This window comes from Henckelia pumila, chromosome 3, assembly GCF_033568475.1.
Source record: "Henckelia pumila isolate YLH828 chromosome 3, ASM3356847v2, whole genome shotgun sequence".
NCBI classification, from domain to species: Eukaryota; Viridiplantae; Streptophyta; class Magnoliopsida; order Lamiales; family Gesneriaceae; genus Henckelia; species Henckelia pumila.
In genome coordinates this window covers 66,867,416-66,939,504 of record NC_133122.1, presented here as the reverse complement: position 1 = coordinate 66,939,504, position 72,089 = coordinate 66,867,416, and the positions used below count along the sequence as shown (strand labels likewise).

General features: G+C 37.7%; 3 protein-coding genes and 1 non-coding gene across 4 annotated transcripts in view; 3 read left to right on the top strand and 1 right to left on the bottom strand.

The window, feature by feature from the left end:
* LOC140888942 (uncharacterized) overlaps positions 1-148 on the top strand; it is an 837-nt gene extending 689 nt beyond the window's left edge. Inside the window, exon 1 of the mRNA XM_073296637.1 lies at positions 1-148. This exon is cut by the window's left edge and continues 689 nt beyond it. Within this exon, the coding sequence (XP_073152738.1) occupies positions 1-148 (148 nt within the window).
* A 44,823-nt stretch (positions 149-44,971) lies between these two features.
* LOC140892817 (auxin-responsive protein SAUR76-like) lies at positions 44,972-45,654 on the top strand. The gene has a single exon (XM_073301819.1). It carries the CDS (start codon positions 44,984-44,986, stop codon positions 45,356-45,358), a length of 375 nt encoding a protein of 124 aa, XP_073157920.1. The 5' UTR covers positions 44,972-44,983; the 3' UTR covers positions 45,359-45,654.
* Positions 45,655-65,015: 19,361 nt separating this feature from the next.
* On the bottom strand, positions 65,016-66,359 carry LOC140888941 (uncharacterized). Its single transcript, XM_073296635.1, has one exon. The coding sequence runs from the start codon at positions 66,357-66,359 to the stop codon at positions 65,016-65,018; it is 1,344 nt and encodes a 447-aa protein (XP_073152736.1).
* Positions 66,360-66,489: 130 nt separating this feature from the next.
* On the top strand, positions 66,490-66,596 carry LOC140893972 (small nucleolar RNA R71). The gene has a single exon (XR_012153530.1). It is a non-coding gene; the product is annotated as a small nucleolar RNA R71 (small nucleolar RNA).
* The last annotated feature ends 5,493 nt before the right edge of the window (positions 66,597-72,089 follow it).

The window sequence follows — 72,089 nt, the reverse complement described above, 5'->3', positions numbered from 1 at the left end:
ACAACCAGCACGTCAATACAACCATGGGTCCACAAAAAATCGACGAATTCCACAAATAGAAAAATTAACTACCTATACTTGTGATCATTGTGGGGAAGGAGGACACTCAAAACAACGCTGCTATGAACTTATTGGATATCCGGACTAGTGGGATTTCTCAAAGAATCCACGGAAAAAGGCTACTGGCAAGGCGATGGCTACGGTGGTAGATGAATCTGGTGGAGTTGTAGATCCAAATCCTATTCCCTCTGCTCATGTCGCACACACAGGTGGTATTGGTAAGGGACATGCTTTCTCAACCAATTCTAGGATAAATGCTTGGATAATTGACACAGGTGAATCTGACCACATGATTTGTGATTCTGAATAATTACATTCGTTAAATTTATCTTCCCAGACCATTGTATCCATGGCTAATGGAAGTGAATGCTCGGTCGTTGGTGAAGGTTCTATCGCCTTGTCTGACACTCTCAAACTCAATTATGTTCTAGTTGTTCCCTCCCTTGAATGCAATATCCTCTCCGTTAGCCAAATCACTTCTTCTCTAAATTGTACTGTAACCTTTTGGCCTTCATTTTGTGTTTTTCAGGATATTCTGGCCTGGAAGACTCTTGGTTATGGTGTTAGGTGTGGAAAATTATATTACCTTGACCTTACGAAGGATGGAGAGAGTCAGATTGGTCGAATGCATTTAATGGAAGGGGATACGAAGGCAAGAGACAAGGTCTGGCTGTGGCATTGACGTTTAGGTCATTTATCTTTTGGTTATCTGAGGAAATTAAGGCCTCATTTGTTTTTGAATTTAGATGAATCAATGTTTCAGTATGATACATGTGAACTTGCAAAGAATCACCGTGTTTCATATTCACCAAGCATGAATAAAATCATTGAACCTTTTTCTGTTATTCATTCTGATGTATGGGGACCCTCGAAAGTTCCATCTTTATCCAATGCTAAATATTTTGTCACTTTTACGGATGAATGTACACGTATGGTTTGGATATATTTGCTTCGAACTAAGGGTGAGGTCTCTACTGCATTCTGTGATTTTCAAAATATGGTACAGACTCAATATAACAAATCGATTCAGGTTTGGCAAACAGATATTTCAATGGAATTCATGGATACTAAACTTGGTAAGGTTTTACTTCAGTATGGTATTCGACATCAGACCTCTTGTCCCTATGCTCCCCAACAGAATGGCTTGGCAGAACGGAAGAATAGACAGATTTTAGAGGTCGTGTGTGCTTCTCTTTTCGGGATGAATATGCCACGCTATTATTGGGGAGAGGCGGTCAAATCTGCTGCTTACATTATCAACCGAACACCCTCCAGTGTTTTAGCATTTCAAACACCTCTTCAAAAACTGAACTCTTTCTTTCAAATTCCCCACCAACAAAGTCTTGAACCCTGTATTTTTGGTTGTGTGGTATTTGTTCATATCCCGAAATCCTTGCGTGGTAAGCTTGATCCCTGTGCCAAGAGATGTGTGTTCGTAGGCTATGCTGATTTCCAGAAAGGGTATCGGTGCTATGACCCACAAACAAAACGCCTACATGTTAGCTTAGATGTAACTTTTCGGGAGCTTGAAGCTTACTATTCCACCATTGGTTCACACTCTTCCCTTTAGGGGGAGAATATGGCAGAAGGGAAGAATAGTTCACCTGAAGAAAAGTGTAGTGGAAATGGGAATGGGAGTACTCATGATCCCTCAGGCATAGACAGTCCACATGTTAATTTAGATGTATTTGAGGAACAAGAACATGTTTTTCCACCGCTAATACCATACACCATAGAGGCCTACATTCAGTCTATCAGATTGAATAGTTCGATTGAATGTGATTTCGAGGACGAAATCATTTCTTAGAGGAGAAGAATTGTAAGGCCCGAAAATATTAAATTATTAATTATGGGATTTGAGAATTAAATTCCATATTATGGGCTAATATTGATTTAAGAAGTTATGGAAATGATAGATTTAATTTCCGAGCCAAAAATATTTAATTTGAGAATTTACGGAGTTTGAGAATTAAATTCCGAGAATTCTTAAATTAAAAGATTAAATATTCGATTTGAATATTTATGGGATTTAAGATTAAATTCCATGTTTCGGGAATTAAAGAAGATTAATTTTGACGATACAACCCGATCAGAGACTGATTTGCAAATATCTAAGTTGAAGGGCTGAAATGCAAAAGGCCGGGATTATTTGATTAATCCGAATTTAATTAATTTTAATCCAAGTATATTTAATTTGAGAATATTTAGAGTTTTGATTTTAATTCTAATATTCTTAAATTATTTTGGATTGAAATTGAATTAAAAAGAAGGCTGAGGACTGAATTGCAATTAATGAAGACTTGAGGGGCTAAATTGCAATTATGCAATACATATCCGATTTTTAGTTGATTACTCAGCATATTAACGTGTATTTCTTCAGCAAGGTTGGGGATTCAGAACAGAGAGCCGAGATCCTTTTCTTTTCTTTGAATTTTCGATTTTCGAAACCCCGTAACTTTTGATCTGATTGTCCGATTTTGATTCCGAAAGATGTTCTGGAATTCTTGCGACGAGGCCTTCGATTTTATGTAAGTATTTAATCTTCTCGGCATGTTTTTAAGAACATAATTTGGCAGAGATCAGTACTTTGATATAGTTTCATGTTCATGATCTTTTATGTGTTTCGTTGTCGAGACCGGATCGATGATTTATTGTTAGATGAACATATGAGTATTTCAGCATGTATTTGAATTGTTAGCATACGATTATAGCTGCTGATATGAGGAGTATGAATAATATGAAGTGATTATAAGTTGGTAAGAAGTTAATAATGAATTCGATATCGAGTCGGTTACCGATTTTCAATCGCTACGCCGCCGGTTGATGTTTTGACACCGTTTTGATAGCCGGTGATTGAGCTGAAACATTATTTGAAATGATATTAGTGTTGTAGCACTTTTATTCTTTCATTTCAGATTAGTTTTAAAGGATAACAATCAAGAACTTAGAATTTGAACCGAAGAAGAAGAAGTTATGATTGAAGCCGTTTTTGATGTCTTTTGATTAAGATATGTTGAAATGAGTTAAAATTTGATGTTATAGCTTGTTATAATCCATTTTTCAGAATTGGTTTGAAGCTTGATGAGTTAGAGAATGCAAACCTGGAATCGATTAAGATCAGCTAGATGGTTGAAGTTGTTCTACCTTGAAGATTGAATGTTATTTGAATGAGCAGATTTGCTATGAGTTGTTGTACTTCTTATCCAGATGTGGAACATTGCAAACTCGAGAGTGAAAGGTATAAGATGACATCGAGAGTCAGGGATTCGATACTCGAGAATGATGTTTCTTGAGTTATCCCGAACAAATCACATACTTGTTTATGTACTTGTTCTTGAGTTAGAACTTATGTTATTGTCGATCCATCACAGGGAGTGGATCTTTATTGCTTTTGATATGATATGATGTGATATTGAATTGATTCTAATGCCAAGGTCAGATGAACCTTATTTTCGAGTCTGATGAGACGACGATAGATGGATATCCATGTCAAGATCGGTTACGAATCTTGATGGCAATGAAGTGATATGAATCAATTCTTGAGATAAGCGTGCTATATAAATTGGAGTATTGATTTGAAGTTTGAGTCGATATATGCGTTATTTTACTCTATTCTTGAATTGACATGTTTAGAGTTGATATGAATTTATTTAACGCATTTATATGTCGATTATACTGGGAATCATATTCTCACCGGAGTTTATCCAGCTGTTGCTTTGTTTTGTATGTGTGCATGGCAACAGATGGGGCAGGAGTTATTCAAAGATGACCTTGATAGCTCGGGAGAGAGATGTAGCAAGTGTGGACTCGGGTTTAAGATAAAGAATGGTATATAGATAGCATCAAACTTAGCAAGAAACTTGAGACTTGAAGTTTGTTTATGCTATGTTGAATAGCTTGTAGTTTCATGCATTTTGGGCTATTCATTGATGTAATAAATGCATGATTTGATGCTAGGGACTTAGTATATGAATGTATGTATGTTCCCAGATTTTATATCACGTCTAAACTTGATTTTATTTGAAGAATCATGCCATGGTTCCAAGTTGTGACAGCAATTGATTCGGCAGAATTTTAGAAGCAGGGAGCCCGCTCGATCGCGTGAGTAGGTGCGATCGAGCGCGGCCTGTAATTTTCAAAGGCAGAAAATCGAGCATGTTGGGCTCGCTCGATCGGACGAGTTCATCCGATCGAGCGAGGTGTTGTTTTAAAATATATATATATATATATATATATATATATATATATATATATATATATATATATATATATATATATTAGCCTTTGGTTTTATTACTCCTAATTATTTGATTAATTGTTTTATTAATCATTAATTGCTCTAAGATGAGATTAGCAACCCGAGGTCTCCACAACAGGTGGTATCAGAGCGTAAGTTTCTGGACTGAGATAGAAGCTGAGCGGGGTAGAGTGAGACACATGCATTTATAGTATTGCATGATTATGCATTACTTGATTTGATAATGCGATGATTTGATAAATTGCATGTGAGCGTGATCTATCTTTGAAATTCAACTGCCTGATTTACTGATTTGTAAATTTTTGAATTTTTTACTGATTTTATTATAAGATTTTCCCCGGGTGATGTAAGCACCCAGAATCGAAGAGAACAGTGTTCTTTGAGTGATGTAAGCACCCCAGACTAAACAGAATAGTATGGTCAGATTGAACAGAACTGTAGTGCTCAGCTGAGAGAAGTATTTCCGATTGAACAGAATAGGACATCAGCGAGTGAATAGATGTTATTGCAGGTAGAAGTTGGCTTGAAGAATTTGATCAGTTGATCACATTTAGTTTCGAAGATACAGATGAATATAGTATTAGATTGAATGAATACCAACTTCAAAACCTAGCAACCAGCTGGTGGATTCTGATGAAGAAATGATGAGAAGGCAGAGGTATATTGATTGTTGGTAAGTGCTTAGAACAGACTTTTGTTTATTATTCTTTGCCACAACAGATAGAAATGATGAGAAAGAAAAATATACCCTCTAGAAGCTGAATATTGTGAATTTTGAGGAATGCCTTATTAGAATTTTCAAGCCTATTGCGATTCTTTGAATTGTAAATGATGAAAAGCTCAATATTGAGTGAATTATTCAATGGCTTGAATTCGAAGAATATGTTTGATTAGCTATTGACGATTGACATATTTTATGATAGACATAGCCTTATCTAATAGAACTGAAGCTGAATGATGAGACAGAAATTGTAAAGATACTATAGTGTGTGAGATAAACACAACTTTAGTTACAATTTCTATTCCAGAGCAAGTACGAAGTAAACGATACGAAAATAATTCTTTAACTCTAGCGAATCGAGACGGATTAGTTTGATTCTGAATGCAGAGTATGTTAGAGATTATTACACTCATTGTGGAGGAAGATATCCGACCAAGCAGTGTAAAGAAAATGTAGGCAGACTTGCTAGAATATGTTCGAAAAAACATAGATTCTAAGAAGATTCGAATGAAAAACAGTTCTAGAAGTATACAGAGGATCAGAATGCACTTGTACCTGGAAATGAGATTTGCAGGTAACACATTTATTTGTTTTGATCTAATTATTATTGGTGCAATAGATACATGATAGTTGAAAGCTCATGATATGATCACCTCTGTATCAGACAAGTGACGAATGGAACTTTTGCTTCAATGAACTGAAACTGAACATGATTTTGTTCATATTAAGATATCTGTTTAGGTTGCCTGATAGATGATGGTGCAATAACCTGATACAGATTAACAGAAGATTGATGATAAGAAGTGACTGAATTAGATCAGCAAGAACATAATGTGCATATGAATATGATGATATGATATAGAATCTCGAATTAAGATTCTGTGATTTCGGTTTGATATATGATGTGTGATTACAGAAATATTTCGAAATCAGTATATTCGATGCACTAGATATGTTCAAGATCTAAATCAGATTTGAAAGGTATGCCAATGAATAGAGATTACAGATATGTTCCAGTAAAATTTTTGACTTTAGTTTAAGTTGTGAACTGGAATTTAATAACGAATTGATGAATTTATGAATTACCGATTTGATAAGATTATGAACTGAATATTGATCTTGAGGTTTAGAAGATAGATGATGATATGAAAATCAGTTACAGATGAGTCTTTTCTTTGATTATGCTGAATCGATTACATCAGATTGGAGATATAATTCTTGAATTATTGAATATTGATTGGCTCTCATGGCACATTGCTTTCGTATAGAGCCTGTGTTAATTCACTCATTCTGAGTTATGCGATGCAAGTGAGTTATTTTCACTTTGCAGAGTTTGTTATCCAGAAGATTTGATTTCTGGATGACCTTGATTGAGAGATTTTCTCAATCTTGATTTATTTCTTTTGATTTTGAGAATTATTGATCCTTTGATGATATTTCAGCGTATTTTAAGATTGTTGGCTCGTAACTGATAGAAGAATTTGAATATGATCCATGATTTTTGGGTTAGATGATATGAATTGTCTGTATTTGGAGATAGAAATGAGAAATTAAATAGGCATCCGATGAATTGAGTCCAGATTTCTGTGTATTCTGGTTTGAATATTCAGACGAATATATCACCAATCAGAATGATTTTCGATTGGAGGTAAGCCAGAACTGTTTAGAAGATGAAAGAAACACAGAAAGTAAACTGAAGCGATGAGAATTCAGTACAGAATGCCAGATTGAGATATGAATTGAAGCCTCAGATCAGAATGTATGAATTCTATTATGATTGATTATCTGATTGTGCTTGATATTTCCGAAAAGAAATATCAGATTTTGAAGAAAATGCACAACAATGAATTTAAGGTTCATCCAATAATTGTTTTATCAGAAGTTAAAGCAAATAGAGGTAACAGAATTATTACGTTTTTGAAGTTAAACGTACATAGAGTTTCTAATGAAGTTGAAAATCATTGACGAGATTAATTCAGTGACAGTTTAGAAACTCCAGAATTGTTATGGGATCATGATTTGAAAGAATATTTTGGTGAAACTACCAAGATGAAGCAGTTTATATGATGTAAACAGGTGGTAGTTATGAACAGATTGATTGAAAGTACTATATACGATGATCTGTCTATACGATTAAATCACTGAATTGTGATTTTATTCGTTGCAATATGAACAGTAAGCCAAGAAATAATGTTTCAGATTGAAACATTGGGTTTACTAGTATATTGTAATACAGATGATCAGAAGATTTTGAGTACTTTTTGAGGTAATGGTACAACATATTATCCTTGAATTGGAAGAATAGTCAGAGAAGATGAATCGAATTTTGAGAATGAACTTTACCTGACATAATACCAATTATCAACAGCTCTGAATACTTTGAAATCTGTGAATACAACATATTATACTCTGATTAATAGATAGTTCGAATAGACTAATCAGAATTTTAGAATACGCTGTATAAGATGTGATACATATATGACTAGATAGCTGTGAAGAAGATAGAAATATGATGAAATTACAGGAATGATTAAAATCTATTGTCAGGATTAAGACTTTAGATTTATTCGACAGAATGTGACATCGATTGGTTGACTGATGTTCTGAGAGTTGGTTATATGTGATTGCATTATACAATTCTTCGATTGATGGATTATCTGAGTTGATTTTCCAGATGTTGAGAGTATTCTCAGAACTTTAATACCTGATTCGGTATTACTTGACTTGATGTGTTGCCACTTGATGATTATAATTCCTGTAACAGCTATTGAGCCGATTTTGAGATAATGCTATGATGATATGATGAAAAGAAATCCGATTTCTTTGTGTTGAAATGATACTACCGAAGTATGTGACATCAGATCAGACATGGTTAGTCGATATCAGATCAGAATTGATTTGAGACACACAAAGATTTTGAAGATGAATCTGTATGAAATGAAAGCACAAAATAAGAAATATAATTAGTAATTGAATGATAGATATAACTTTGGAAGCTGAAACTAATTTGTTAAGCGGAAAAGTTATTCTTGAAACATCATTCAATTCAGAATAGAGAAAAAGCAGAGTTGAATTTAGAGATTCAGAATATGAAATTGAATACTGATCTTGAAGCGATGAAATGAATGACAACGTAGACTTGATATATGTTCTATTCAGAACATCGAATGATATTCAAAAAGAAACAAGTCGTCAGTAAAGTTGAATTTCACTGACTGAGATGTTAGACAGACTTGATGATGTTCTTGAACAACTAGATATGATGGATCTGATTTGTTCCACGTAACGAAGTGAAGGAAGTATCAGTAGATTCTTCCTATGTACTTTAATTAGATGAGATAGATATTGAAAAGATTCCGAGTTAAGTCGATTAGTTGACAAATCCTTGATTGAAGAAAGAAACAGCTCAGAACGAATTCTTTTCAATGACTTAAAGTACAACTGAATAGATACCAAATACAAAAGAATAGAAACAGATTAGAAGAAATAATCTGATAAGAGATGAAATACGAAGATCAGAGTTATATTATTGAAGTGAGAATAACTTCTGATAATCATTCAGTCTATCAGATTGAATAGTTCGATTGAATGTGATTTCGAGGACGAAATCATTTCTTAGAGGGGAGGAATTGTAAGGCCCGAAAATATTAAATTATTAATTATGGGATTTGAGAATTAAATTCCATATTATGTGCTAATATTGATTTAAGAAGTTATGGAAATGATAGATTTAATTTTCGAGCCGAAAATATTTAATTTGAGAATTTACGGAGTTTGAGAATTAAATTTCGAGAATTATTAAATTAAAAGATTAAATATTCGATTTGAATATTTATGGGATTTAAGATTAAATTCCATGTTTCGGGAATTAAAAAAGATTAATTTTGACGATACAACCCGATCAGAGACTGATTTGCAAATATCGAAGTTGAAAGGCTGAAATGCAAAAGGTCGAGATTATTTGATTAATCCGAATTTAATTAATTTTAATCCGAATATATTTAATTTGGGAATATTTAGAGTTTTGATTTTAATTCTAATATTCTTAAATTATTTTGGATTGAAATTGAATTAAAAAGAAGGCTGAGGACTGAATTGCAATTAATGAAGACTTGAGGGGCTAAATTGCAATTATGCAATACATATCCGATTTTTAGTTGATTACTCAGCATATTAACGTGTATTTCTTCAGCAAGGTTGGGGATTCAGAACAGAGAGCCGAGATCCTTTTCTTTTCTTTGCATTTTCGATTTTCGAAATCCCGTAACTTTTGATCCGATTGTCCGATTTTGATTCCGAAAGATGTTCTGGAATCCTTACGATGAGTCCTTCGATTTGATGTAAGTATTTAATCATCTCAGCATGTTTTGAAGAACGTAATTTGGCAGAGATCAGTACTTTGGTTTAGTTTCATGTTCATGATCTTTTATGTGTTTCGCTGTCGAGACCGGATCGATGATTTATTGTTAGATGAACTTATGAGTATTTCAGCATGTATTTGAATTGTTAGCATACGATTATATCTGCTGATATGAGGAGTATGAATGATATGAAGTGATTAGAAGTTGGTAAGAAGTTAATAATAAATTCGATATCGAGTCGGTTACCGATTTTCAATGGCTACGCCACCGATTGATGTTTTGACACCATTTTGATAGCCGATGATTGAGCTGAAACATTATTTGAAATGATATTAGTGTTGTAGCACTTTTATTCTTTCATTTCAGATTGGTTTTAAAGGCTAACAATCAAGAACTTAGAATTTGAACCGAAGAAGAAGAAGTTATGATTGAAGCCGTTTTTGATGTCTTTTGATTAAGATATGTTGAAATGATTTAAAAGCTGATGTTATAGCTTGTTATAATCCATTTTTCAGAATTGGTTTGAAGCTTGATGAGTTCAAGAATGCAAACCTGGAATCGATTAAGATCAGCTAGAAGGTTGAAGTTGTTCTACCTTGAAGATTGAATGTTATTTGAATGAGCAGATTTGCTATGAGTTGTTGTACTTCTTATCCAGATGTGGAACATTGCAAAATCGAGAGTGAAAGGTATAAGTGTAACGACCCATTATATTAAGACGGGTCTTTTCAGCGTGCTTTTGTCCTCACTCACACGCACCCTGAGAAACTTCCCAGGTGGATGTGACGCCCGGGGCTGAAGAGGCAGGGAGTGATCGTCGGTGCCAAGAGGTTGCACGGACAATGAGCGGCTCTTGGTAGGCTTCTAGGCGGAGGGAGACATGAATGAACCGATCCCGTGCCAGAATGAGAGGGGATTCTGAGACTGTGTAGGTATGGGACTACATAGTTGATAAGGGCTTAAAATATTTCATATGTACTGCTCATATTAAGAAGGTGCATCTTCTTTTCGGGAGCTCATCACATAAGAACTCTAAAGTTAAGCGTGCTTGATTTGGGGAAATTATAGGATGGGTGACCCCCTGGGAAGTTTCTCAGGTTGCGTGTGAGTGAGGACATAATGAAACGACCCTAACTACTAGACTAAAAAAATAATTTAAATGAAAATTTGCGGATTTTTTAAAAAAATTTGCCATGACTTGTTTGCAAAGCAAACAAGCCATCTTAACCCAGTCAACAATTCAAATAAGGAAAGAAAAACTGACTTAAAAACTCAAGTGCGCTAATCATAAACATGCAATCCTAGTAACCACCTCCCGGTTACAGCATAAAGTAAACTAAGGCATTTAAAAGTTCGCAATAATCATAAACATGCATAGGTGTAGACATACTACAAATTCATCAACTGTAGCACAGGGAATGCACATCCTGGCTATAAATACTGAAAGTACTCAAATAACTCTTCATTATTACATAACAGAGTAATGTGCGGAAAAACGTAAACATAAAGAAGCAACGGTCACTGGGCCTTGCACCGCCGATGGCCTCATCACAGTAGATCATGCCCCTCCATCTCAACAACAGTCTCCTCACCTGCAAACATTCAAGCATAGTGAGTCTAAAGACTCAACAAGTATAAACAGTGTAATAACAAGGGTTTAAAATACGTGATGCAAAAGCTCAACTTTAACTGTAATATGCATAAAACTAGAAGGTATAGAAAACATGCACTGATGAACTCACGCTATAAAAGACTTTCAACTTTCTTAACATCAACCTCATACTTTACTTAACCTCATGCATGACTGACTGACATCAACGTAAGACGAGTCAACTGAAATAATGAAACTTTAACTTTTAAACTTTTCTTTTCCTTTTCTTTTTTCCTCATAGAAATCAGTTCCTTGATTTGTGACCCTCTGTTTCGATCATGATCATGGCTGCAGTGCACTATGCCGGCAAGACGACGAGATTTCTCCCGACGAACTTAACCCCTCTGTGGCAAGGAGACCGAGATAACTCCCGATCCCACATTGCCCCTCTGTGGCGAGGAGACCGAGATTACTCCCGATCCCACATTGCCCTCTATGGCAAGGATAAACAAGATGTCTCTTGCTCCCTACCTAAACCTCTATAACCTCTTGGTGAGTAGACCGAGGCATCCCCCGGCCTAGCAACACCCCTCTTTGTCACAAACAAATCACTTCATTCAAAAACATATACTTTCTTTTCCTTTTCATTCGTTAAGACTCGACTCACACCTCTTTATAGCATGCAAAATAAGAAAACTTCCTTTCACTTTATGAAACTCAAGAACATGTCATATGCACACGAATAGGCAACCTTTAATACATGAGACTCAACTCAAAAATGTGGGTGTAAGGTGGATGAGTGGCTGCCCCTAAGTCAAAAGAAACAAATCACTCAACAATTTCCTCAATCTTGACTTAACCCGAGCAAGTGAACCGTAAAGCCCTTAACTTTGTCATATCTTAACCAAAACCCGTCCCGCTTGAACCGACACTTAACAAACACTTCAAATTACCCCTAGGAATAGGTGGTAACTTCAAATGATCAAATGAGCTAATTTACAAAACAAGAAAATTGGACAGCCCCTTTTTACAAAGAAAAATCTGCACCTACACCTCCAACTTAAAAGACTCATAACTTGGTCCAAACTTATTCGAAATAAGCCCATTTTATACCGACACGACCACAACATCATGAACTTTACTATGGTACAGCCCTAACACTGCCCAGACCTCAGCCAAGACCTGCCCTGCCCCGTGAACAGTACTGCCCTGCACACTCAACAACACCCAACTTACCTCTAACTCAAAAATTCAACCCCATAACCCTCTTTCCTCAACTTTTCTCCTTACCAAACATCAATACACCTCAAATAACATCACTTAGGACTTTTCCCAAGCACTTGGACAACACCCAACCACACTTTCACCTCACATTTCGAAAACTTCAAATATCAAGCATCAAAAGCTTCAAAATGTTGGGCAATCACACAAGACTCATGCAAATCAATTAAATGCCTCAACATCAATTCACTTCCAGCCCTTACACATGCAAAACATCAAAATTTAGGGCACTTCACTTCTGAATTTTCGAAATTATGCAAACCCAAACATAAAAATCCATGCCATAGCTTCTAAATTCATCATTTAATCACATAAACACCAATCATATGCAACAATAAAAAAAAACAGCCCTACCCCTACCATATCATGCTAAAACCGAACACATACATACATATACATCATGCATTTCGAAATTTTGCAAAAGAAACTTAAGGGTGGGGGTAGATATTGCTTGAATGAAAGCCCAAGAACAATTTATACTTGCCTTCAACTTTTTACCAACAAAAATCGAAAACAAAAGGAGAGGAGAGGGCTGGACACAAGCCAAGCACCAAGCTAAGCTTATTGTGAAGCTTCTCCGGCAGCTGGAGGCGGCGGTGGATGGCGGCTGGGCGGCGGCTGGAGGTGGAGGAAGGATTCGGCCCTAAGGAAACTCAAAGGGGAAGGGGGCGGCTACTTAGGGTTAGAATGGGGCTAGGGTTTAGATTTAGGTTGTAGTGTGCATTTTAGAGGGAAAATAAAAGGAGAGTGTATTGTGTGTAGTGTTTTAAAGTTGCTTTTGTACTTGTAAAAGTGCTACTAGCACTATTACAACTCTTTACCTCAAAACTTTTGCACCTTTAAAACTTCTAAGTTTAAAATCTCAACTCTCAATATTTTAATTGAAATTACACTAGCCCGGATTTAATAAAATCCTATTTTATGAAAAGTTTAGGAAATAATCCAAGAAAATGATAAAATTGCTTTTTGACCCCTTAAAAGTTCAAAATTCACATTTTTGGCCAAAATCCCCTTTTTCCTATAACTTAAAATCTTAAAATCGAAAGTCTTGAAAATATACCACTGAAGCCCACCATCGTCGCCTGCCGGTACAAAAACTCACTAAACCAAACAATTCAAGGCATTTAATTCAAATAATTCGAGCACTTCTATCTTTAACTAAAACTTAAACAATTAACTTCAAGAAATTAAAAATATAAATACTGAAAATAATTTTAGGCATGATATTCAAATTTTAAAAGTTCTTGGTGTTACAATTCCTCCCTCCCTAATAAGGAATTTCGTCCTCGAAATTAAAACTCACCAAAAAGCTCCGGATAACGATCTCTGAAATCTGCTTCTGCTTCCCAAGTGGCCACTTCATCCGAATGGTTCTGCCATCTCACCTTGATCATTGGAATTGACTTGTTACGGAGTCTCCTCTCCTGTCTATCCAAAATCCGGATGGGCTTCTCCTCATAGGACGCGTGAGGAGATAGTTGAAGCGGTTCCGAACTGAGCACATGAGATGGGTTCGAGATGTACTTCTTCAACATCGACACATGGAAGATACTATGGAGACTGGAATACCATGTAGTCTGACTATCTCCCGGATATACAACTCCGCGAACTGAGTCATCGTGAAAGTCATCTTCACGGGTAAAAAGTGAGCCGACTTAGTGAGACGGTCTACAATAACCCAAATAGCATTTGAACCTCTCACTGTCTTCGGAAATACCACAACAAAGTCCATGGTGATATTCTCCCATTTCCACTCAGGAATAGGGAGAGGCTTAAGCAATCCGGCCGGTCTCTGATGCTCCGCCTTGACCTGCTGGCATGTCAGGCATTCTGACACGAATCGGGCAATGTCACTTTTCATGCCTGGCCACCAATAAAGCTGCTGAAGATCCCGATACATCTTCGTACTACCAGGGTGGATTGAGTACGGTGATGTATGTGCCTCTCCCATGATAGTAACTCGCAGAGAATCACCTGCGGGAACCCAAAATCTACCTCTGTACCTCACAATCCCATCTACCACAGCATACAAACCGCTGTCTTTCTCCTCATCTCTCTGTCTCCACTTCCTGATCTGCTCATCAACTGACTGCACTGCACGGATACGCTCAAAAAGTGTAGTCTGCACACTTAGGGAAGACAATCGGGGAGCTCTACCACTTGCATAAAACTCTAGACCATACCTCTGAATCTCAACCTGCAACGGTCTAGACACTGACAAGCAGGTAAGCACTGCAGTCTTCCTACTCAAAGAATCTGCAACCACGTTAGCTTTACCAGGGTGGTAGCTAATATCGCAGTCATAGTCTTTCACCAATTCTAACCACCTTCGCTGTCTCATATTCAACTCCTTCTGGGTGAAGAAGTACTTGAGGCTTTTGTGGTCTATGAAGATCTGACTCTTCTCTCCGTAAAGATAGTGTCTCCAAATCTTAAGAGCAAACACTACCGCTGCCAACTCTAAGTCATGAGTAGGGTAGTTCTTCTCGTGCTCCTTCAATTGCCTAGAAGCATAGGCAATAACTCTGTCTCGCTGCATCAGAACTGCTCCCAATCCCAACTTGGAAGCATCAGTATACACCACAAAATCACCTTGCCCGGATGGCATGGCCAACACTGGTGCTGTCGTAAGAGCTTCCTTCAATTTGTCAAAGCTCTTTTGACACTCGGCACTCCAAACAAACTTGGCGTTCTTCTTAGTCAACGCCGTCATAGGCACAGCAATGGAGGAAAAACCCTTGATAAATTTTCGATAATATCCGGCTAATCCAAGAAAACTGCGAATCTCAGACGCGCTCCTCGGTATAGACCACTCCTTCACTGCTTGAACCTTTGAAGGGTCTACTTCCACACCGCTCTTAGAAATAATATGACCCAAGAAAGCAACTTTCTCCAACCAGAATTCACACTTATCAAACTTGGCCAACAACTTGTGCTCTCGAAGCACCTCAAGAACGGTCCTCAAATGTTGTTCATGCTCCACTCTATCCTTCGAATAAATGAGGATGTCATCGATGAAAACAATGACAAAGCGGTCCAAGTAAGGCTGAAACACGCGGTTCATAAAATCCATGAAAACCGTGGGCGCGTTCGTCATCCCAAACGGCATCACAAGGAACTCGTAATGACCGTAACGAGTCCTAAAAGCTGTCTTCGCCACATCTGACTCCTTCACCTTCAACTGGTGATAACCTGAACGAAGATCAATCTTCGAAAAGACGGATGCACCTTGCAATTGATCGAAGAGGTCCTCGATCCTAGGTAATGGGTACTTGTTCTTCACAGTCACTCCGTTCAAACCTCGGTAGTCTATGCACAATCTTAGACTACCGTCCTTCTTCTTAACGAAGAGAACTGGTGCGCCCCATGGGGAGAAACTAGGGCGTATGAATCCCTTGTCAAGCAACTCTTGAATCTGCTCTTTTAACTCCTTCATTTCGGTAGGAGCCAATCTGTACGGTGCCTTGGAGATAGGCACAGTACCGGGAATCAAATCTATAGAGAACTCCACTTCTCTATCGGGCGGAATTCCCACAACATCGCTAGGGAACACATCCTCAAACTCCCTGATGACAGCCACATCAGAAATAACTGGTCGCTCTGGAGCTCTGTCAAAGATAAACTGGCTAGAAATGACTCGCACCCACTAAGTACAAGCCTCTGAGCTTGCATGGTAGAAATGACTCGAGTCTTCCTCAAGCTCTTCGCAGCCTCGAACCAAAACGGTTCCTCGCCCTCAGGCCTGACTAGCACTGATCTCTGCTGGAAGTCTATCATCACCGCATTCTTCGTCATCCAATCCATCCCAAGAATCAGGTCAAATTCTGGCAAAGGTAGCACTATGAGGTCTGCTACCACTGACTGACCCTGCAAAAGTAATACAAGATCTCTCACCAAGCTCCTGGTGGATAGCTCTTCCCCTGAGGGGATAGTAACTGAGAATCCAACCTCCAATTCCTCGCTTTGAATGCCCCTCTCAAGGGCAAAAGACTCCGATATAAAGGAATGGGTATCCCCTGAGTCTAATAAGGCTCTCGTCGCTACTCCTGCCACAACAATCCTACCTGCAAAGCATCAGTTACAACGACGAAAATGTTGAAGTTAAAACCACGAGTTCTACTTAGGCTCATTCTAATTCAACAATTCCCAAACAAGATACTATTCATGATAAACAGTCAAAGGTCCTAAGACATGCAACAAGTTACTAGAGTAAAACCTCAAACAAGCAAAGACTTAGAGTCGCATGCATCAACAAATCTTTAACTGCTCTAACCCAAAAGTTAAGATATTACCTGTGAGAAGAGTAGTGTCTGGGTCGGCCTGCTCGGCCTCCATCACGACACTCTGCCCTGCACGGGCCTCCTCAGCTCTGGACAATGGGTAGAGATATGGCCTGGCTTCTTGCACTTGAAGCAAACTCCAGCATCCTTCAAACATCACCCAAAGTGCGGGCGGTGGCAAACCTGGCAAATAGGCTTCTCCCCAGCCTTGGGAGGAGCCTGTTTCTGGGCCTGACGCCCCTGTGGTGTCTGTTGTCCCTGCTGTCTCGGTGGTCCATGATACGGCTTCTTGCCGTGCTGCTGCTGCTGAGAATGTCCCTGATGAGGGAAGGGTCTCTTGCCATGCGCCTCCGCGCTAATATCTCTCAGTGTCTGCTCGGACCTCAAGGCACGCCTCAGCGCTGAAGCATAATCAGCTGGCTCCGCCATAAGTACATCCCTACGAATGGCGGGTCAAAGCCCCACAAGAAAGTGCTCCAGCTTCTCCTTCTCGTCATCTCCAATCAAAGGCATAAAATGGCAGCCCCTCTCGAACTTCACCACAAACTGTGCCACCGACAAATCTCCCTGTCTCAAGCTCATAAACTCCGTCTTCAAATGGGCTCTCACATCAGCAGTAAAATACTTCTCAAAGAACAGCTTCTTGAACTCAGTCCAAGGTAGAGTAGCTGGGTCCACAATCTTCTCCATTCCCTCCCACCAGAGGGCGGCATCATCCTGGAGGAGAAACACAGCACACCTCACTCTATCTGGATCTCCCAGCTGCATATAGCGAAAGATCACCTCCAGAGAACGGATCCAACCCTGCGCTATCAACGGATCAGTGGTTCCAGCGAAGTCCTTCGGATTCATCTTCCGGAACTGCTCATAAACAGTCCCCACTCCAGCTCTAGGAGCATCCACATGACGCTCGAGAATGCGGGCCAATCCCGCTAGCACCTGTCCTCCTACATCCACCTGCGGCGGCGGTGAAGGCGGCGGCGGTGGAGGAGGCGGCGGTGGAGGCGTAACTGCACGCTGATCAAGATGACGAGCCATCTAAACGCATTGAGAAAATCCAACATTCAAATTTCATGCCTTATAAAATATTTTTACTTCAAATTTAAATTTCTCAATAACTCAAGAAACTAATACATCAAAACTTAAACAGATAGAGACATTAAACTTAAATCTTACAGACTTTGAGACGAGATCCCCTGAGTTTCAGCAACCGGCAGTAGGCTCAGCCCAAACCAAGACCGTGCTCTGATACCAACTGAAACGACCCTAACTACTAGACTAAAAAAATAATTTAAATGAAAATTTGCGGATTTTTTAAAAAAATTTGCCATGACTTGTTTGCAAAGCAAACAAGCCATCTTAACCCAGTCAACAATTCAAAAAAGGAAAAAAAAACTGACTTAAAAACTCAAGTGAGCTAATCATAAACATGCAATCCTAGTAACCACCTCCCGGTTACAACATAAAGTAAACTAAGGCATTTAAAAGTTCGCAATAATCATAAACATGCATAGGTGTAGACATACTACAAATTCATCAACTGTAGCACAGGGAATGCACATCCTGGCTATAAATACTGAAAGTACTCAAATAACTCTTCATTATTACATAACAGAGTAATGTGCGGAAAAACGTAAACATAAAGAAGCAACGGTCACTGGGCCTTGCACCGCCGATGGCCTCATCACAGTAGATCATGCCCCTCCATCTCAACAACAGTCTCCTCACCTGCAAACATTCAAGCATAGTGAGTCTAAAGACTCAACAAGTATAAACAGTGTAATAACAAGGGTTTAAAATACGTGATGCAAAAGCTCAACTTTAACTGTAATATGCATGAAACTAGAAGGTATAGAAAACATGCACTGATGAACTCACGCTATAAAAGACTTTCAACTTTCTTAACATCAACCTCATACTTTACTTAACCTCATGCATGACTGACTGACATCAACGTAAGACGAGTCAACTGAAATAATGAAACTTTAACTTTTAAACTTTTCTTTTCCTTTTCTTTTTTCCTCATAGAAATCAGTTCCTTGATTTGTGACCCTCTGTTTCGATCATGATCATGGCTGCAGTGCACTATGCCGGCAAGACGATGAGATTTCTCCCGACGAACTTAACCCCTCTGTGGCAAGGAGACCGAGATAACTCCCGATCCCACATTGCCCCTCTGTGGCGAGGAGACCGAGATTACTCTCGATCCCACATTGCCCTCTATGGCAAGGATAAACAAGATGTCTCTTGCTCCCTACCTAAACCTCTATAACCTCTTGGTGAGTAGACCGAGGCATCCCCCGGCCTAGCAACACCCCTATTTGTCACAAACAAATCACTTCATTCAAAAACATATACTTTCTTTTCCTTTTCATTCGTTAAGACTCGACTCACACCGCTTTATAGCATGCAAAACAAGAAAACTTCCTTTCACTTTATGAAACTCAAGAACATGTCATATGCACACGAATAGGCAACCTTTAAGACATGAGACTCAACTCAAAAATGTGGGTGTAAGGTGGATGAGTGGCTGCCCCTAAGTCAAAAGAAACAAATCACTCAACAATTTCCTCAATCTTGACTTAACCCGAGCAAGTGAACCGTAAAGCCCTTAACTTTGTCATATCTTAACCAAAACCCGTCCCGCTTGAACCGACACTTAACAAACACTTCAAATTACCCCTAGGAATAGGTGGTAACTTCAAATGATCAAATGAGCTAATTTACAAAACAAGAAAATTGGACAGCCCCTTTTTACAAAGAAAAATCTGCACCTACACCTCCAACTTAAAAGACTCATAACTTGGTCCAAACTTATTCGAAATAAGCCATTTTATACCGACACGACCACAACATCATGAACTTTACTATGGTACAACCCTAACACTGCCCAGACCTCAGCCAAGACCTGCCCTACCCCGTGAACAGTACTGCCCTGCACACTCAACAACACCCAACTTACCTCTAACTCAAAAATTCAACCCCATAACCCTCTTTCCTCAACTTTTCTCCTTACCAAACATCAATACACCTCAAATAACATCACTTAGGACTTTTCCCAAGCACTTGGACAACACCCAACCACACTTTCACCTCACATTTCGAAAACTTCAAATATCAAGCATCAAAAGCTTCAAAATGTTGGGCAATCACACAAGACTCATGCAAATCAATTAAATGCCTCAACATCAATTCACTTCCAGCCCTTACACATGCAAAACATCAAAATTTAGGGCACTTCACTTCTGAATTTTCGAAATTAGGCAAACCCAAACATAAAAATCCATGTCATAGCTTCTAAATTCATCATTTAATCACATAAACACCAATCATATGCAACAATAAAAAAAAAACAGCCCTACCCCTACCATATCATGCTAATACCGAACACATACATACATATACATCATGCATTTCGAAATTTTGCAAAAGAAACTTAAGGGTGGGGGTAGATATTGCTTGAATGAAAGCCCAAGAACAATTTATACTTGCCTTCAACTTTTTACCAACAAAAATCGAAAACAAAAGGAGAGGAGAGGGCTGGACACAAGCCAAGCACCAAGCTAAGCTTATTGTGAAGCTTCTCCGGCAGCTGGAGGCGGCGGTGGATGGCGGCTGGGCGGCGGCTGGAGGTGGAGGAAGGAGTCGGCCCTAAGGAAACTCAAAGGGGAAGGGGGCGGCTACTTAGGGTTAGAATGGGGCTAGGGTTTAGATTTAGGTTGTAGTGTGCTTTTTAGAGGGAAAATAAAAGGAGAGTGTATTGTGTGTAGTGTTTTAAAGTTGCTTTTGTACTTATAAAAGTGCTACTAGCACTATTACAACTCTTTACCTCAAAACTTTTGCACCTTTAAAACTTCTAAGTTTAAAATCTCAACTCTCAATATTTTAATTGAAATTACACTAGCCCGGATTTAATAAAATCCTATTTTATGAAAAGTTTAGGAAATAATCCAAGAAAATGATAAAATTGCTTTTTGACCCCTTAAAAGTTCAAAATTCACATTTTTGGCCAAAATCCCCTTTTTCCTCTAACTTAAAATCTTAAAATCGAAAGTCTTGAAAATATACCACTGAAGCCCACCATCGTCGCCTGCCGGTACAAAAACTCACTAAACCAAACAATTCAAGGCATTTAATTCAAATAATTCGAGCACTTCTATCTTTAACTAAAACTTAAACAATTAACTTCAAGAAATTAAAAATATAAATACTGAAAATAATTTTAGGCATGATATTCAAATTTTAAAAGTTCTTGGTGTTACAATTCCTCCCTCCCTAATAAGGAATTTCGTCCTCGAAATTAAAACTCACCAAAAAGCTCCGGATAGCGATCTCTGAAATCTGCTTCTGCTTCCCAAGTGGCCTCTTCATCCGAATGGTTCTGCCATCTCACCTTGATCATTGGAATTGACTTGTTACGGAGTCTCCTCTCCTGTCTATCAGAAATCCGGATGGGCTTCTCCTCATAGGACAAGTGAGGAGATAGTTGAAGCGGTTCCGAACTGAGCACATGGGATGGGTTCAAGATGTACTCTCTCAACATCGACACATGGAAGACACTATGGAGACTGGAATACCATGTAGTCTGACTATCTCCCGGATATACAACTCCGCGAACTGAGTCATCGTGAAAGTCATCTTCACCGGTAAAAAGTGAGCCGACTTAGTGAGACGGTCTACAATAACCCAAATAGCATTTGAACCTCTCACTGTCTTCGGCAATCCCACAACAAAGTCCATGGTGATATTCTCCCATTTCCACTCAGGAATAGGGAGAGGCTTAAGCAATCCGGCCGGTCTCTGATGCTCCGCCTTGACCTGCTGGCATGTCAGGCATTCTGACACGAATCGGGCAATGTCACTTTTCATGCCTGGCCACCAATAAAGCTGCTGAAGATCCCGATACATCTTCGTACTACCAGGGTGGATTGAGTACGGCGATGTATGTGCCTCTGCCATGATAGTAACTCGCAGAGAATCACCTGCGGGAACCCAAAATCTACCTCTGTACCTCACAATCCCATCTACCACAGCATACAAACCGCTGCCTTTCTCCTCATCTCTCTGTCTCCACTTCCTGATCTGCTCATCAACTGACTGCACTGCACGGATACGCTCAAAAAGTGTGGTCTGCACACTTAGGGAAGACAATCGGGGAGCTCTACCACTTGCATAAAACTCTAGACCATACCTCTGAATCTCAACCTGCAACGGTCTAGACACTGACAAGGAGGTAAGCACTGCAGTCTTCCTACTCAAAGCATCTGCAACCACGTTAGCTTTACCAGGGTGGTAGCTAATATCGCAGTCATAGTCTTTCACCAATTCTAACCACCTTCGCTGTCTCATATTCAACTCCTTCTGGGTGAAGAAGTACTTGAGGCTTTTGTGGTCTGTGAAGATCTGACTCTTCTCTCCGTAAAGATAGTGTCTCCAAATCTTAAGAGCAAACACTACCGCTGCCAACTCTAAGTCATGAGTAGGGTAGTTCTTCTCGTGCTCCTTCAATTGCCTAGAAGCATAGGCAATAACTCTGTCTCGCTGCATCAGAACTGCTCCCAATCCCAACTTGGAAGCATCAGTATACACCACAAAATCACCTTGCCTGGATGGCATGGCCAACACTGGTGCTGTCGTAAGAGCTTCCTTCAATTTGTCAAAGCTCTTTTGACACTCGGCACTCCAAACAAACTTGGCGTTCTTCTTAGTCAATGCCGTCATAGGCACAGCAATGGAGGAAAAACCCTTGATAAATTTTTGGTAATATCCGGCTAATCCAAGAAAACTGCGAATCTCAGACGTGCTCCTCGGTATAGACCACTCCTTCACTGCTTGAACCTTTGAAGGGTCTACTTCCACACCGCTCTTAGAAATAATATGACCCAAGAAAGCAACTTTCTCCAACCAGAATTCACACTTATCAAACTTGGCCAACAACTTGTGCTCTCGAAGCACCTCAAGAACGGTCCTCAAATGCTGTTCATGCTCCACTCTATCCTTCGAATAAATGAGGATGTCATCGATGAAAACAATGACAAAGCGGTCCAAGTAAGGCTGAAACACGCGGTTCATAAGATCCATGAAAACCGCGGGCGCGTTCGTCATCCCAAACGGCATCACAAGGAACTCGTAATGACCGTAACGAGTCCTAAAAGCTGTCTTCGCCACATCTGACTCCTTCACCTTCAACTGGTGATAACCTGAACGAAGATCAATCTTCGAAAAGACGGATGCACCTTGCAATTGATCGAAGAGGTCCTCGATCCTAGGTAATGGGTACTTGTTCTTCACAGTCACTCCGTTCAAACCTCGGTAGTCTATGCACAATCTTAGACTACCGTCCTTCTTCTTAACGAAGAGAACTGGTGCGCCCCATGGGGAGAAACTAGGGCGTATGAATCCCTTGTCAAGCAACTCTTGAATCTGCTCTTTTAACTCCTTCATTTCGGTAGGAGCCAATCTGTACGGTGCCTTGGAGATAGGCACAGTACCGGGAATCAAATCTATAGAGAACTCCACTTCTCTATCGGGCGGAATTCCCACAACATCGCTAGGGAACACATCCTCAAACTCCCTGACGACAACCACATCAAAAATAACTGGTCGCTCTGGCAGCTCTGTCAAAGATAAACTGGCTAGAAATGACTCGCACCCACTAAGTACAAGCCTCTGAGCTTGCATGGTAGAAATGACTCGAGTCTTCCTCAAGCTCTTAGCAGCCTCGAACCAAAACGGTTCCTCGCCCTCAGGCCTGACTAGCACTGATCTCTGCTGGAAGTCTATCATCACCGCATTCTTCGTCATCCAATCCATCCCAAGAATCAGGTCAAACTCTGGCAAAGGTAGCACTATGAGGTCTGCTACCACTGACTGACCCTGCAAAAGCAATACAAGATCTCTCACCAAGCTCCTGGTGGATAGCTCTTCCCCTGAGGGGATAGTAACTGAGAATCCAACCTCCAATTCCTCGCTCTGAATGCCCCTCTCAAGGGCAAAAGACTCCGATATAAAGGAATGGGTAGCCCCTGAGTCTAATAAGGCTCTCGTCGCTACTTCTGCCACAACAATCCTACCTGCAAAGCAGCAGTTACAACGATGAAAATGTTGAAGTTAAAACCACGAGTTCTACTTAGGCTCATTCTAATTCAACAATTCCCAAACAAGATACTATTCATGCTAAACAGTTAAAGGTCCTAAGATATGCAACAAGTTACTAGAGTAAAACCTCAAACAAGCAAAGACTTAGAGTCGCATGCATCAACAAATCTTTAACTGCTCTAACCCAAAAGTTAAGATATTACCCGTGAGAAGAGTAGTGTCTGCGTTGGCCTGCTTGGCCTCCATCACGACACTCTGCTCTGCACGGGCCTCCTCAGCTCTGGACAATGGGTAGAGATATGGCCTGGCTTCTTGCACTTGAAGCAAACTCCAGCATCCTTCAAACATCTCCCAAAGTGCGGGCGGTGGCAAACCTGGCAAATAGGCTTCTCCCCAGCCTTGGGAGGAGCCTGTTTCTGGGCCTGACGCCCCTGTGGTGTCTGCTGTCCCTGCTGTCTCGGTGGTCCATGATACGGCTTCTTGCCGTGCTGCTGCTGCTGAGAGTGTCCCTGATGAGGGAAGGGCCTCTTGCCATGCGCCTCCACGCTAATATCTCTCAGTGTCTGCTCGGACCTCAAGGCATGCCTCAGCACTGAAGCATAATCAGCTGGCTCCGCCATAAGTACATCCCTACGAATGGCGGGTCGAAGACCCACAAGAAAGTGCTCCAGCTTCTCCTTCTCGTCATCTCCAATCAAAGGCACAAAATGGCAGCCCCTCTCGAACTTCACCACAAACTGTGCCACCGACAAATCTCCCTGTCTCAAGCTCATAAACTCCGTCTTCAAACGGGCTCTCACATCAGCAGTAAAATACTTCTCAAAGAACAGCTTCTTGAACTCAGTCCAAGGTAGAGTAGCTGGGTCCACAATCTTCTCCATTCCCTCCCACCAGAGGGCGGCATCATCCTGGAGGAGAAACACAGCACACCTCACTCTATCTGGATCTCCCAGCTGCATATAGCGAAAGATCACCTCCAGAGAACGGATCCAACCCTCCGCTATCAACGGATCAGTGGTGCCAGCGAAGTCCTTCGGATTCATCTTCTGGAACTGCTCATAAACAGTCCCCACTCCAGCTCTAGGAGCATCCACATGACGCTCGAGAATGCGGGCCAATCCCGCTAGCACATGTCCTCCTACATCCACCTGCGGCGACGGTGAAGGCGGCGGCCGTGGAGGAGGCGGTGGTGGAGGCGTAACTGCACGCTGATCACGACGACGAGCCATCTAAACGCATTGAGAAAATCCAACATTCAAATTTCATGCCTTATAAAATATTTTTACTTCAAATTTAAATTTCTCAATAACTCAAGAAACTAATACATCAAAACTTAAACAGATAGAGACATTAAACTTAAATCTTACAGACTTTGAGGCGAGATCCCCTGAGTTTCAGCAACCGGCAGTAGGCTCAGCCCAAACCAAGACCGTGCTCTGATACCAACTGAAACGACCCTAACTACTAGACTAAAAAAATAATTTAAATGAAAATTTGCGGATTTTTTAAAAAAATTTGCCATGACTTGTTTGCAAAGCAAACAAGACATCTTAACCCAGTCAACAATTCAAATAAGGAAAGAAAAACTGACTTAAAAACTCAAGTGCGCTAATCATAAACATGCAATCCTAGTAACCACCTCCCGGTTACAGCATAAAGTAAACTAAGGCATTTAAAAGTCAATAATCATAAACATGCATAGGTGTAGACATACTACAAATTCATCAACTGTAGCACAGGGAATGCACATCCTGGCTATAAATACTGAAAGTACTCAAATAACTCTTCATTATTACATAACAGAGTAATGTGCGGAAAAACGTAAACATAAAGAAGCAACGGTCACTGGGCCTTGCACCGCCGATGGCCTCATCACAGTAGATCATGCCCCTCCATCTCAACAACAGTCTCCTCACCTGCAAACATTCAAGCATAGTGAGTCTAAAGACTCAACAAGTATAAACAGTGTAATAACAAGGGTTTAAAATACGTGATGCAAAAGCTCAACTTTAACTGTAATATGCATGAAACTAGAAGGTATAGAAAACATGCACTGATGAACTCACGCTATAAAAGACTTTCAACTTTCTTAACATCAACCTCATACTTTACTTAACCTCATGCATGACTGACTGACATCAACGTAAGACGAGTCAACTGAAATAATGAAACTTTAACTTTTAAACTTTTCTTTTCCTTTTCTTTTTTCCTCATAGAAATCAGTTCCTTGATTTGTGACCCTCTGTTTCGATCATGATCATGGCTGCAGTGCACTATGCCGGCAAGACGACGAGATTTCTCCCGACGAACTTAACCCCTCTGTGGCAAGGAGACCGAGATTACTCCCGATCCCACATTGCCCTCTGTGGCAAGGATAAACAAGATGTCTCTTGCTCCCTACCTAAACCTCTATAACCTCTTGGTGAGTAGACCGAGGCATCCCCCGGCCTAGCAACACCCCTCTTTGTCACAAACAAATCACTTCATTAAAAAACATATACTTTCTTTTCCTTTTCATTCGTTAAGACTCGACTTACACCTCTTTATAGCATGCAAAACAAGAAAACTTCCTTTCACTTTATGAAACTCAAGAACATGTCATATGCACACGAATAGGCAACCTTTAAGACATGAGACTCAACTCAAAAATGTGGGTGTAAGGTGGATGAGTGGCTGCCCCTAAGTCAAAAGAAACAAATCACTCAACAATTTCCTCAATCTTGACTTAACCCGAGCAAGTGAACCGTAAAGCCCTTAACTTTGTCATATCTTAACCAAAACCTGTCCCGCTTGAACCGAAACTTAACAAACACTTCAAATTACCCCTAGGAATAGGTGGTAACTTCAAATGATCAAATGAGCTAATTTACAAAACAAGAGAATTGGACAGCCCCTTTTTACAAAGAAAAATCTGCACCTACACCTCCAACTTAAAAGACTCATAACTTGGTCCAAACGTATCCGAAATAAGCCCATTTTATACCGACACGACCACAACATCATGAACTTTACTATGCTACATCCCTAACACTGCCCAGACCTCAGCCAAGACCTGCCCTGCCCCGTGAATAGTACTGCCCTGCACACTCAACAACACCCAACTTACCTCTAACTCAAAAATTCAATCCCATAACCCTCTTTCCTCAACTTTTCTCCTTACCAAACATCAATACACCTCAAATAACATCACTTAGGACTTTTTCCAAGCACTTGGACAACAGCCAACTACACTTTCACCTCACATTTCGAAAACTTCAAATATCAAGCATCAAAAGCTTCAAAATGTTGGGCAATCACACAAGACTCATGCAAATCAATTAAATGCCTCAACATCAATTCACTTCCAGCCCTTACACATGCAAAACATCAAAATTTAGGGCACTTCACTTCTGAATTTTCGAAATTATGCAAACCCAAACATAAAAATCCATGCCATAGCTTCTAAATTCATCATTTAATCACATAAACACCAATCATATGCAACAATAAAAAAAAACAGCCCTACCCCTATCATATCATGCTAAAACCGAACACATACATACATATACATCATGCATTTAAAATTTTGCAAAATAAACTTAAAGGTGGGGGTAGATATTGCTTGAATGAAAGCCCAAGAACAATTTATACTTGCCTTCAACTTTTTACCAACAAAAATCGAAAACAAAAGGAGAGGAGAGGGCTGGACACAAGCCAAGCACCAAGCTAAGATTATTGTGAAGCTTCTCCGGCAGCTGGAGGCGACGGTGGACGGCGGCTGGGCGGCGGCTGGAGGTGGAGGAAGGAGTCGGCCCTAAGGAAACTCAAAGGGGAAGGGGGCGGCTACTTAGGGTTAGAATGGGGCTAGGGTTTAGATTTAGGTTGTAGTGTGCATTTTAGAGGGAAAATAAAAGGAGAGTGTATTGTGTGTAGTGTTTTAAAGTTGCTTTTGTACTTGTAAAAGTGCTACTAGCACTATTACAACTCTTTACCTCAAAACTTTTGCACCTTTAAAACTTCTAAGTTTAAAATCTCAACTCTCAATATTTTAATTGAAATTACACTAGCCCGGATTTAATAAAATCCTATTTTATGAAAAGTTTAGGAAATAATCCAAGAAAATGATAAAATTGCTTTTTGACCCCTTAAAAGTTCAAAATTCACATTTTTGGCCAAAATCCCCTTTTTCCTCTAACTTAAAATCTTAAAATCGAAAGTCTTGAAAATATACCACCGAAGCCCACCATCGTCGCCTGCCGGTACAGAAACTCACTAAACCAAACAATTCAAGGCATTTAATTCAAATAATTCGAGCACTTCTATCTTTAACTAAAACTTAAACAATTAACTTCAAGAAATTAAAAATATAAATACTGAAAATAATTTTAGGCATGATATTCAAATTTTAAAAGTTCTTGGTGTTACACATAAGCACGCTGAAATGACACGTCTTGATACAGTGGGTCGTTAGAATAAGATGACATCGAGAGTTAGGGATTCGATACTCGAGAATGATGTTTCTTGAGTTATCCCGAACAAATCACATACTTGTTTATGTACTTGTTCTTGAGGTAGAACTTATGTTATTGTCGATCCATCACAGGTAGTGGATCTTTATTGCTTTTGATATGATATGATGTGATATTGAATTGATTCTAATGCCAAGGTCAGATGGACCTTATTTTCGAGTCTGATGAGACGACGATAGATGGATATCCATGTCAAGATCGGTTACGAATCTTGATGGCAATGAAGTGATAAGAATCAATTCTTGAGATAAGCGCGCTATATAAATTGGAGTATTGATTTGAAGTTTGAGTCGATATATGCGTTATTTTACTCTATTCTTGAATTGACATGTTTAGAGTTGATATGAATTTATTTAACGCATTTATATATCGATTATACTGGGAATCATATTCTCACCGGAGTTTATCCGGCTGTTGCTTTGTTTTGTATGTGTGCATGGCAACAGATGGGGCAGGAGTTATTCAAAGACGACCTTGATAGCTCGGGAGAGAGATGTAGCAAGTGTGGACTCGGGTTTAAGATAAAGAATGGTATATAGATAGCATCAAACTTAGCAAGAAACTTGAGACTTGATGTTTGTTTATGCTATGTTGAATAGCTTGCAGTTTCATGCTTTTTGGGCTATTCATTGATGTAATAAATGCATGATTTGATGCTAGGGACTTAGTATATGAATGTATGTATGTTTCCAGATTTTATATCATGTCTAAACTTGATTTTATTTGAAGAATAATGCCATGGTTCCAAGTTTTGACAGCAATTGATTCGGCAGAATTTTAGAAGCAGGGAGCCCGCTCGATCGCGTGAGTAGGTGCGATCGAGCGCGGCCTGTAATTTTCAAAGGCAGAAAATCGAACATGTTGGGCTCGCTCGATCGGACGAGTTCATCCGATCGAGCGAGGTGTTGTTTAAAAAAAAAAAAAATTTAGCCTTTGTTTTTATTACTCCTAATTGTTTGATTAATTGTTTTATTAATCATTAATTGCCCTAAGATGAGATTAGCAACCCGAGGTCCCCACATAGTATTATATCTATATATAATATATCTACGTATTTAAACCAGAGGGATATTTATAAAACGAATTTTAATTGATACCGCAAGCATTAAAATTATTTATTTTCACATAAATTATGTGCATGATATCATCGGCAGCCCTCACTTTTTTTTAAAAAAAAAACTTGCAGTGTTGAGTAATTCTCTCATGTTATGTCTGAATTCTAGCTTCTCCATTGAATGACCTATTTAGTGGGGAAAGCATCAATATTTTTTGCATGGTTTATTTGTATATACTCTAGTTCCCATCACTATAATTGAGATTGACTTTTATGTATTTCATTTTTGGTTACGTTGTCGGTCGATTTACGATATCATATGAAAGGAATATTATTCCTTGATATTTTCGGCCCTTGTATTAATTGATATTATTAGATTTTGCTTTCTAGAAAAGATAAAATATATGGTAAAAATCTTGAGTATATATCGATTATGTTAAAGATATATATATTTGCCAAGTTTAAATCATGTCTTGATAAGGTGATTATTTGATATAATATAATTCGATATTATCAAGATTTGATTTGCAAGATTTGATAGAGTTTATTTCTTACTAAAACATGTTTCCTTATTCATGTAGGACTCTATCTAAGGAAATCTTTAAGATTTGAATGCTAATCTATAAAAGGGGATTTCACGCACAAGATGAGAAAGGACTTCAGACGATAATACACTGCGCATACTCTGAAGAATTCTGTTGAAAAATTTGAAGAACTCTGAAGCAAGGTTTGCAACCATCGTTGTTGCAGTTCCCCGTGTTGCCGTTCGTGTTGAAGACATCAGAGACAACACTGTGGAAACTGTGTTGTTGAAGATTCTTTTTGTCTCTTCAATTTAGGCTACAGAAGTTGCATCCAATTTCTTTTATACTCTGTTGTATTTTAGGATGCAAGTTTGATTTCTCAACTTGTTGAGAAATTTAGGATTTAATGACTTTTCGTAAAATTACTAGGATTACTTTGTAAGACTGATCTTACGTTTACTAGTAATATTTAGCCCTAAGGCACCGCACGAGTTTTATACTCGTGCAAAATTAATTACTTGTGTTTTATTTACGCTTTAAATTTCTGCTGCACTGTGTTGTCTGTGGTGTTACAACACAAACGACAACACTGCCTATTTTACATAACCAACCACATACACCGTTTCTTTCACGTGGCATCAGAGCCACCACTTGAATTTACTAAGTGAGTTCCTGGTTTGTGTTACAGGTTAGTTATGGACACTCCGTACACAAGTGCAGTTCGTCCACCTATTTTGGATGGAACAAATTACGGCCCTTGGAAATTGAAGATGAGCATGTACATCCAATCCATTGAGTCCAGGGCTTGGCAGCATGTTCTTGACAGTTGGACACCACCTATGAGAGATGATGATATACCAGGACCAAAGCCAAGATCACAATGGACAGCCGTAGAGAATACTGCGACTATTTATAATTCTAAATCTCTTAGTGCTATGTTTGTTTCAATTGATATGAATATGTTTAATCTAATTGGTACTTGTACTTGTGCTAGGGTTGCTTGGGAGAAACTTCAAACCCATTGTGAAGGCTCGACAAGTGTTAAGAAGACAAGGATACGTCTCATAACTTCAAAATTTGAGAAAATGAGAATGGAGGAATCAGAGACCATCATGGAATATAATGGTAGATTGAAGAGCCTTGCGAATGAAGCATCTGTTCTTGGTGATCATATTTCGAACGAGAGACTTGTATCTAAAGTGCTTTGTTCTGTCCCCAAAAGATTTCACACCAAGGTTTGTGCTATAAATGAATCAAAAGATACATCTATAATGTGTTTGGATGAGTTAATTAGTTCTCTTCGTACTTATTAGATGGAGTTGGAAGCCGAAGATGACTCAAAAGGTAAGTCTATTGCTTTTCAGGTTTCTAATAATGTTTACAATGATTTTTCTGAAGTTAAACAGGAAGTAAAGGAATCTGATCTTGAAGAGAATTTAATTTCTTTGATCTCGAAGAAGTTCACTGATTATCTCAAGGTAATGAAAGAAAAGAAGGATGTGAAAGGTCCACAACCTTCAAAATTTCCTAAATTGCCTACTTCAGAAAAACCTCAAAAACCTGCTGCTACTCGAGGACCTCGTCAAAGGTATGAAGGTAAGGTTCAGTCCTCAAGTAAAATTTTTGATAATGTTCAATTCAGGGAATGTAAGGGATATGGCCACTATGCTTATGAATGCGCAAATCGCCTTCGGAAAGATATGAATGTGTCTCTGAGTGATGATGATTCGGAAGAAGAACAAGAAAAGGTTGAACAGGCAGATCTCATATCTTTTACTGCTTTGCTGGAAAGTAAGAAAAATTTTCAGATCAATCCTCTCGGTGTTGGCTCCGGTGTTGCAACACCTGGACGCAACACAGTTCAAAAATCTATTTGTTTTGTTGCTTCTAACCTTGATAATTCCAATAATCATGAAGAACAGGTAGCTGATCCTTATACTCTGGAAGGTATTCAAAAACTCTATGAAGAGTTATACTGTGATTGGAACAAAAGAAATCAGTTGAACACAACCCTTACACAAGAGAATACTGAATTGAAAGCTATTGTGGCTAGATTGGAAATTCTCATGAGTAAGAAAGATATGGAATTAGGGTTTCTGAATTCTGAACTTGAAAAAGCAAAAACAACACTTGATAAATTTAATTTTAGTTCAAGCAAACTTGATTCCATTTTGACTATGGGTAAGAATGATAAGTTTGGTATTGGTTTTAAAGAAAGTGTTTTTGAAACTGGTGAATCTTCCAAAACACCAGTGTTTGTGAAGTAAGGTAATGATTCCTTGAACCATCCTTCAACTGCTTCGAAAGGTAAGAAACCCATTGTTGAAAAGAATGTTTCTGTCCCTAAGCCAAAACAATGGAAGCGTCCTTTTGTATGTCACTATTATCTCAAATCTGGTCATATCAGGCCTTTTTGTCGAAAGCTGAAGAATGGCTATGTGTTGTGGGAATCTAAGAAAGTGTTGCCCCCCGTGTTGCCCAACACCAAGAGCAACACTGATAGAAAGAGGCCCACTGTGAAAAAAGTTTGGATACAAAAGCCCGATGTTAGATGTTTTGTTATTTATACTTCCCCGAAAGCTAATACTGCAGGTAATTGGTATTTTGATAGTGGAAGCTCACGGCACATGACAGGCTTGAAAGATCACCTCACGAACTACATTGAACAAAATAGTGGTAGAGTGACCTATGGAGGTGATGCAAAAGGAAGAATTGTTGGCAAAGGAACACTCAATGTGGAAGAGTTTCCAAAGCATCATAACGTCTTACACGTTAAAGGACTTAATGCAAATTTAATTTCAATTAGTCAACTGTGTGATGATGACTTGCATGTGAAGTTTGATAAAAATACTTGTGAAGTTTTTGATAATGCTAATTGTTGTGGTATGATAGGTACAAGATCAGTTGATAATTGCTATCAACTCGGTGAAGAATTGACATGTAGACACTCAAAGGTTGATGAGTTTAGTCTATGGCACCAAAAACTTGGACATGTGAATTTCAAGACCTTAAAGAATCTGAGTAAGTTTGAAGCTATCAGAGATCTTCCAAATCTAAAGTCTGGTGTTCCATATGTTTGTGGTGCATGCCAAAAAGGTAAGCAAACCCGTGTTGCGCACCCCGTGTTACAACACTGTGGGACAACACGGTGTCTTGAACTTTTGCACATGGATTTGATGGGTCCCATGGAAGTCAAAAGCTATGGAGATAAAAGGTATTCCTTGGTATGTGTTGATGATTTTTCTCGTTTTACATGAGTAAGGTTTCTTAGAGAAAAATCAGATACTTTTGATGTTTTTAAGAAGATGTTTACCAAGATTACTAACCTAGACACTTTGACTGTAGCAAGCATCAGAACTGATCATGGAAAGGAATTTGAGAATTCATCTTTTTTTTATTTTCGTGATAAGAAGGGCATCTCACAGGAGTTCTCTGCCCCAAAAACTTCTCAACAAAATGGAATTGCCGAAAGGAAGAATAGAACGTTGCAAGAGATGGCTAGGGTGATGATGAGCTAAAAATATATCTCCAAGAGATTTTGGGCAGAAGCATTAAACACTGCATGTCATATTTCCAATCGTGTGTATCTGAATAGTGGTTCTTCGATGACTTCCTATGAAATCCTCATGGGAAAGAGGCCAAATCTCACTTATTTTCATATTTTTGGTTGTGTTTGCTATGTTTTGAATGATAAAAATCACCTAGCAAAATTTGATTCCAAAAGTGATAAGTGTTTGTTCCTAGGTTATTCTATAAATAGTCGTGCATATAGGATGTATAACCTTATGACCAGAACAATTATGGAATCTATTAATGTTGTTTTTGATGATGGTGCAGATCTCAAAGGAAAAACTGCTGAAGATGATATTGAAGGCTTGCTGGAAATTCCTCATGAAGAACACAGTGTTGTTCCTGTTGTTGCAACACCAAACACAACACTGGTTCCTCCAGAAATTGTTCATGAGGAAAATTCCCAAAATATTGAGGAAGCTGAGATGATTACTGAAAAGGACATTCCAAGCAAGATACAGAAGAATCATCCATCATCACAGATTATTGGAGATGTTCATGGAACAAGGCAAACCCGTGCCAAGGAAAAAGTTGACTACCGCAAGATGGTTGGGTTAGTATGCATGAGTTCCATGTACTCACAGGTAATGCATTCCTATTTTGTTTCCAATATTGAACCCAAGAATGTCAATGATGCTTTGAATGATGAATTTTGGGTAAATGCCATGCATGAAGAACTTGAGCAATTTGTCCGAAATAATGTGTGGTTTTTGGTTTCACCTCCTGATCATGGTAATGTCATTGGTACAAAATGGATTTTTAAAAATAAAACCGATGAATCAGGAAACATCATTAGGAACAAAGCAAGGTTGGTTGCTCAAGGGTATACTCAGGTTGAGGGGATTGATTTTGATGAGACCTTCGCTCCTGTTGCCCGCATTGAGTCAGTCCGACTATTGCTAGCTATTGCATGTCATATGGATATAAAACTTTACCAAATGGATGTGAAGAGTGCGTTTTTGAATGATATTTTAAATGAGAAAGTGTATATGAAGCAACCCAAAGGCTTTGAGGATTCACACCACTTGGATCATGTTTACAAGTTGAAGAAGGCACTCTATGGCGTGAAGCAAGCTCCACGAGCATGGTATGGTAGGTTGACCGAGTATTTACTCGAAATTGGCTTCAAACGAGGTGAGGTTGACAAAACACTTTTTATTCAAAAGGCCAAAGGTAAAATCCATATTTGTCAAGTTTATGTGGATGACATTATCTTTGGTGCTTCTTCTCAAAAGCATGTTGATAGTTTTGTTGAATGCATATCTTTTACGTTTGAAATGAGCATGGTAGGAGAATTAACTTTTTTCCTTGGACTACAAGTTAAGCAATCAAATGATGGGATTTTTCTTTGTCAAAGTAAGTATGCAAAGAATTTGGTGAAAAAGTTTTGCAAAGAGAATGTTAAGAACATGAAAACTCCTATGGGCTCGAGTGAAAAATTTGGAAAAGACAGTGTTGCAGCCGGTGTTGACAACAACATGTATCGCAACATGATAGGGAGTCTTTTGTATTTGACTGCTAGTCGTCCTGATATCATGTTCAGTGTGTGTTTATGTGCTAGGTACCAATCTGATCCAAAGGTAACCCATTTAAAAGTTGTTATGAGAATTTTGAAATATGTTTCGGGTACATTGGATTTGGGATTGTGGTATACGAGGAAAACCAACACAAACCTTGTAGGTTTTAGTGATGCTGATTGGGCTGATGATGTGAACGATAGAAAGAGCACTACGGGTGGGTGTTTTTACCTTGGCAATAATTTGGTTTCATTGTATAGTCATAAGCAAAATTATGTGTCACTTTCGAATGCTGAATCAGAATATGTGGCAGCCGGAAGTTGTTCACAACTTCTTTGGATGAACCAAATGATTGAAGACTATGGTTTTAAGAGTGAACCCCCCATTGTTTATTGCGATAATTCGAGTGCTATTGATATATCAAAGAATCCAGTTCAACAATCACGGACAAAACACATTGACATTCATCATCACTTTATTAGAGATTTGGTAGAAAAAGGTATGATTTGAATAGAGTTTGTTGGAACCAATAACCAATTGGCAGACTTTTTTACTAAAGCATTAGATCATGAGAGATTCTCAACTCTTCGGAGGTCTCTCAGCATGTGTGCATTATAATCCTTTTGATGTGTTGTCTGCGGTGTTACCACACTACCAACAACACTGTTGTTTTTTCTTGTCATGCATTTTTAAGGATTTTAGGCATTCTGCACTCATTCTGTTATGTGTGGTGTTTAAATCTCTGTTTCATTGACTCAATCGATGCCAAGTTTTTCTGCAAAATTTTTATTGAAACACACTGACCCTTGCAAATCGAACTCTGAATAAACCACTAAGTAGTTGAGGGATGTACGTGTATTCTATGTTCTTGTCCCATGTGAACGGTGGTTTTGCAAATTCAGTGTTCAACTTTTTAATAAAGTTTGATGACCAATGTCATATGTACAAGCTTTATAAATAATCGGAAGAAAATGGAAAAAGCTACCTATTTGAGTCCAATGATGACTGTTCTTTTAGTGTGCAGGCTACCACTTCTGAAATTGTTTCTAAATCAAGGGTAATTAAGTGTGTATGTCTCAAATACTTTTTGAAAAGCTATGGTATTGTTGATGATGTTGGCAACATGAGAGGCAACACTACACTTGTCAACATATCATTTGCTTGTGATTACATTTTCATTTTATGTTACACTCTGTTTAGGCATTAAATAGGTCATGCATATGCATTTTTGGTAATAGGGCTCTGTTTTTGGGTAAGGTTCTAAATAGACGAATTTTGATGATTTGCCCTATTTACTAAAAATTGAATTTTTGTGATTGATTTTTGTTTCAGTGGAGTTAGGATGATGTGGAGTTAATTCTGGAAGATTTGGACTGAAATATTTATCTCGGATTATTGCCTTATTTATGGGATTTTATCTCTTAAATCTCGGCTTTTAAAATTTTGGCCGTTTAGGAAAGTTACCGTTGTAACTTGAGGGAGATCAGGGATCAGGGTAATTAAGAGTTTGTTAGAGGGAAAATGTTACCATTTTGTGATAGGATTCTCATATATTTGGTTCCCTTTTTAATCGGGTGTTATCATTCTCCTAATTTTTCCATTACCCGATTGAGTTTTCTGCAAACCCTACCCTTCTCTCACTTTCAAATTTTATTGCAATGGCAGGCCTTGATCCTCAAGACATTCGAAGCGAGATGGGCCATAAAGAACCCAATGTTGATGCCGGTGTTACAACACCGGAAATCCCATCCACGGAGTCTTCTCTGCCGATTGTTCCAGTACCCATGGAACCCGTTCCTCTCGATGTTCTCATGCCTGGAGAACCAGGGAACGCGATTGATTTGGAGAATCCTCCTTATTTCTCCGTTTTGAATAGGGTTAATCCTCCTCCACCGATGACTCGCCAATCAAAAAGGCAGGCAGTTTACAACCCTGATTTCACCCAGTCTAAGCGTTTTTACAAGGGTCCTCGCATCTCCATGGCCGAAGAGGATCGCAGCTCCGGCGATAATTCTGATGATGAAAACTACGAGTTTGTTGCTCGTACTAAATCCTCCGGTTCCACTGCTGCATCTGCCTCTGCTCCTATTGTTGAATCTGCGTCTGAGAGTGATTATTCAAGCGCCTCTGGTGATGATCCGCCTAAGGATGCTCCTGAAAAAGCTGTACCTCAGGAACCTGCTGGTTCCAATGAAGATGCCACTTTGGCACAAATTTTGGAAAGCCTTAAGCAAGGAAAGGCTTCTTCTTCTGTTCCTCCCTCTGCTCATCTCTCCGATGATGAGCCTGATGCTGAGATGATGGAGGAGTTTGCTGCAAGCAAAGCCCATCAAGCTAATGATCCTTCTTCCTCTTCTTCTTCTGCCGACTCTGATGCTGACTCTTCTGATAAGAGTGCTGATATTGGAGATGAAGAAGACTCTGAAGATATTTCCAGCATGGATGTTGATGAAGACCCTCTGGACCAAGAGGTTGTGTCTACTGCTGATGCACGTGTTGCTGTTGGTGCTGACAACACCACGGACAACACTGTTGATGAGGACTATGACATGGATGCTGCTCATTCCCTCATGTTTTATTCTGGTGATGCTGCTGCTGTTTGGACTCTCTTTGCTCATAGAGGTCTGCTGTTTGGACTCTCTATTCCACCCCAGACGTTGATGAAGTCAATCCTCCAGAGATCAATGAAGTGATTACTGTTCTCACTGGTGGTATTGTCAAACAATTCTCTGACCATTTTTCTGCAGCTAAGCTCACCTCTTTTTATTATGTGCTGCATAAGATAGTTGTGAGGAATTGGACTCCTTCATCCAACTCAACAGTTATTACAAGACCACAGGCGGTCATTTTGTATGCCATTGGGACTGGGAGTCCCTTCAATTTTGGGAAGATGGTATTCAAAACAGTGCTCCAGTTTGCTGATGGAGGACTCAAATCTACAAAGCTGCCATTCCTATCTTTGATATATGGCATTTTGGAATCTCAGGCTTTCATCCGCAATATTACAGAAGATCTCACTGATCAACCTGAGATTTTGAAGTTAGCAGCTGGACTTCTCAAGGGAAATCGAGTTCTGGATTTTCCCTGGACTGCTACTCCTACTCCTGCTGCTGAAGCTGCTGGTGTTGCACCCGGTGTTGCCAACACGGGTGACAACACTGAAGAAACAGTGCCTACTCCTACTACCCTGGAATTCACCACTGCCACTATTCAGGTGCTGATGACTCGTGCTGAAGAGAAAATTGCGCAAGCACAGGAAGATATTGCGTTCTACAGCATGATCTTGGCTGATTATCGAAGACAACTTGGCATTTCTGGCCAAACAGGGGGATATAATAGTGCACAAGCTGAAGCTGGTCCATCTGGGATTAAAGATGATGAGGATGAAGCTACTGATCAAGAGCGATCCGGTAGTGATCAAATTTAGATTTTGCTTTTTCTCTCATCTTTGCTTATTTGTTTCATTTTGATTATAATATAAGTGTTTTTGTTCGTTCTAGTTATGTGCCTCAAGTGCTCTTACATGCTTTAACTAGACTAACATCTTCTATCCCACTTATGCTCTGATATATGAATTAAAGAATCACATGTGTTATTTCCCATGTTATCCATCGTGTTACGACACGAGGGACAACACTTTAGGGGGAGACTTTAAAATTCAGGGGGAGAAGATTTTTAAACTCAGGGGGAGTTTGTGATTATTTCATACTTGTGCAATGTTTTGTCCAGAAAGCAAAAAGTGGGAGATTGAAAGGAATATTATTCCTTGATATTTTCGGCCATTGTATTAATTGATATTATTAGATTTTGCTTTCTAGACAAGATAAAATATATGGTAAAAATCTCGAGTATATATCGATTATGTTAAAGATATATTTGCCAAGTTTAAATCATGTCTTGATAAGGTGATTATTTGATATAATATAATTCGATATTATCAAGATTTGATTTGCAAGATTTGATAGAGTTTATTTCTTACTAAAACATGTTTTCTTATTCATGTAGGACTCTATCTAAGAAAATCTTCAAGATTTGAATGCTAATCTATAAAAGGGGATTTCACGCACAAGATGAGAAGGGACTTCAGACGATAATACACTGCGCATACTCTGAAGAATTCTGTTGAAGAATTTGAAGAACTCTGAAGCAAGGTTTGCAACCATCGTTGTTGCATGTCCCCGTGTTGGCGTTCATATTGAAGATATCAGAGACAACACTGTGGGAACTATGTTGTTGAAGATCTTTTTGTCTCTTCAATTTAGGCTACGGGAGTTACATCCAATTTCTTTTATACTCTGTTGTATTTTAGGATGCAGGTTTGATTTCTCAACTTGTTGAGAAATTTAGGATTTAATGACTTTTCGTAAAATTACTAGGATTACTTTGTAAGACTGATCTTACGTTTACTAGTAATATTTAGCCCTAAGGCACCCACACGAGTTTTATACTCGTGCAAAATTAATTACTTGTATTTTATTTACGCTTTAAATTTCCGTTGCACTGTGTTGTCTGTGGTGTTACAACACAAACGACTGCCTATTTTACATAACCAACCACGTACACCGTTTCTTTTATCATATATGAGATTACTCATTTAAATCAGTGGAAAATAATGATGTGTCATAGAAAAATGATTACGATGCTACGTCTGCGCTATGCGAAAATGACAATTTTTTTAAAATTGCTAGTTTGTAAATTAAGAATGTGAATTAACCGATAACATGATCGAAAATGAAAACATGAAAGTTAAAAGACCGAAAAAAGGTTTGGTTCAATATGTCTTGAGGGTATTAATTAATTTCATGGTAAATCTTATGACCAGTAATCTATATCTATATCAATAATCAATCAAAATTATAAAAGTGTTAACCAATATCAAAGTTTTTTCATTGTGTAGTGTCAATTTTGTCCTTGATTTGTGCACACTTGATAAATCATTGGATGATGATTTTGTAAAATCAATTATTACGATAAGGTTAAAATCAGAAAAATATGTAAATATTATATAAGTATCTAGTTTATTAAAAGATTGAAATACCAAAATACTTTGATTTTTATTTTATTTTTTTGTAGATAAGTGAACAAATATTTTTCACAAAAATCTTAATCAAATAATCATCCAGTTTCCTAAAAGATTGAAATACTAATAATACCAATAAACAAATAAATGTCAATGCACGTAGATATATCTCATACGAAAACCAAAGTAAGCATATAAATTAGTTTTAATATATATATATATATATAGCGTTCATTTGATGATATAAATATAGTTAAAAAATTTGTACTTAATCTATATCTATATCTATACAAATTATAAAGTGTGAACCAATGTCAAAATTTTTTCATTGTGTATTGTCAACTTTATACTTGTTTTGTACACACTTGATAGATCCAGTGATGATATTTTTGTAAAATCAATTATTATGATAAAGTAAAAATTGACAAACTATGTGCATATTAGATAATGATCGATCCAGTTTATTAAAAGATTGAAATACAAAATACTTTGGTTTATTTTTGTGTAGATAAGTGAATATATTTTTTTCACAAAAATCTTAATTAAATACTCATCCAGTTTCCTAAGAGATTGAAACACAAAAATATTTTGATTTTTATTTGTTTGTAGATGGAATAAACATATTTTTTCCTCAAAATAATCTGATATATTTTAATTTTTGTAAAGACCAATTGAGCTAAACAATTAAAACATGAGTTCATAAATGAATATTAGAAAATATCATATGTATTTGTAAATGTTATTAAAATATATATTCGAATTAAATTACACCAGTGTTGAAATAAATCAAATCAAATGGAGTCAAGTTTTTATCCAAAATAATAAATAAAAAACACACCAACATATATATACAATATATGTAAAAGTTGAAATTAAAAGAATTAATCATTTTTTCTTCCTTATAAGGCTAAAAAGTAAAAACTATAATAATTATTTTATGACATGATCTTGCAATTAATGAATGAAAATTTTTACAAGAGATAAAGATTAATAATCCGGTTATAGCTTTTTGTAACTTAAAAATACATTTTTTGAAGGTAACAATTTTGTAAATAAATCTTTATAAAAAATTTTTCATTATCATTACTCAATACTGCTCTTTGTAATTAATAGTAGGAAATTAATATTCAGTTCAAAACGACAACGACGTTCGCAAACCTGTTTTGCATTAAAAAAAAAAATATGGTATGAATATCTTCAATTGTTTTTGACAAAACTATAAGATTGATATTTTTTTTTAATCATTCAAGTTTGTAAATATATCTATGTTGATCAATCTACTACATACTAGGTAATAATTTCAAAAAAACAAGTCTACAAGAATTATAAAATATGGAATGTTAGGATTTGTAAATAAAGGCATTGCAAACAAAAAGAGATCAGTAGATTTCGAACAATAAGAAATTAAAAAAAAAAAGTACGTCCAACAAATACATCAATCGTTAACGAGATCGACATAAAATTAATATAAGACGATAACATACCAGAATGTATATTGAAAGTGATGAAATTATTGTTATTCTTGCAAGAAAATATTTTAGCATTAAAAAAAGAGGCTGTCCAACAAAATAATAATATAATAAAGCTTGAAAAATGAAAATGATTGATAAAGACAACACCACAAGAATTACAATGGAAGATGATGTGAATATTATTTCTTTCATGCATAAAGACGAAAAAACGGATGATAAATGAAAAAATCGTAAAGAGAGAAAAGTTCAAAATATAGAGGAAAAAACATTCGACGCAATAATTTAAACTCAAGTTTAGAATTTATTATCTATATTATATTTTTTTCATAATCAATATTCGTAAAATAACTAATAAACACATAAGATAGAAAAATATAAAATCAATATTTAATTTAATATTATTAACGCATCTCACTTATTAACAAATACATAACAAATTATATTGCTTCAAGTCATACATATTGAGCTAAAAAATAAGACGAATTCATGATACAAAACATGTCTTTATTTCTCAAGATTAATCAACAGAATAATGGAAAACCCGAGCTATAATAATTGCATATACTTCAACATCAATAGTGTGTCAATTTAAAACTACATTAAAAATTATATTTATAAGCTTACGTGAGTTATATCGATAATGTTTTAGTTTGAACTGTTAATGTAGATATATTAGTGATGACCGTAAATAATAAACACTGAAACTACAATGCCGGTTATATTGTTCGAAAATGTTACAAATATTTTTATTAGTTGTAACGTTGAAGATTATATTGAATCCATAACTAAGGCATGCAAATAGTTTTTCATTTCAATGGGTATATATTATTATATATCAATTATTGATAAAATCTACTTTATCTATTGGACGACAACACTTCAATACACTACAAACTTTTAGAGACATCAATAAAGAAGAATATAAATTTGTTTGAAAATGAATAAGATGGTTGAAATAAAATACAAAATGTTAGTATTTGTAATTTAAAACATTCAAAATTCAATGAAAAAGTTTAACAACGAAATCATTGCAGCAGTTGATTTTTAACAACACAAAATTAAAAATAAAAGAGAATGTTCAATAAGCATTGATCAAAAACGATATTGACTTACAAGTAATAAAAGACAATAATACAAGAATGGAGATTGAAGACAATGAAATTATTTCTACTCTTGCAAATAAAGATTTCAGCATAAAAAAAGAGTCTATCCAACAAAAGAATCAAATAATAAAAATATGAAAATACAAATAATTAATGAAAAAAACATCACAAGAATTGCTATTGAATATGATGAGAATATTTTTTTTACAAAGAATAAAAAATGAATGACAAGCGAAAATATCGCAAAAGAAATAAAAATCAAAATACCTTGAAAATCGTTAATTAGCTGCATATTAATTTCTTCTCATTTCAATTCATTTATTTAACCACGCTGATCGACAAAAAATGCGTGTTTCACGTGGATCGCAAGTGTATTTAAATAGTATTTTATTAAAAAATGTTTATGCGGATCGAACAAAGACCCACATATTTGAACTAATGATAATCATAATATCTGGAACAATACTCTCATGTAACATCTTGTAACCAAAAAAATTCAACCTGCAGGCTTTTTGATTGTGCTACCTAGATCCATGAAATTGGTATTCCTTTTTTTTTTTTTTTTTTTCTTTTCCCCAAAAAAATCCCCTTCAATTAATGCGACGGTTGATGGGGAAAAAAATCTTGTGCGTATTATTAATTTAAAGCCAACTCAAGATAATTAATTATGAATTGTATATAATTTGAGACGATGAGTTTGCAGTGTGACATATTAGATTGGTGCACATGTTATGCCCTAACATTGTTTGATGCACCATCGCTTTAGTATTTAATGCAATCGAAGAATTTTGCATTAAAAAGGCTTGAATCCAAAATGCTCCTAGCCGCAGCTTCTTTTGCGGCTTCTGCCCCCCAACCACACCAAGACCAACACCCCTGGGTCCGAGCCGCGAGCGTCATTAATTTCTCGTGTTGGCACGTTACTTACTCGGGTCTATGTTACATAAAAAATAGATAAAAAGTGTTGTGAAAGAAAGTTATTGAGTTACATTATATTTACGTGTTAAAATTTTGATGGAACATGTGCTTGAAACTATTTTGAAGTTAGGTTGTGCTTGGATTACTAGATTCAAATTTTTTTGACTTGTATGCATAAAAGAAATTCTTTGTAGTCAAATCGTACATGTTTCTAACAGAAGGGTCGATGCTACCCTTGGAGTAGCTACCTCAAGTAGACCAAATTAAATCATTTGGGGTGCAAATGTGATTTGGTCCATTCAATTGTTCTTAAAAGTAGCTACCTCAAGAGTAGCATGAACTGGTCCGTTTCGAACACAGTTTTACAATGTTACTAATGATTAGATATCACAGTAATAACTTGACTTCTTTGCATTTTTAAACCTTTTTTTAGTATTAAAACTGACGTAAGATCGGATATTACTGACATGGTGCTTGTACATTAATTTTTTTTTCTTTTTATATATTTCCATAAATTTCTCACGCTAGTATTGGATATTATGAAAAAGGCCGCTTCCCAAAAGCAGCAAAAAGAGAAGGCTCTTTTCCTTCTCCTCACACTCACCAGTACTCTTTATGTATATTCTTCCAAAATCATAATGCCAGTTATCACATTAAAAACTGTACCTTGTTGCTTAGGTTTTTTGCCCGCGTAGTCTATTTCATATAGGTAGTGTTTGAGAGAGCTTTTAGAAAACACTTTTCGGTTTTTCTTTTACAAAATTTTGAAATTTCGTAAAATTTTATAAAGAAAAAACTGAGAAGTGTTTTTTAAAAGTTTTCTCAAATACAACCATAATATGGCATAGGAACGTATGAGAGTCTAGACCAAAACATCTAACTCTTAACAGATAGAAAACCACGAAGTTAAATTTGTATGTAGACTAACATAATTAAATTAAAATCGAAACATATATGATCGAATGTAATACATATATGGTGAGTTTGATGTTATGGATTACTAATCTATGCATTAATAATCTTATCTAGTCTCACATTTTTTTTGCTATATTATTTATTCATTTTTCAATTATTTATATCACATCAATCAAATCATTAATTATTTATATTACAGTAATCAAATCATTAAATTTAAATTACTATATTACCTGTTATAAATAATATTATTTATATTTTATTAATTATTAAAAAAATAAAATGGTAATTTACTATTTTTATATAAAATATAACCAATCAAATCAAACTAACCATAATCTATCAATCAAATCAAATTTTATATTAATTATATTTTTTTATTTATTTTTTTAATACAATATATTACTTATCTTTATATTATTTATCTTATCTCTCACTCCAAACGAATTTATGATACTGTCATTATGTTTGTTAGCATCCGATAGATCGAGAAAGTGTGAATATCCATTTCAACAGTGCCACGCAGCAAACCCTTTTTAATTTCAACCACTCTTATTTACTTATTATTATTATTATTATTATTATTATTATTATTATATATTTTTACAAACCCAATATTTTTTAATAATAATAATATAATAATAATAAAATCAACGTAACAGGCTTTATTTATATATATATATATATATATATACACATACCAGTCCCCCTCTTGTTCAACAATCCCATACAATGGCCAAACCAGGAAAGCTCACCAAGATCAAGTCCGTCCTCAAGAAGATGCAGTCCTTCAAGCTCGGCCGCTCCAGCTCCATCGCCGCCGCCAACTCTTCCGACGACGACTCCTCCTCCTCCGCCGCCGCCTCCTCCAAGGACCTCCACGCGGTCTACGTCGGCAAGTCTCGGAGGCGCTACCTCATAACCTCCGACGTCATGGAGAACCCTCTCTTCCGAGAGCTCGTCGAGCGGCGGGGCTCCGACGGCGACCGGGATTCGATCACCGTGGGATGTGAGGTGGTGCTGTTCGAGCACCTGCTCTGGATGCTGGAGAACGCCGACCCCCAGGCGGAGTCGCTGGGCGAGCTGGTGGAGTTCTACGCCTGCTGACGGACGGACGGACGGCGGCGGGAGTGGCGGCGGTGTACATTTTGTATGAATTTACATTTTTGTCCCTCTTCGGTTTCAAAATGTTGTGATTGGTTAGCGGTGTGGATTTATTGTTACATTTGAGGTGAAGATTAACCGGCTAACCCATTTTACACTGCTAATGTTGTTATTAATTTGAGAAAATTAGCCAAATAGCTCTCTTTTTCTCTCTTTTATGTACTTCTAATAATTTACAATGTAATTTGTGTTGTTATTTGTTATTTATTAATTTGGAAATCTTTGTCGCATTCTCTTCATCTTCATGTTTTGCTCTCTCCGATTATCAATATTTCGGTACACGCGATATATGTATGTATGTACGATCATGGATGTAGAAAAAAATGTGCAAGGAAGTCATTTTTAAAATTATAAAATGAAAGTTATCATTTTTTTTTTCTTTTGAATGAATCAATTTTTAAAATTAAAATGATAGATAATAAAAAAAAAAATGATAGAAAAGAAAAGGTGAAATTACATGGGGTTGGGTGACTAAGGACATATTTTAAATCATAAAAAAATTTGTTAATATATCAAAATTTAGAAGGTGTTTGAAAGAGTTTATAGATGTCTCAAAAGACAAACTATTTTAGAGTTTTTATATATGCAACGGAAGGCGAGGGAGAGAAATTTTTCCTTGCTTGATGGGGTTGACGATGAATGTGAAGTTCCTTACCTACATATTAAACAATCCAATTGGATTCAATATGTGTTTTAAAAAAAAATGATCACAATTGAAAATCAATGTGGCTATACTATAACATTGTCATGATTTGGAGAATAAAGGGCATGATTCAAAGCTTTAAAATAGGAGTTACATGTTGGTATTTTTAATAAATAAAATCATAGGCCACACAAAATGGGATTCTCTAAAAGTGTCTAATTTTGAACTAAAAAAGGTGAAGAAAAGACGAGTTCTTGGGAAGTGTTCTCACGGTTAGTCCCATCCTCGCACATCAAGGACTCTGTTTACAGTATTATTTTAAATTAATGTATTAGCTGTAAAGACGAGCATGTTTACCAAATTTTAAAGGGTTTAGTTTATGAAATCCTAAAAAGTTTGTTATGTAGCACTAAAAATTTCAAAAGGCACGAGTTTCTACCTATAGCCTTAATGCAAGGTGGGGTTATAATCAATAATATATCGTAATATATATAATATGGTCGATTGTGATCATAATATATTTCAAACTTTAACACAGTTTGCAATCTATTTTTCTGATTTTATTATTGGGAAAGTTAAATTGACGACAAAATCGAAGAACTAGAGTAAGACTAAAATGAATGAATTCACGGATCTATATCCGTGAAACGAGTCAATCTGATCTATATCTACAATTAAAAGTAAAAAAAATTTGTCTCACAAAATTGAGCTGTAAGATCGTCTCAAGACATTTTTTTTGAAAATGAATTGGGTGATGTGTTATTGGCATTAGGACTTTGTTGATGTTTTTGAAAATTTCTCTTGTTTAAGTTGACTTCCATTGTTAGTAAGTTGTTCTTATGTTGTAGTTCGTTTTTCAGATGTGATATCAGCTTTAGAATATGTTTGGATCGAGTAGTTATTTGAAATTATAAATTATAAATTCATAATTACGAATACATTTTGTGTTGGAGATACCAAATACTATCAGTTCTGCATTAAGTATAATATGTTTCAAATTAATTCAATTCTGGTGTTGATTGAAATTCAATCCTCAAATCAAATAATTTTATCCTACCATAATCTTCGAAAATTTCATATGAAATTCATATATAGTATGATGAAGCTGCGGTGACTACTATTCTTCATATGTGCATTAGGAAACCGCAGATATGCCACAAATAAAATTGCAGAAGACTGCAAACATGATCAAGCAAAAAAAATGGTTTTTGTACAATTCGAAGTCAGGATATTAATTGAGCTCAAAATTCATACATTCAACCCATTCAGCTTCCCAAGACACAGACGCCCATATTTTGGGAAGATAATAATGTGTGGATAAATTATTTAAAAAGTAATAATGAATGGAGAAACACATTGGTTTGAACGTGTAAATATATAATGACATATAAATTAATGAAGCACAAATTTGGAGTGTAATACAAGACAACACGAGCATTATACAAACGACAAATTTAGGAAGAGTAAAATAAACAATATTTCATAATTAATTGCTTCCTAAACTTAGTTAAGTAATTGGGGAAAAAACATAACTAAGTTGTTAGAAGATTAGATTCCTAAGTAGACAAATACAATGTAATTTTATTCTTAATCACATGTTAAACTTCCAGCACCAATTTGGAGCTATCTGTTAAATTTAAAATTTTCAAAGATTCATTCACTTTTTATTTTAATTATTCTTCAGTCGGGTAAAGACAAAATTTTGCACGGTTAAGCAAATCAAGACGAACACCAACTTATAAATATTATTTTAAAAATAAATAAAAAATAAAATTTTGAAAATTGGGTAGTATAATTTGAACATTTTTTTGGAAAATAAACATATAAATTGCTATATTTAATTTTATTGTGAAACAATCTGCACTTGCCCTCCAATTTATTTCAAGGGGTTTATCTCTATGTTTGGTTTTATAATTTGTTGGGAATATATATATATATGAGTTTTGATTCCACGCACCCTAGGATGCGTGGCGTTTTACGTGCACCCGTGCCCAAAACAAATTCGATTGTTTTAAAATTTTCACGGTAGGATCGTCTCGAAAATGTGAATCCAACGATATATCATATGATTCAAATTTCAATCTCGGTAGTCGAAAATGGGAATATGACCGGAAATTAGATGAAATATGCAATTTTTGGTCATCTTTCTATTTCCAAACACTGAGGTTGAACTTTTTATCATATGATATATCGATGGATTCGCATTTTCGAGACGATCCTACAGTGAAAATTTCAAGACAATCGAAATTTTTTGGATACGGGTGCACGTGAAAACCCACGCACCCTAAGGTGCGTGAGATCAAAACTCTATATATATTATCTCTGTAAGATTCTGTTTCTTAAAATTATTAAGTTATATCACCTCAAATATTTTAAATCTTATAACGAGTTAAAAGTCACATTTCAATTTCTCCATCAATAATAATATTCATCTTTGATACTAATTATAGGACGGAATATTTTTTTAAAAAATTATATATATATATATATATATATATTAGGATCGAAAACGTGATTTTGTCATTGGCTTGTCAAAACAACGGACAAGTTTGTTCAGTTTGTCAGTTTGGGAAGTAAGTTTGGTCTACCTATAAAAATAAAAAGTGTAATTCATCAACCCGAAGCTTAGAACTGTTGCAAATGGACTTGTTTGGTCCTATACCAGTGATAAGCTTAGGGAAAAAGAAATATACTCTTGTTATTGTTGATGATTTCTCAAGAATTACAGGGGTAAAATTTTTAAAATCCAAGGACCAAACTGTTACCAACTGATCAAAATTTTAAAACGACTTCAAAATAAAAAACCAAAGAGGATTCACAAAATCAAAAGTAATAAGAGAACTGAATTTGTCAAACAAAATTTGTCTACTTTTTAGAAAGCTATTAAATCAGGCATGAGTTCTCTGCACATAGAACACCTCAAAAAAATGGAGTTGCAGCCTGCAGGGAACCATTGAGGTGGAGTTTGAACCTAAATTCACTATTGATTCTGTGAGACCTCGGTTCTAAACATCAATTAAAGGAGTAATTAAAAATAAGCAAGCATTAAAAGCCAACACATTCTTTTTTTTTTTTTTATAAAAGGGCCCGCGCGGCCGCGCCTCATCAGGCGCGGGCGTGCATGACGCCCTGGCTCATGCGCGGCCGCGCCCTTTCGAGGCGCCGGCGCGCATGACGCCCTGCCCGAAAAGGGGCGCAGGCGTGCGGGCGCGCCTCCCTGGCTGCTCCGGTGCTAGAATCACCAAAAACAAGAACATCAAGCCATACAATACTCCGAAACATAAACATGCGTTACAAACTTGATTCCTCCATTTAAAACAGAAGTTCTGGAGTTCAACAACCAAACTAAAGTCGAGAACATGCAACAACAATATAACGATGAAGTTCGATAACTAAACATGTTCTAACATAAACTAGATTGACATGCTGGAATCGACTTCTAGACCGAGTCTCACTTCTACATCTTTCCCTCGAAGCTAACCATGCCTCTTCTGACTTGTTTCTGACCCACCTGTTGCCAAGTATACATACAAAACAAAGCAACAACCGGATAACCGGTGAGAATGTTAATCCCAGTAAAAGCAACATATCAAGTAATACAACAATAAACATGATTTCAAGACAACAACGTAATCAATAACAATGAAATGAAATGCATGTCTTTAAACCGGGATATCAAATCTGATAAACGAGGGATTGCTGATGTGTTTTTGGGATCCCGAGGATGAGATCACATAACGACTCACCGACTCTCCCAATCGAGGTGGTGTCACGTATCCCACTCCTCTAGACTTTGAGCAACTATAATGAGTATGCTAGCACTAGGCGAAATGACTACGACCTAGGCCACTCAATCATAGTTCCCAAACGTCTAAACGAAAAGGGCTATTCTGCCCGCTGAAGTCAAAGTTGGCTCAAGATGAATGCATAACAGAAACATAAAACATAGCCATATAACAAGAGCTCAAGCAAAATCAACAAGAAACATGCAAGTTCCTCATGCTAGAACAAGTGTAGATGCAATATGTGATTTAAAAGGGAAAACTCGAGAACCAACTGTCCCGAGTATGCTATCCCGCTACGATGACTGCTTTTACCTTTCAATGCAGTAGTTCCAACTCTGGATAAGCTACAACCAAAAGATTGTATCAAACACTAAACAATCTAAGCAACAACTGCGGTTCAAGGTAAATCTCTTTACCGTTCTTCGTCCAAAACTCGATGACCAATGCTGCTAAATCCGGGCTTGACAACTCTAAACGAAACTGTTCAGATACAAAAGATGATCAACAATATCGAACAACTCAAGGCCCAAAGTATAACACTCAAATGGTTCGAAATCTCAAAACTCAAACTGACGGCATAACGGCTATAAACTGAACAAACCAGAAACGCAAACAGCAGTTCAATAACGATATAACCTCATATCCATGCCCAAAACAACAATAACAAGACAAACCCATCAACCTCAAAATCCAAGTTTTCGAAAATGGCTTCCAAAAATCATAAAAAATCCAAACGTCGCTCTAATTCAAAACTGACAGGATATAAACGATCAGAACTCTGTCAAGAACAACATACTCGAATCTCGAACGATTCTAACGACATCCAAAAACTAGAATGTATCTGATCGTAGAGAAACTTACGGTATAACGGAGCTCTCGCTGCAGTTATCGCTAATCTGCCTTCAGAAATAATTTCCAACGGCCGGATCGAACTCGGATTGAAATCCCAAAGCTTGAAAGAGGCGTTCCCAAGCTTTAATGGAGAGGAATCGAGTTGGAGAAGATGAGAGAGTGTTTGGACTAGTCAATGGAGTGTAGATAATATATTAAACTCAAAATTTGCACTTTAGTCCCTAAAATTTCCAAAATTTGCAAAAAGAACCCTGATCAAAATCAAGTCGGCTCTTGAACTCTGCAATCTCCGATTAACTCAAATAAACTCATTTAAGATAAAAACGGGACGTTACAGAGTCTTTCTTCTCAGTAGCTTCCTATTGATTCGAATCATTTTTTTGGTAAATGAAAATTTCGTCCATACCCATGGGCTCATGCGCTTGTTGAGGAAGATTAATTATTTTTTAAACCTGAAACCTGAAAAAGGGGGGAGGGGTTAGCTAATATGCCGAAGAAGATCTTCACATAGACGAAATCCTCCCCTTAGGATCCCCTCAGTTGGTGGACCGAAGCAAAGCTTTTGCCCTCGATCACATACATACAAGGGAGGAGGCCTTTGTATGAACACCAATAGAGGGATCCACTTAGATAGATTCTAATAACTCTTTAAGAGGTCCTATTAAGCCATATAAAGACCATAAAGAATCCCTCAAGGATAGATATATAGCTCATTAACTCCTTAATTTATTAACTCATAGCTATTAGACAGATAGACCCATTACGTCCACAAAACAAAGGAAGAGAAGCTTGGTTCTATACCCCCTCAATCCATGAAGGAACTCCACAAGTAAGGCCCCCCCCCCCCCCCCACTCTTCCTTGATCACAAGATCATCTGTCTGTGATCCTCTGACGATCTCATTCTCTCAGCGATCCATGCCACTTTACGGTCTTGCGAGCAGATCTTCTCACTCTCAGAGCATTATGAGTTATTTTGATTTACATTTTATTTCTTGGCAGTAGTTGTACTTGTAAATTTCAAATATAATATATCTTGGGTAATCAATTATAAGTTTTGGATTTAAACAAATAGTTAATGACAAAGAACTAAATTAAGTTAACCGGACTAATGAACTTGGTCCGTGACCTTAACTGAAAAAGTTCATAACTTGAAAAATCACTTAACTGGAAGAAGTTGACTGAATGAAGTCCGTAAGTGGAGTTATTACCCTGATTTGATAGGATACCTTAACTTGACCAATTTCTTAACTAGACAAGGACACTCAACTGGACGTAACCATAAGGTCCATAACTGGAGAAGAACCAAAACTGAATGTGATTTTTTTGAATTATGGGTATAAAAACACTTATTTTTAAATAATATTTTTTAAAAAATTTACAACTAGTATTTGATGTTTTTTTAATATCTTACATTATTTTTTTTATGGTTAAATATCTATTTATATTATTCATATTATTTGAAAATGTGATTTTTTATCCAAAATATAATAGTTAACATCAAAATTTTATACGATTTGTCTGATTGTGACATTTATTATTTGTTATTGTGTGACATTTTTGATATAGTTTTTTCAATCCCAAATATTAATGTTGTTTTTTTAATTGTTTTAAAATATTGACGGGTTGGCCCGCTTAACCCGCAACCCGCGACGGGGAGGGGTGGGTTGGGGTTTTTATGGCCCGTTTGGAGGACCCAAACGGGTAGCGGGTCATGGAGGGGCGGGGCGGGCGGCCCGTCTGACAGCTCTAGTAAGTACTTAGTAAGTACAGATTGAGATATTCAGCTGAGTATGCATTCTTATGTGTTGCATTTTATCTGCCATGATATGCATGTATTATTTTTATTTTGTTGCATGCCCATGTATCACGTTGAGCCAAATATCCTTCGAGATAACCATGTTTAGTAGGGTCGCTCAGCCCTAGTTTGTGGATGATTGGACATCATGAGTCATAGTGGTCGACAGGTCGAGAAGGCTGTGATGTTTTCAGGACATTCTAGATCCACGTCCTATTGATCTGTTAGTAATCCATATAGGTATTTTCAAGTTGATACTACGTACTCTGGAGCCTTCAGCCTGAGCATGAGTTTTCCTTCTCGATCCATTTACCCAATCCACCTCATATGCATGAACATATATGATTGTATACTCATATTTATGTACTAGACGTTAGTGCTCACTTCTTTGTTTTCATCTTGGACACCCCATTTTGTAGGGCAGGACTCAGGTTGGATGATGTAGGCAAGAGTGAGCCCCGAGGAGAGAAGCAACGTCGTTGAGATTTCAGTTATTTAGTTCATTTGTTTTACCTTGGGCTGTTTCATGATAAACTTATTTTGATATGGTTGTACCTTAACCAGTATTTCATATTGATGTTTTCAATTTGGGGTTATGTATTCTAGTGTCCGATGATTCATTTGATTATTGTTATTTAAGATTTAATTGCATGCTTAAGGATTTAATTAGTAGGTGATTCCGTAGCAAGTCACTACAATTTTTGGAAGAAAATTTGTTTTGAAAATCATGACCATTGCAGAGTTCATCTATAAGTAAGAGTGAAGATAAGTTGAGAAGGCTCTCCGAATTTTCAAGCATTATCTATTATTCTACAAGCTTTCCGAAGTTAACTGAATTTTCAAGTACTCAAAGATCAAATATATCAAAGAACACACACCAATTTTAGATTTGATCAAGTATCAAGGATCACATTTGTGCAAGTCTTTGAGTTGTAATTCATTGTACTATACGTCATTTGTATACCGTAATATTTCAGTTGAGATTAGGAGTTTAAGTTGTTAGCAGCGTTAAATCCAAAACTGAATTGAGATTTTGCAAAGAGTTTGTAAAGTTCAAAGAGTGGAAGAAGGGGTGACATATGAGTATTTAAAATCTCATAATACCAGAAAATATTATTTCCTATTTATGTAGTGATCCGACCTAGATCACTTACTAATAAGACACTTAAGCCTGTAGTTAAACTTAGACAAAAAACAATATAAAAACTAACCCGACATAATAAAACCGGAACAATTAACTGAAAACCCAAGTAAATTAGTATACAACTCAATCGAGTGAATAAAGATACAAGAAATCAACTTAAACTAAACTACCGGCAACCCCTGCTCCCAAGCCCTTGTCACCGACCGAACACTGCACTGTCTCTTGGTCAACCTGCAAACCTACCCCGTCTAATGGGGTGTTCGAGATAAAATCAGGGACGTGATCGCTAACCTCAGTACGAAAGTATGAGTACACAAGTCTAGATTATGCATGCAAATATGATATATGAATGATCTGGTACACTGGAATCAAAATCCGGAATAACATGCTTAGAACGTAGGAGCCTATAGTATGCTCACGCTCCTTCGAATATCCAGTGGTTGCCACACATACTGAACCAAACCTTGGACTCTCACTGTCTTGGATAAACCACACACACTGCATCATCGGTCCACTGGATGTCACACGGTATCCGATCGTACAAGGAAACACTAGGGCTGAGAAACCCTAGAAAAAACAGGCTATCTCCAAAGGATAATAGACTCAAAATTGTATTCCAATACCGCATACAATATCATGAACAACAAACTCATGCATCACATGACAAATAATAATGAAACACATAAGCATGCATACTCAGTTGGATATCTCAGTCAGTGCTCATGTACCTCAACTACTAGTCTAGCTAAACAACCGTATAAAGTCCAAGCCTACAAACCAAGATAATATTATATTAATATAACTTATCTAGAGCCTTAACTAACTAATAGTTACTCCCAAAAGCTATTAGGAATCTAGACTTATACATGTGTCCGTCGTCATCCCACTGATGTCGAAGGACCTGACCTAAACACAACTCCGCTACAAGTCCCGTAGCACCTCACTATCGCTCAACCCTCGTGAAGATGACTAAAACACTAAGAAATATACACTCAATCAGGACAACACATTAAACACACACTAAATTGTGAGAAATATCGGCCAATTTATAGACGGAGTTTGGAAGCTTCAAACCATAGTTCGGACATTTCGAACTTTGCATGCATGCCACGTTCCGAACTTCTCTGATTGGAAGCTTTGATCTTGACTTCGGAAGCTCCGAAATTCACTTCGGACATTCCGATCTCATGCATGCCTCGACATATCCAAACACTGTTGACACCTCACATGTGTGCATGGCCTAACTCTTCGAACATTCTGATTTGGGTTTGGAAGGTCCAATATCATCCCTCTACTTCCGAACTTAAACGCTTCTTCAAAACAGTTCGAATCCTTCGAACTTGGCATTTGTAGTTTGGATCTTCCGAACTACTCGGACCCCTGATGTCCTCTGGATCTCAAATAAGGACTCCTTAATCATTTTTAACACTTTTAACATGCTTAGATATTTTAATTACTTAAAATAAAATTTGGGTTACTACAATTTACCTTGAGTTGATCTTACCTTCAAGCCATTTACTTATTTGTTCTAATCTATAGGTCAACCTTTTTCTGCACACAATTTGTTGGTTAACTGATATTGACAGCAAATAAAAACTGTAGTTCAATTGACATCTCAACTGAACTGATTTGAAGCATAAATTTTTTTATTTAGTGTAGTAACCCCCATCTATAAACCAAACCGCTCTAACAATAAATTATGATTCTCCGTGGTTATTTTGAATTGAATACTCTGACATAGAGAATGAAATCTCTTACGTGGGGGATAATATAGTGACCCGAGTACCATTTTAAGCCAATTAAATGTTAAACATGATTAAATAGTAATTAATTAAGCAAATCAAGTGTTTAATGAAGTTCATAACCCAAGAATAATGCTTCGGAAGAACCGAAGGGTTCGAAAGGTTCGATGTGTAGTTCGGAATCACTGAAATAATCATGAGTAAGTTCGGATAGAAACATCCAAACGATAGATAGGAGCTTCCGATCAGCAATTAGTCTATGCATATAGTGAGGTTTCAAGAGGATGTAGGCACGTAGGAGTTCGGAGCATCAGAAGTCTATATCCGATCACCTGAACACAGTTGTCCCGTTGATCATCTACCCTTTGGTTCTCACAGGGGCTAATGGGTTACCTATTACCAAACCAGGTGGGTGATCCCAGTTCCATCTGTAATAAGTTTCATCAATGTTGTTCTCAGGAACTAGATCAGTCTGGTGGATAACGTTTAGCTTTTGCTTTGCGTCGAACCCGGTCGTGAGAACCACCACGACGGCTCGATCTTGCTGCCGTCGTCGAGCTCGACTCCTCTTTCCCAAAAACCCCACTTGGAAGCTCTTTTGAAGTCGATCTTCCTTGTGTCTGCCTCCGCGAAGAAAGTTTCCGGCAATATAGGCATTTGGCACGATGCGTAACTTCCTCAAAAATATGATCGGGCTTCAGTCCATACTTTTCCAATGGACTGTAGACAATATCTCTTCATGTGGCCAACCTCGCCACAACAGAATCAAGCTCCTGCCACCCCACGACACTTGTCAGTAGGAAGTCGTCACACTGACCTTTATTTTTCCCAAAATAGAAAACACCACCACCAGAACCCAAAGAAGAATAAGATGCAACAGACTTCTTGAAATACTGGGTTTAGGCCCCAAAGTACTAGCTAGTCGGGAGGAAAAGAAAGAAATGTTACACTGGAGATTGTTTTCCGCCTGTCGACATCGGTATACCATTTACCAACCCCTCATAGGACGTTGGATTATCACAAATAGAAACTAGGTCATAGATCTCTGGATTGAGGCCCTGAATAAAGTGATCGTGCTTGGCCTCCGAGCTAGCAGCAATGTGCGGGAAAAACAACAATAACTCAAATAAATTTTGTTTATACTCATTAATCGTCATGTTTCCCTACTTCAGATTCAGGAGATTGTTGGTCTTTGCCTGGAGGAGTGTTTGAGGAAAGTACTGCTTCCGAAATGCTGCACGGAATTCAGCCCAAGTATCTACGTCTCGCTCAAACAACATGGGGGAAAAAGTTAACTGCCTCCATCCGTTTCTCCTCGGTACAGTGGAAACCTTGGAAGCAACTCTCCATCCGCTCAAGACATTTCGCCGCATCTTCCGGAGATTCGCCTCCCCCTAGCGACTTCGGCCACATCTGAATGAATTTGTGCATATAAAAAATTCGGCGCCCATCATGGTGGTGATGGTGTCCTCGATGGTTCTCTTGCTCATCATCAACACCCCCAGCGTCCACCAACGCTTTTGTGACTCTCGTCTCCACGATTTTCCATCTACAAAAACAACAGAAGTTAACACCAAGACTATTTTCCTAAATTCCAAATCTCAATGCATGCTCTGATAATATAATTAAAGTGGCCCGCTCTGGAATCACCTACTAATCTAACTTAATCATGCAATAAACATCTTAAAGCACAATAACTCAATTAATAACCAGCAAAAACTTAAACGAATCAACAAACCAACAAGCGGAATACAATCGGAATTGAAATCAAATAAAATAATTGTTATACAACCCCATCGAAAGACAAATACTGAAATCCACGGACAAAAACATGATATGGAAACAACCCACGATACTACTGCAACTCAACGATCGCTACCTCTCGGTCCGTCCAAACAAAGCCCTGTCCCATGGAATGGGGTGTCCAAAACCAAAAACCTAGGACATGAGCTAACAATGATCAGTACGAAAGTATGAGTATACACATGATATGAATGCTAATGCAAATGAACGGGTACAGGAAACCTATCACGGTAAAAAAACTGCTCAAACAAAGGCGCTATGGTATGTAGCACACTGGACTGTCGCATCAAGAGGTGGATCATACACTAGAAGGAAAATGTGGACATAGGTGACATGATCCCACAATCTAGCATGTCCAATCTGGAGTAACCCGTATCCAGAATTAATGATCAAGTGATAATGTTTAGGTTAAGTAAAACATGATTAAGGGATTTTAAAATGAGTTCAAGGACTTGAAAAAAATGGACCCAGAGCACTTGAAAATGGCCGGAAAGGTCCAAGCTCTCGGAGGGATGATCGAGCTTTTCTTGCACTATGAATTTCAGAAAATAAATGTATCTCGCAAGCTCGAAATAATCGCAAGTGCACGATGCAAATTATAATATAATATGTGAATATGAGTATCGTCCACAGGGACTAGTGCACAATTTCTACCTAAATAATAATCCTTAATTCACTTTTACGAAAAGTAAAATTTGTTTTTGTTAATTACTTAATGACAAGAGAATAAATAAACTCAAAAATAAATAAAAATCAAGGATTGAATCAATCTTAGTAAATTAAATTCAAATTATGGAGAGAATGTTGAGATTGTCGGTTCACCTTCCCCTAATCAACTCTGAAAATTGCTTCCAACAACCAATTCACGTTTTTGACAAGATTACCTAATTCATTAACATACTCTTTCAAGTTATGCTAAACTAATTCGATGCTATGAAATAATCAAATATCTTAAATTATTTATCATAGACGATTGCATTCACGATTCGTGGAATCCCTTAGCTTTCGACCTACTGGACTATCACTATCAACATGTACCCAATTTCATATGTCTATGTAAATTGTAGATCCATGAATCATGCTATTTGTTCCTATCATGAAATTTTCTTTCGAAATAAAACACGATATAAAAATATTGAGAGAGTTAGCTACGCTCCAACAATGCAAAACAAATCAATAGCATAATTAAGCATTCATAGGAAGTCAAAAACCAATATTCGTGAGTCGACAACCGGGGTCGGATCCCCTAAATCTCAACACAAGATGTTTAGCTACACATAGAACTCATAACTAACATCAAAGTATTTTCTTCAAAACAAAAATAAAAGAAAAGAATTTTTGAAGAAAAAGAAAAATTGCTTCACGATCGTTCTTCCCTCTTCGGCTTCGTCTCTCTGGTTCGTGATATTCCAGCCGCCAAGAGATGTGCCCAAAAGATCCCTCTAAATCTAAAAATCGATCCTTATTTATCTCCAAGAGTCCTTGATTTGCAACTTTTCTTTTTTTACTCAACGACCTGCGCCATGGCCTAAGAAATGTCACGCTATGGCGCGAAAAGTTCTGTCTCGATTCTCAACTTTTTACCAGTTCACGCTATGGCGCAGGAAACATCCCTCCATAGCGTGAAAAGTTCTGTTTTCCCTTCCTCATAACCCTCGGTTTATGCCATGGCGCCGGAAATGTCAAGATATAGCGTGAAAATCTCTGCCTCCATCTTCTGAAATAAATCATTTCACGCCTAGGCGTAAGAATGTCACGCCATAGCGTGAAAACTTCTGCCTCAAGCTTTTAACATAGCACTTTCCGAGCTCCGTTTTCCGTCTTTTTCCTACAAAACATCTTAAACGCATGAGTACATACTATAAAGTTTAAAAACTCGAATTTTAGACGGAAACACGGAAAAATCACAAATAACATGCTCACTGGAACTCAAAATAATATAACTTAGCATGCATTTTTGGGTTTTATCAACCCCCTCATACTAACATTTTGCTCGCCCCGAGAAAAATAGGTTAAAGCCAAAACACAAACTTGCAGTTCATAAATACATATTTTTTCCGAAAAGCCTCAGAGAGTGACAGCGAACATTTTCTTCTTTCTTTTCAATTTAAACTCAAATAATGCATCCCTACAAAGTTCTCATATTACACCCTTGAGAGAGAAGTGGAAGTGTGTGTGTGATATTGATCCTAATGTCATGTATTTCGTGCCAATACAGTTGCCCCAGACGGCTCAAGTGACATGTCAACACAAGTATAGTTTCTACACGCATCTTTTCAACCATCACTGACTGAACACACGTGCTTTTGGCTTGGGGTATGGGATATAAAAGATTGGAAGAATATGCACAACGAATGGAGTACATCATTCATTATTTAACACAATCAGATTTTCCATCCGATATCCTCTACACCTTACATTCCCACCTTTTTGCCTTGAATTCAATTCCGAATTCATTAATTTCATAGGCCGCCCCTCACCTTACTTTCTCCATTCTCTGTTTCTTTTTGCAAGAAACCATCACTGTACTCCCTCGGATATAGATTTGGTTCGGGACAAGAGTAAAAGAAAAAATAGCCAAAGACATTTGTCAAATGGAGTTTAATGATTATGCAAGGTACACTCCATTATTTTTCAATTAAGCTAACCAAGAAACTCAAGGATGGCTTTTTTTTTCATGAAAGACTCAGGAGTTTCAACGGATTCAACACATTAATTTGGCAATATCAGTCAGCTAAGTTCCGAGAATGCATGCTTGATTTCTGCAAGTATCTAATGTCACAAGAGCTTCTCCAGTTTAACAGTTCATCACACTCCACACACTTCATTATTCACAACAATTCGTGCAAAAGGAGGTGCACTCTCTACTCGTGGGTTTCATGATTCAAAAATTCAAGGATGCTAGTCTGTGAATTACCAACACTTTCAAAATAAATTCGCATCAACCCAACATCATCACTGGCTACTCTTTTTTCAAAATTTTAACTATTTTTTTTTCAACAAAAACACAAAACAAACTAAGCAACAGAAATAACTAAACAAAATGAACTAAGCGCATAAAAATAAACCACAAAAACAACTAACACAAACGCACAAGTCCCCCTCATACTAAGACTCTGCAGTGTCCTCACTGCTACCGAACTAAAACACAAGAACGAGAAACAATAAAATAAAAAAAAAGGAAAATAAAAGAAAAACTCTCCTGGTGGTGGATCAATCCTCCTCCTCTTCTTCGTGTTCTGGTGGTGGGACGCCTTCTTCCTCAGTGTGTGGTGCTCCCAAGGCAAATGGGTGAGCAAATGGCGGCGGGTACGGTGGTGGATGCGGGTACCGGGAAGAATCAAAACCAAAGTGTGTGAAAATGTCACGCGTCATAGACTCAGTGGATATCATATACTGGGCATTAACCCGATCATATTCATTCCGATATGCCTGATATTCATCTTGACGCGCAATCCATGCACAAATATCATCGACCTTCTCATTGGTCGTCTTCTTCTTCGGAGGTTGAGGTGGCGCGGAACTGGTGCTCGCTCCAGTTTTAAGCTTGGTTCGATTGTCCTTCATCCCCTCATATATCTTCTCGTCGATGGCCTGTAGCGGTTGGATCCATTCATCATCCACACCCGTGTCAACACTGGCCAAAGCGCACAACTCTGTAATGATAGTCGGGAAAAATAGCTTCGATTTTGGGTTGTTGGCGCATTGTAGAATTTGGCTTGAGATAATGCGGACAAAATTGATTGACATTCCCTTCATAATTGCGAACAACAGAACTGCCCGGTCCATATGAACTTCACTAACATGGGACACGGGCATCAACCGGCGAACCAAAAAAACATACCACAATGACGGCTTAATCTTCAGATACATGGCCTTAAAATTCAAAAATTTGACGGGGTCACTCCACATGAACCCATCATGAGATAAATCCCGCATGATCGCCATATAGTCCGGTTCCACGCAAAGTGCATCGTAAGCAGTCGTATCAACTGAGGGCAATCCAAACAACTCGTTAATCTTTGCCTCTCCATAATTCACCCACTTTCCTCTCACAAACACGGTCCGTTCCTTGCCCTCTTTAGCATTGGCATAGAATTCCCGGACCAATGGAATAACTCCCGCTTTTGGTTGAGCACAAAACAAGTTCCAGTTTCTATCTTCTATGATATCATGAATATAACACCCTATCCCAGAATTTGTAGACAAATGAAAGCCCCTCTCGGACCATAGAGTACGATTAATCTTAGAATGATCATACCAGTTCTTGGCCTCTTGGGAAACAAACTTACCCGCGATAACTGACGAAGAAGATGATGAAGAACCCACAACCCTAGCTCTTTTTGGTCCCATGAAGAAATTGAAGCTTGGAGTCTCGAAATTTGATGTTCCGCACCGTCCTAGACTTCTAGGAGCGAGATGAGGCGTTCGGGATTTATGCTCGGAGCTTCCTCACCGATCGAAACCTGAGAATTTGAGAGATTTGGGAGTGAGTTGTCGGATTTTAAGATGGGGGAGGGGTTAGGGTTCGAAAAGGGGAGGAAAATAAGAGAAGGAGAAGTGAAATTAAAGGAGGGATCTGCATATTTTAATACGCAGATCTGTTGCAACGCGGCGTGAATATTTTCACGCCATGGCGTGACTTATTTCGTTAAAAAAAATGGAATCCAAAACTTTTCACGCCATGGCCTAAGAGATGGCACGCCATGGCGTGAATGTAAGAAAAAAAAATTTCAAACCAGTGAATTTCACGCCCAAACGGAGAAAAACACACGCCTAGGAGTGATCCGGGCCCTTCAAAATAATATTTTTTTTAGCAAACGACAAGAAACGGAAATAAAAACTTCAACTGAAATAACAAACAGGGGATGAAGAAATAGTTCTCAATTTATAGTCTAGAGCTCGACTTTGTCAGAATTTGATTTATGCGGTCTCTGACTGAAACACAGTTGTTCCAACTTTCGGCTCAAGTGCTCGCCCATGTAGTGCTTCAGGCATTGAGCATTGACAGTGAACTTTTTCTCTTTGGAATCTATCAGCACAATTGCTCCGGAAGGGTAGGTTTTTTTAATGACATATGGTCCAGACCATCGCGATTTTAGCTTTCCTGGAAACAACCCAACCTTGAGTTAAAAAGCAGCACCGCGTCTCCCTCTTTGAACTACCTTTGCATGATGCGCTTGTCATGACTCCTTTTCGTGCGTTCTTTATAGGATAGCGCCAGATCATATGCTTTATCACGGAATTATTCCTGTTGGACCAACTCTAATAGTCTCTTCTCACCTACAGCCATAAAATCAAAATTTAGTGATTTAATTGCCCAATATGCTCTATGCTCCAGTTCAACAGGCAGATGACATGATTTACCAAAAAGTAACCTATAAGGTGTAGTGCCTATAGGTGTCTTGAAAGCAGTGCGATATGCCCATAGGGCGTCATCTAGCCTGATAGACCAATCTTTTCTACTCGTGCTCATTGTTTTTTCCAAAATTCTTTTTATCTCACGGTTCGAAACTTCCACTTGTCCACTAGTCTGAGGATGGTACGGAGTAAAGATCTTGTGCGTGACACCATATTTTTCCAAAAAAATTTCAAATAATTTGTTGCAAAAATGTGTCCCACCATCACTAATGATTGCTTGTGGTGTGCCAAAGCGATTAAAAATATTTTTCTTTAAAAATTTCAATACCACATGAGCATCATTAGTCGCACAAGCCTCTGCTTCAACCCATTTTGACACATAGTCAACCGCAACCAAAATATATTTTTTCAAGAAAGATGTGGGAAACGGTCCCATAAAATCTATGCCCCATACATCAAATACCTCGCACTCCATAATATAGTTTAAAGGCATTTCATTGCAATTAGAGATGTTACCTGTGCGCTGACACCGATCACATGCAATAACATATGCACGAGCATCCCTAAAAATAGCAGGCCAATAAAAACCAGATTCTAATACCTTTGCCGCTGTTTTTGTCGGTCCAAAGTGACTGCCTACCTCTCGATCGTGGAAGTGGCTCAAGATTGGTTGCATCTCTTCTTCCGGCACACATCGCCGTATCATGGAATCTGCACAGATCTTAAACAAAAATGTTTCCTCCCAAAAATAATATTTCACATCAGATAAAAATTTCTTTCGTTGGTGAAATGTCAAATTCGGTGGAAGCGTGCCTGTCACCAGATAATTAGAAAAATTCGCATACCATGGGCAATCTTTTAATGAAAACAATTTTTCATCCGGAAACCAATCATCAATATCACCATCTTCTTTTTTCGTGTCCTCACTGACATACTCAAGCCTAGAAAGGTGATCCGCCACTACGTTCTTTACCGCCATGTCACTAGCATCGCACATTACCTCGAATGGAAGTTCCCAATCAGGAGCTACCAACACAGGAGCTGTCACCAGTCGCTCCTTCAAGATCTCAAATGCCTGCACACAATTATAATTAAAGTCAAATGGTACATCTTTCATTAGTAAAGAGGATAGTGGCTTAGCAATTTTAAAAAAATCTTTAATAAAACGCCGGTAAAAACCAGCGTGCCCTAAGAAACTTCTCACTCTCTTAATAGCTGTTGGTGGAGGTAGATTTTTTATGACTTCCACTTTTTCTTTATCCACCTCAATTCCCTATTCAAAAATTTTGTGCCCAAGAACGATGCCTTCCTGTACCATAAAATGACACTTTTCCCAATTCAAAACCAAGTTAGTTTCCTCACATCGTAATAGCACCAAATGCAGATTTTTCAGACAATCATCAAAAGAAGATCCAAAAATAGAAAATTCATCCATGAATATCTCTAGGAAATTCTCTGTCATGTCATGAAAAATAGCATTCATACATCTTTGAAAAGTGGCGGGTGCATTATACAATCCAAACGGCATCCGCCTATATGCAAAGGTACCATAAGGGCAAGTGAAAGTTGTTTTCTCTTGGTCCTCTAGTGCAATCATGATTTGATTATATCCCGAATACCCATCTAGAAAACAATAAAATTCATGACCCGACAATCGCTCAAGCATTTGATCAATGAAGGGGAGGGAAAAATGGTCCTTACGGGTGGCGTCATTCAACTTCCTATAATCAATGCACACACGCCAACCCGTAACCGTTCTAGTGGGTATCAACTCATTTTTGTCATTTTTTATCACAGTTATACCACCTTTCTTAGGAACACACTGTATAGGAATCACCCATGCGCTGTCAGAAATAGGATAGATGATACCTGCGTCCAAGAGTTTAATGGTTTCAGCTTTTACTACCTCTTGCATCTTCGGGTTCAGCCTCTGCTGAGGTTGAACCAAAGAAGAGTACTTATCCTCCATCAAAATTTTGTGCATGCAAATCGATGGATTGATTCCCTTAATGTCTGCCACCTTCCATGCGAAGGCTCTCTTATGCTCCTTTAAGATGTGTACCAACTTTTCCTCCATCACACCTGTCAGACAAGAAGAAATAATAACCGGTAAATTATTATCATCACCCAAATAAACATATTTTAGATGTGAAGGTAAAGGTTTGAGTTCTAGAGTAGGTGGTGCATCTATGCTTGGTTGTTGAAGGACCAAATCCTTCCTATCTCCCAATTCTTCAAGTCTAAATCGCACTTGCTTCTTCAATGGAGGATTAGCAGTAAAAATATGCAATGATATTTTTCCTCTCTTCATCAAAGACATCCTCACATCCATCATTTATAAGTGCAGCTTCTAAAGGGTCTTTTAACTCATCCTGCACAAAATCATGAACAGGTGAATCCAATGCATCAATCCTAAAACAATCATGATTGTGCAGTGTGTGCTTTAGTGCATTAAAAACATCAAAAGTGATTTCCTACTCTCCTACTCTCAATAACAACTTCCTTTTTTGCATGTCAATTAGGGCTTTTCCTGTTGCCAGAAAAGGTCTGCCTAAGATCAATGGCATATCCAGGTCCTCCTCCATGTCAAGCACCACAAAATCTACTGGGAAAATAAATTTGTCCACTTTAACCAACACATCTTCAATTATTCCATGTGGATACTTTATGGATCTATCTGCCAGTTGCAGAGAAACTCTTGTAGGCTTTGGTTCTCCCATTCCAAGCTTCCTAAACACAGAAAATGGCATCAAGTTAATGTTGGCACACAAATCACAAAGAGCCTTATGAAAAACCACATCACCAATCATGCAAGGGATAGAAAAACTCCCTGGATCTTTCAACTTCGGTAGAATTTTGTTTTGCACTAATGCAGAATAATTTTCAGTTAAGTTTACCATGATATGCTCCTCTATTTTCCTCTTGCTTGCTAAGATTTTCTTCAAAAAGTTTGCATAACTAGGCATTTGCAACAATGCATCAACAAAAGGTATATTAATATGTAACTTCTTAAACACCTCAAGAAATTTTGAAAATTGCGAATCAAGTTTCGCTTTCTTCAGTGCTGCAGGAAACGAAGGTGGAATAACAATATTAGATTTTGATGTGGGTGATTGTGTAGAGTCAAATGACTTACCTGCAGATGGATCTTTCTCACCTTCATTATTTTTCTCTTCGTGCTCCAACGCCTTGGTTTCCAGTTTCTTCCCACTTCGCAACTCCACGGACTTTACTTGCTCCTTTGGATTAGTCTCAGTGTCACTTGGCAAAGTTCCTGGCTCTCGATTTGACATCCTCTTTGCCAGCTGCCCTATTTGATTTTCCAAACCCCTTATAGTTGCGTCTTGGTTCTGCATTCGAGTCTCAGTGGATGATATAAAATTTTGCATCATTTGCTCTAAATTGGACTTCTCCTCTTGAGGTTGCTTCACGTGATTTTGATTCTGATATGGCCTAGACTGATTGTTTTGACCACCCCAAGAAATTTTTGGATGTTTTTTCCACCCCGGATTATATGTATTTGAATACGGGTCAAACTTGGGGCGATTTTGGCTTCCCACATGATTCACTGGTGCCTCATCCTGCACATAAAAAAGATTACCAGTTTGACAATCTTTAGTGAAATGCTCACCTTGGCACCTATCGCAGAACACCTCCTGAATGCGCATCGCAGAATTTCCTAAGCTCAATCCATCAATCTTCTTATTCATAGCCTCCAGTTGTGCTGTCATCGAAGTGAATGCGTCCACTTGATGAATTCCTGCTGATTTTTGCATCATGCTCCTTTCAGATTGAGGTTGATAGCTACTAGATGCCATTTATTCAAACAGTTCATAACCATCTTCCGGCGATTTCCGCAAAAGATTCCCACCTGCAGCTGCATCTAACATAGTATGATTTGCAGGTAGTAAACCATAATAGAAAGTTTGTACCACAAGCCAATCAGGCAACTGATGATGTGGGCATCGCCTTAGCATATCTTTGTAGCGCTCCCATGCCTCATACAACGACTCTTGTTCCCCTTGAGCAAACATAGTGATGTTGGTTCTCAGCTTCATGGACTTCGAGGGAGGAAAGTACTTATTAAGGAACGCTTTAGCCAAATCTCCCCATGTTATGATAGAACCTGCAGGTAAACTATTCAACCACGATTTAGCTTTGTCTCTTAATGAAAAAGGAAATAAACGCAGACGAATAGCGTCATCAAATACTCCCTATTGTTTGAAAGTATCACAGATTTACAATAAGTTTTCAATATGAGCATTGGGACATCAATGGTAGATCCAACGAATTGGACTGTGTTCTGGATCATCTAGATGATTGCCGGATTTATCTCATAATGATTAGCTGTCACTGTTGGTCTAACGATACTCGGTCGAACATCCTCAATAGTGGGTATGCCACAGTCCATCATGGATCTATACACAGGTGGATTATTAGCTTTGCCATCACCGCTATTGATGCGTGGTGGTTCGTTCTCTGCCATCTCAGATCGCTGTTGTCTTCGTCTCCTGCGAAAGGTTCTCTCAATTTCTGGATCAAAGGGTACAAGTTCTGAGTTCGAGGATGGTAGCATGCACCACTAGAAAATCCTGCAAAGGTAAGATGGATAATTTGTGAGAATATAAAGTGAAATTAAAGAAGATATCTAAGCAGAAAATTGTAAATAAAAAATTCCCCGGCAACGGCGCCAAAAACTTGATCGAGATTTTCTTGCACTATGAATTTCAGAAAATAAATGTATCTCGCAAGCTCGAAATAATCGCAAGTTCACGATGCAAATTATAATATAATATGTGAATATGAGTATCGTCCACAGGAACTAGTGCACAATTTCTACCTAAATACTAATCCTTAATTTACTTTTACGAAAAGTGAAATTTGTTTTTGTTAATTACTTAATGACAAGAGAATAAATAAACTCAAAAATAAATAAAAATCAAGGATTTAATCAATCTTAGTAAATTAAATTCAAATGATGGAGAGAATGTTGAGATTTTCGGTTCACCTTCCCCTAATCAACTCTGAAAATTGCTTCCAACAACCAATTCACGTTTTTGACAAGATTCCATAATTCATTAACATACTCTTTCAAGTTATGCTAAACTAATTCGATGCTATGAAATAATCAAATATCTTCAATTATTTATCATAGACGATTGCATTCACGATTCGTGGAATCCCTTAGCTTTCGACCTACTGGACTATCACTATCAACATGTACCCAATTTCATATGTCTATGTAAATTGTAGATCCATGAATCATGTTATTTTTTCCTATCATGAAATTTTCTTTCGAAATAAAACACGATATAAAAATATTGAGAGAGTTAGCTACGCTCCAACAATTCAAAACAAATCAATAGCATAATTAAGCATTCATAGGAAGTCAAAAACCAATATTCATGAGTCGACAACCGGGGTCGGATCCCCTAAATCTCAACACAAGAGGTTTAGCTATACATAGAACTCATAACTAACATCAAAGTGTTTTCTTCAAAACAAAAATAAAAGAAAAGAATTTTTTAATAAGAATAAAAATTGCTTCACGATCGTTCTTCCCTTTTTGGCTTCGTCTCTCTGGTTCGTGATATTCCAGCCGCCAAGAGATGTGCCCAAAAGATCCCTCTAAATCTAAAAATCGATCCTTATTTATCTCCAAGAGTCCTTGCTTTGAAACTTTTCTTTTTTTACTCAACGACCTGCGCCATGGCCTAAGAAATGTCACGCTATGGCGCGAAAAGTTCTGTCTCGATTCTCAATTTTTTACCAGTTCACACTATGGTACAGGAAACATCACGCCATAGCGTGAAAAGTTCTGTTTTTCCTTCCTCATAACCCTCGGTTTACGCCATGGCGCCGGAAATGTCAAGCTATGACGTGAAAATCTCTGCCTCCAACTTTTGTCTTTTTTCTACAAAACATCTTAAACGCATGAGTACATACTATAAAGCTTAAAACCTCGAATTTTAGACGGAAACACGGAAAAATCACAAATAACATGCTCAATGGAACTCAAAATAATCTAACTTAGCATGCATTTTTGGGTTCTATCAAGGGATCGGAAGGTCCGAACTATAGGATCGGACCGTCCGAAGAAGTAGAGTTCGGAGGCCCTGAACCAGTTCGGAAAGGCAGGGTTCGGACGATCCAAAAAAGGATCGGAATATCCGATTGACCGCTTAAAATTCGGTTTAAAAATAATACTGACAAGCGTACCAGGTCAAGTTATAGAAAGTGAACAAAGAGTCCAGATGTGAAACCCACAAGGACTTATTTATAGACCACCAAAATATAATTATTTAAACTTAATCTAGACCAAGAAATAAAGATTGATTTGATTTATTCAATTAAACTAAAGTTCATAAATAACTTAATAATAAAATAAAATAAAGTAAAAACGAAGGAAACAATTCGGTGATAAATTCAATAGGGAGAAATTCGATCAAGGCGCACGCAGGTACCGAACAAATCATGTAAAAATGTAGTGAATCTAGAATCCAGATTTGATATTAAATCACGGCGAATTCTTCTAATTTATTTAACAGTCTATTTCTAAAACAGTTAAACCTATTCAAATATTGACGGATCAATTATTTATAATTAATTCTAATAAAATTCAAATGCATTGAGAATTGTGAAAATTCAGTTTTCACCTAAAGTTTCACAATGAAATTGAATACTATTTCTATTCGATTTAACCTTGTGTCGATAATTGGAGTGATCGAAATTAATTCGTAATCTTTCGACTCAGAATCAATTAACATACAAGTAAAAAATTGGCCAGATCATTCACAAGATAAAATATAAATCCAATAATCAATAACTTTAATAGAAATCAGAAAAATCCCAAATAAACATCCAAAAATTCAACAAAAATATGTTCGGCCCAAACTCGTGGCCTCAATCGAAAAGAAACGACTACTCAAAACTAGACATAATTCTCAACTAGAGTTTTTTCAAACAAAAGTACGAATAAAAACTTAAAATAAAAAGAAAGGAAGAAGATGGGAGAAATCTTCACTCCAAAGTTGATGTAACCGCCTTCTCCTTGTGTTGTGATGTCCGGAACCCTTAATGTGATGGAAAGAAGCCTATTTATATTCCCAAGATCTAGAAAATATGGATTCACTTTCGAGCAAGAATTTTCCAGGAAAAGAACTCTGCACGCGTTCTCTCTCGAGTGGCAAGAAGTTGCGCTCGAGCGAGAAACTCTCTGCCAATGTTTTCTTTTTCCACCTCGCTCGAGCGGCAAGAAGTTGCGCTCGAGCGAGAAACACTGTGTAATTTTTTTTCTTCTTCAACCGAGCTCGCTCGAGCGACAAGAAGTTGCGCTCGAGCGAGGGACATTCTGCTCCAAAATTCCAGCCTTTTATAAATTTCCTACAAATACACCAGGGAAAATGTTATGCAGACACGATGCATGAAATACGACTAAAACTCATAAAAACACAAATAAAAACATATGAATGCATGCAAAATAGTATTCAAATTACATAAAAATATGCACAAAAAATGCAGTTATCACCGATCTCCATCGGATAATATAAGATAAGAAATGAAATCTGTTTGGCTAGCCATGGGAGTTTGGACGCTCCGAAGTAAGGGTTCGGACGATCCGAACTGGGTCAAGCTAGGTGTTCAAGTTGGTGACGTCACAGATGGCGTAATATTGGGATCGGACGATCCAAAGTGATGGCAGAGACACATGCCACACATGCAGAGATCGGACGATCCGAAGGAGGGATAGGACCGTCCAAACTCTCTTTATAAATAGGGGTGCCGAGGCTCAGTTTGGAGTGCACCGAGTTCCTATCCTCTCTCTCTTTCTTAGCTTCTTCTAATCAGTTTTAGGGGTTTTTAGGCGTCCTATTGGAAGGCCGAGAGTGGCGGAGCGCTACAGGGATAGTATCGGAGCAGTGCCCAAGTTGTGGGGGCTATCGCCATCAGCAGGCTGACGACGAACGCAGGTATAAATTTTGACTCTTAAAAATATTAGGGAGAATGTAATTGTCTAATTAAGGGTTTTAGAGCCTGATAGGTTATGCATGAGTATTTTTCATTGTAGTGCTGGATGGTAGGCTTGGAACCTATATGGATGCTTCTAGGACTGCCTTAGTAAGATACGTAAGTACTGACTGAGATTGCCAGCGGGTATGCATGCTTATGTGTTGCATTTATGTGCCATGATTGCATGTTACTGCTTTGATATGTTATGCTACAAGTGCAAACATATTGATTTAGCCGGTATTATTGGTTTACCTAATAGAGGGGTCGCTCAGTCCCATTGCATGAGTGGATGGATATCATAGTTTTGGTTCCCATATGTCCACGGTTTATGGTATGGGAGCCACCTCCTGATGCGGCGGCCCAGCATGTTACATACCATGATGCCTAGACTGAGTAGGATATGATTCCCAGTATGATACCCATACATTCATTTTAATGCATCATGTTTGTGTGTTTACTCGTACTAGTGTATTGAGCTTTAACGCTCACATCCAGTGTTTTATGTGTTTTTGGACATCCCATTCGATGGGGGCAGTTACATGCATTTTCCACCAGGATTTGGGATTAGGTGGTGACCAATCAAGAGTTGCTGGAGAAGTATCTAGGCTATTAAATTAATTCAACTGGGTTGTATTATTAGTGAATTCTATTATACCGGTTGTATTTCGCTGGTTTAGCGATAATTTAAGTTTCCGTAGTTTATCTCTTATTATTGTTTATTGCATGCTTAATTAAGCTTTAAACTCTGATTAGTAGTAGATACGGGTTGGGTCTCTACACAACCATTCACTCAATAACTCGGGGTTGAACAATCTCACTACGGTTTATATCAAGGTACATGCACATCATGATAATGCATGAAGCATAATAATCGTGACATAATATATGCATATAAAACATGTCATATAAACAAGCAAACATAGAACATGCATACTCAACCAGGATATCTTGGATAGTACGTCTGTACCTCAACACAAGCAGTCTAGAAACACTGGCTCTCTAGTCCAAGCTTATAAGAATATAATCAACATATCACTTACTGCTTACTAAAAGCCTTAACTAGAATAATAGCTACTCACAGAAGATAATCAGAGTATAGATTTATACATGCGTCCGTCGTTATTCCTTTAATGGTGATGACCTCAAACTCTTGGAACAACTTTGATATGATCTCGGTAGCACCTCTCTGTCGAATAGCTCTCAAGACGAAGCCTGGAAGCCCTCAAAATCAACAAGAAACGAGAGAGATGATAGTGAATTGGCAATGAAAAGTGAAGCTCTCGGTCCCTATTTATAAAAACCTCAATGATCGGAACCACCAATCCTAGGTTCGGAGCTTTCGAACTAACTTTGGAGATTCCGATCTCTCCATCGGAGCTTCCGATCATTAGAAACCGAACGCATGTTCGCACTGGTGTTTGGAGCTTCCGATCTATCTCGAGTCAATTCACTATTCAGAAAGCCCATACTTTCTTATACAAATACGATCGGACCTTTCAATCGTGAGTTCGGAGCTTTCGCACTCACACTATGCCTCT

Excerpts from the sequence above, each read along its gene's own strand:
- LOC140892817 (XM_073301819.1), top strand. The coding sequence starts at position 44,984 with ATGGCCAAACCAGGAAAGCTCACCAAGATCAAGTCCGTCCTCAAGAAG.
- LOC140888941 (XM_073296635.1), bottom strand. The coding sequence starts at position 66,359 with ATGGCATCTAGTAGCTATCAACCTCAATCTGAAAGGAGCATGATGCAA.